Raw genomic sequence first — 72,089 nt, forward strand, 5'->3', positions numbered from 1 at the left:
CCTTCCTGCCTCCCAGCTCAGTATTTAAACGCCCATCTCCTTCTCTTTCTGGCATTACTCTCTCCCACCTCCTTCTCCCCAGATCCTGGCCTTTCTGTAAATAAAGCCCCCATCGTGGGTACAAACTGGGATGTGAGTTGTTGGGCTCAATTTCCTGTGGATGCAGATGGGAAGTTGTTGCTGAGCCTCCATTGCCTGGGAAGGGTGGTCGGACTCCAGAAAGGGAGGGTGGGTGTGGGAATATCTGGGCATATCCCAAATGTTGACACTGGGATGGCATGGTCTATTTGAGGAACATCTGCGGGGAGAATGTAGGGGTGAAGGTAGGGTGGTGATCTGCTGTGTGACTTTGTACAGCTGTGGCAAGGGCTCAACCATGTCATGTATTTTCAAGTACAGCACACTTACGGTCTTGCCAGGGCCTGGCACCTGAGAGGTCCAGGTGAGTTTCAGTACCCAGTATGTGCTGGTCCTGGAGAAGGAGCTTGGAGTGACTGGAAGACTTGGCTGTTGCCTTCCATGGTTGTGACAAAAACTGACATGGGCTTGAATGATGAAAGTCTTGCGGAGACCGGCTCAGATTTAATCTGTATTTTCTTGGGTCTCCTGGCCTCTGTAGTCTAATCAGGAGCTTTTGAAATCCAGGGAGTGACCAATTTCTTTGCTCCAGTATTGATTTGGAGGGCTCTGCCAACACCATACCCACCTGGAGGCATAGGATTGCAGCCCAAGGTCCAAGCATCTGCTGAAGCCTGGCCTCCCGTATCTCACCATAAACTTGCCCATCCTCCTTACCTGCCTCTCAGCATACATACTTTATTCACCACTGGTGACATCTCAGCCCTTGCTGGGGCCCAGAGACCATCAGTAAGGGTGGTGCAGGAGGAAGGGTTTTCCCTTCCCTCAGCTGGATCACATACTTGTTCCCAATGCCGACACCTTGGGTTTAATCAGTCTGCTCCTTGTAGTTTCCTGTGCTGGCTCAGGAGTCCATTCCTTGTCCTTCTCAGTGACTGACACTGGGTCTGCTGGATCATTTCAGTTACCACAGAGAAGCTGATGATTCACAAATCTCATGTAGTTCTACCTCAATTCTTGCAACTCAGGCATTTGGAAGGTCTGAAAGGGTGCTAATTTGTAAGGGCCAGTAGCCAGTACCTTTTGTAAGACTTCCTAATGGGTGGATTCACTCAGGTCTCCTATATGCCTGATTGCACTCCTGTGCTTCGGCCCTGTCCACTCCACCCAAGCCATGCCAGTCCCTGTGCTGTTCCTCAAATACGCTGTGCTATACACATACTATTCCCCAAATATCACCACTACCAGCCACCATTCAGATCTTTACTCAAAAGTGACCTCATTTCTACCGTGATAGTCCATCTACCGTGTATCTTCTTTTTCCTTAGCACTTCTCACATTCTATCCAACAAAAAAATACTAGAATATGAGCTCCACAAAGGCAGGGACTTCGGTCTCTTTTGTTGTCCTGGTCTCTGTCACACAGTGTCTGGCACACAGCAGGTGCTCAGTATTTACTAAATGAATAATAATTTCAGTATACTCAAAGAAGTAAGACCACACTAACCATCAGACTGGGAAAGTCTGGGTGTGTGGCTGACGTGTGTTCTAGATGGTTCTTCCCACCACCAAGAATAGGGATGTGCCTCTTCACAACTGAATCTTGGGAGGCAAAAACTCCAGTGCAACATAAGTGAAGGAGGGGCTTTGGGCACAGCTCAGTGCCCCATTGTCTAGCATGCATGAGGCCATGGGTTCAACCCTCAGTTACACACACACACACACACACACACACACACACACACACACCTGGCAAAAGTAGGAACTCAAGTGCTCCATTTGCAATTACAAAAAGGGGGATTTAAGCAGCTTACATGAAAGGATATTGTAGCAAGACAGCCAAGACATTCCACATGGCTCCTCTAGGTCACAGCCTGCAGCCCCTTCCCAACTACCACTCCAGCCTAGCACCAAGTTGGGGTGACCATACCAATCACCTTCTGCTTCCACCCTTGTTCTGAACATAGGAGCCAGAGTGATCCTGTAGTCAGATCATGTTAGTCCTTGATCCCAATGTATCAATGGCTTCCCCCTATACCCAAGTAAAAGCCTGAATTCATAAAAGGTCCTGTAAAATCTGTCCTCCCACCACCTCACCTTACTCCTTCCCTCTAGCACACACCATTCCAGGCCCCTCTGGCCTTCTGGTATCTCTTAAAAACCAGGCTGGCTCCCATTTCAAGGCCTTTACACTTAGAGTTTGCTCTTCCCAAAATGACCCCAGATACCTAGCTAGACCACCCCATCATGGGGCCCAATTACACCATTCTGGATAACAAGAGCCCAAGATTTCCTTACTATGTTGTCTGAATAGGGCTGTATCATTCCATGATGCATTAGTTTTTCCTTCCCACCAAACTGTACTTAGTCTGGCACACAAATGTTTTCAAGTTATTTGCTCACATAATTGTGGTCTCCTCTCCAGTGCTATGGATCAATCCCAGAGCTTTGTGCATGCCAGGCAAACACTCTACCACTGGGTTACATCCCCAACCTGATTGTAGTCTTAAATTCAAAGTTTCTGATGGCTGGGCATGATGAAGCAAGTCTATAATCCCTGCCTTTGGGAGAAAGAGGCAGGAGGATCGTGAGTTTTGAGGCTAGCCTGAGTTACACACAAAGTTCAAAGCCAGACTGAGTCACAAAATGAGACCCTTTCAAAAATAAGAACAAAAAAAGTTTTTGGTTATCAATTTGGGTGTAAGTTTTGCATTACAAGTTCTTGGTAATTTTCTTTATATAGTCTCTAAAGACAGAAGTTCAGAACCTTAAGTAGTACTTAGTACGTTTTCCATTAATGAAGATCTAGTACTTAACACAGTCAAAGTTACACAAAGCACTTATGTACAAAATTCAAGAATTGATGGAAAAGACCAAGTGTAGGGGAGGGGTGACTCAAGAGGTAGAGTGCCTGCCTAGCAAGCATGAGGCCTTGAGTTTAAACCCTAGTACTGCCAAAAATCAAAACAAAAACCTCACTTCATCCACTGAAACCCCATTTAAGCTGAGTGCCATTGGCTCATGCCGATAATCCTAGCTATGCAGGAGACGGAGATCAGGAAGATCATAGTTCGAAGCCAGCCTGAGCAAATAGTTCTCGAGACCCTATCTCGAAAAATAACCAACCAAAAAAGGACTTGCAGAGTAGTTCAATTAGTAGAGCACCTACCTAGCAAGAGTGAGGTCCTGAGTTCAAATCCTAGTTACCCCCCCCCAAAAAAAGATCAAGTGTAGGAAAACCTAGGGAGGGGAATACTATATAAAAGATAAGGGGTGACAGTGAGCATATAAAGTACAAGAACAAAACCGTGACATCATTGGTACTAAAACCATTGAATTCATCCCAGGCATTCTGCTCCTATCCCAAACAGAGTTAGAATTTACTAGCAGTCCTTAGACCTCAGCAAAGGGTCAACTCAGATAAAGGCGGTAAATACACACAACACAGACTCTGCCTTGGATTCAGAGATCAACCCTGCTGGGGTAATGTCACCTTATTCAAGGTTTTGACCTACTTGATCCTGCCCCCTGCATGTCTACCAACATTAGGGTGCACAGTGCCACTCTTCCCTTGCTTGGTTGGCCTATCTAGTCTTTTCCTTATTGGTCAATATCTCAGGAACTCACAAGTCTCCTTTGACCTTCCCTATGCCTCTGACAGCCATATACGGTAAGTGACAATTCACATAGTAGAAAGCTAATTGCTGCCATATGTAAGCAAGACCACAGAGGCAACTAGAGCAGACCAGGCAGGCACAAACCATTGTGAGGCTACAAAAATGGACAAGGAATGGCTGCAAATGAAGCTTCTGAGGAAACACCAGCAAAAACTGATAATGCTCTGGAGTGGAGCAGGAAGAAGTCAAGAAGAAGACTCTGTATGACATACGGAGACGGTGTTAATACCACACAGGTGGGTGGGCCATTTCCTCACATGATTCTTCATATACCAGCATCCTGTTCCTCTAGGTAATAAACACACATCTGAGTAACACATGACACACAAATTACATCAAATTAAAGAAAGGTACCATAAATCTGCATTGGAATTTTTAATGTTTCACTTGTGCAAAACTGAAATTTGTATTTAAAGGCACAGAAGGAAGAAAAGGCAGGTATCTGAGCATGAAGTCACAGGAAAAGGATGCTGGATAAAAACAAGACTGCTCCACTTTAGCTGAAGGAAAATAAAGCAGTGCTAAACTAGATTTTTATTTTTATTATATTTCCATATGAACACATCACTCAAGTATCAGCTGAGTGAAAGGCTTTATGGCCGGATACCAAAGGTACAGAGTGGATCCCACTTTGAAGTAAATGTCCAGAAGGTACACGTTATCGGTGAGTGGGTATGTTAGGCACAAATAAATTCTCATTTAGAGAGTAGTCAGACATACAGCTTTACAACTGGAAATCTTTCATGACTTTTGTTTTTAAAATAAACATCTGCCTATCAAGAACTATAATTTCAAAAATGGAACCAGGCCTAATTAAATAGTACTTATAACTTACTAATAAAAATTACAAAAATAAAAACTGAAACTTCTGTTCTTAAAAGATAGAAAACTATATTTTTTCCTGTAATATCATAAGAGAATGATCAGTATTTCACCTTTATGTATTTTCAAATGTCATTTCTTCTTTCCACATTCTGACACTTTTAATACCACAAAACTTGTACAATATGGCAATTTCTGCTAAGAAAAAGAATTTACTAGTTATTGGGGGGAAAAAAGAATGAGAAAAAGCTAGTTTGTCCCTAATGGGACAATACCCACCAAATGGGAAGAAATTAAAAAAAAAAAAAAATTGTCATTTTCTTAAAAGCAAAACCAAAATGCAATGATTTAAAACATCCCATACATAATTTCTAATTTCAAAGCACACATTCCTGATCAGTGTACAGCAAGGAATAGACATTTGAAATTTGGTAGGACAATAGAGCATGTATCTAAAACTTCCATTTAAATAACATTAACTTTACCAATTATTCTTTTTCTTATTTAAAACACTGATTGGCCAGGTTAACTAATAACAGGATGAAGGTAAAAACAAACCCTAACTTAGGAATGAGCACAATGGTTCTTGACCACTGTTTTTGCCTTGCAAAAAGGACTCAGAGGCAGTGTTCCCTCCTTTAAACATATGATCCAAACACCTTATATGCATATTCCATACAAGTGTATAAATAAGATGAGTTGTGCATTTTCTTAAATAATTTTACAAACTGATGGTAAATCAGATGTCAAAGATAAAACTATGCCTTTAAAAACATTAAGCCTCAAAATTTTACAGTGTTTTAAGAAATGGATTATTAAAATCATTTTTGAAATGAGATATTAACTATATTTAAGTCTGGACTTTTCTGTACTTGATCTTCTTTAAAGAGAAAAGGTTTAAAAACGTCAAGAGCTGGAGCATGCTGCCAGGACAGAAATAATTAGAAACATCTTCAGTCATAGACCCTGAGCACCTCAATCTTGTTTTGTATTTTTCAAAGCTTGGAGTCTCTCTAGTAGTGGAGGATGAGAATAATGCCACATTGAAAACAACCAGTCAGAAACTGGGAATCCCAAGTTATCTTTGTTTAGTTTGATTAAAGCAGAATATAAGTCTTTAGCCTTCCCGAGTTTCTTGGCAAATGCATCAGCTTGAAACTCAAATCTGCGGCTGAGGACTGTGAGGCAAAAAGAAAGAACCTGAAAAAGAAAAGGAAAGTGTTTTAGCCACTGGGCCCCTTTGTTGTCACCGAAGGCTTCATGAGCTAAATCTGTAGCTGACTTAGGATACTAGAACTGGTAGGACAAACCAAACAGCACTGTGATTTAGGGAACTTAGGGTGAGGAATTATTATAAATTCAGCTTTCCTCCCCAAAGCAAACAGACTGGAAACAGGTGCATATCCACATGAATGTTATTCCAACTAAAAACTGACAGTTTTTGAGAATCTGCCATGCTTACTGAAATAGGCACTTTACATCTTCTTCAGCAGGAAGGGGAAGCTCAGAGAGGTCAGACAACGTGCAAAAGACCACACAGCTGGAAGATGTAGTGCTCAGTGTCTTAGCGATTCCAAAGCCAATGCACCCAACGTTTCCAGAGTCAGACTTAAGTCATGGCAATCTGTAGTCAGATCTTTTTTCTTTTCTTTTCTTTTTTTTATGTTCTTGATCGCTTACCCATCTTTTAAAAATACGCCACAACCTCCGACAACAATCTCAAAATTAATTTTTTTTGGAGGGGGTGCAGATTGGGAGGTCTCAAACCACAATCCTCTCAATCTTAGCCTCATAAGTAGCTAGGATTATAGGCATGAGCCACCAGTGCCTGGCATGAAAACTGAATTTGTTTAGAGACAAATTCTAAACTTTTTGCCTTAGCCTCCTGACTGAAAATTGAATTTTTTTTTTAAGTGTTCTGAGCTATGACAGTATGGCCAGAATGAGTACATCATTTTGAAGAGGAAAACTTCACTTGAAAATGTAAATTCTGAGGGGAAAAGAAAAGTTTATGCATACTGAAATACTATGGGTTGAATGCCAATGTCTCTCTCTCTCCTTCCTTTTTTTTTTTTTGCAGTGCTGAAGATCAAACCCCAAATCTTGCACATGCTAGGCAAATGTCCAAATACTGAGCTACAGCCTCAGTTGTATTCTGACAAAAATTTTTTAAACGTTAAAAAAAAAATCTGTTTTTGGCTGGTTGCTGAGTGGCTCACGCCTGTAACCATAACTACTTTGGAGGCTGAGATTGGGAGGATCACAGTTCAAGGCCATCTCCAAAGACTCCATCTCCAAAATAACCAGAGCAAAATGGACTGGAGGTGTGGTCAAGTACTTGCTATGCAAGTGTGAAGCCTTGAGTTCAAATTCCAGTCCCACCAAAAAAGAAAAATCTGTTCTTTATTTGCCAGTAGCAAATAAAGGTTTCCAAATAAAGTCTAAGCATCCCTAATACCATCTATTTTGTCTGAAATTTCATTTCAAATTTTCAATATACTTTTTGGAATAGACAAACAACTGAGGCAGGTGTGGTGGTGGCACACCAGTTGTCCCTACTATTCAGGAGGCTGAGGTAGGAGGATGGTTTGAGCCCAGGAGTTTGAGACTAACCTAGGCAACATAGTGAGACCCCATCTCTCTCTCTCTTTTTTTTTTTTTTTGAGGGGCGGGGAGGACTGAACTCAGAGTCCTGTGCTTCTACCACCTGAGCCACTCCACTAGCTCCCCTGAGATCCCAGAGTAAAACTCATTAACTAGTTCTAATAATTCTCTCTCTCTCCCTTTGGTGATATTGAGGTTTGAACTTAAGGACTTATGCTTACTACTATGCAAGTGCTCTACTACTTAAGACATATCCCTCCAGCTCTGGTTCCAATAAATCTCAATCTTTACCTCTCCCAACTCTACTGCCACCTCTATTTTAAGTACCTAGGCAAACTGTTCTTTGATTTTTGTTGTAACACATAAATAGAAACATAGCAGTTGCTAACTACTACCTATCTTCTTTGCTGTAGGTTTCTAAACTTGCTAACCAGGCAAGCACTCTATCACTTGATCCACTCCAGCAGCCCTTTAGTGTTAGTTATTTTTGAGATAGGGTTGCTTTATGCCCAGGCTGGCCTGTCCTGAACTGTGATACTCCCATCTGTGCTTCCCCGCATAACTGGGATGATAAAATGTGTACCACCATGTCCAGCCATTGGTTGAGACTGGGGGGGTCTTAAAAACCATTTGGCCCATTGGCCTCAAACTATCATCCTCCTGATCTCTACCTCCCGAGTAGCCAGGATTATAGTCTTGAGCTACTACGCCTGGCACCCAAATACTTCCTTTTTTTTTTTTTGGCAGTACTTTGAACTCAGGGCCTCATGCTTGCTAGGTAAGCACTCTACCACTTAGCCACTCCAGCAGCCCTTTTTTGTGATGGGTTTTTTCAAGACAGGGTCTCTTGAACTATTTCCCCATGCTGGCTTCAAACCTCAATCCTCCTGATCTCTACTTCATGAGTAGCAAGGATTATGGACACAAGCCACCAGCACATGGCTTATATTGGGTATTTCTAATTTATAGAAATTATATAATTATATAATTTATATTTGCTCAGGCTGGACTTCAATCTCGGTCCTTGTAATCTCTGCCTCCTGAGTAGCTAGGATAACAGATGTGACCCCAGGGGTTTGAACTTAGGGCCTCAGGCTGGCTAGGCAGGCACTCTACCACTGAGCCACTCTGCCAGATCCCAAACTCTTCTTAATAGGACAATTTTCCCATTTCCCCTAAGAAAGTGTTTTTGTCCTATTAGGTCTGTTTAAACTCTGACATAAGATCTTCAGTTTAAATACCTAGTCCCTTTGAAATAAATATCCTGGGCTCTCAAAGGTTTTTAAAGAGTTATTAATATTTCTGTAGATTAATCACATTTTAAATCATTCTAGTATCTCCTATTTATTGAAATGTTTTTTAAAATGAACTACTAAATATAAGGAAACAAGTAAAACAAAAAACTCTCTGAATAGTCTACATAGAGGCTACAAAGAAGTCAGTCACCAGCACCACTCCCTCCTGCCTTTGCTTAGGGAGTTCCCTCCTACTGAGTCAGAATCTAGCTACTTTACTTAACAGGCTGAACCACCTGATTTCCCACACTATGTCAGGATAAAGAAGAAAATTAAACACAGACTGCAATGAGAAGTTATACCGAGTCCCAACAATAAGACAAGAAACAAGAAAATTAGTTAAGTAAAAAAATAAATAGCACAACTTCTAAAAAGCAGAACATTCTAAGGTCGTTTACTATATACAGCTAAATGTCCTTAAGGCATCTATGAATTGTGATAGAAGACAGAGTGATATCATTTAAAAAGTGCTCTGTAACTTCTGTTTTAAGCAGTAATAAACTGTATATGGTGTTTTATAAACATTTTCATTAAGAGTTCAAATAGCCAGGTACCAGTGGCTCACGTCTGTAATGCTAGCTACTCAGGAGGCATCAATCAGGAGGATCGAGGTTCAAAGCCAGCCCAGGCAAACAGTTCACCAGACCCAACTCAAAAATATCCATCATTAAAAAAAGGGCTGGTGTGGAGTGGTTCAAGTGGTAAGACCGCCTTCCTAGCAAGTGTGAGGGCCATGAGTTCAAACTCCAGTGTTGCCAAAAAAATAAATAAAAATAAAACATTTAGAATTTAAAGATAACAAACCTCAGTTATATGCAAAAACTTATTTAGCTTATGTGGACAATGATATACAACTCTCCATTTTTCCTTCCTGGTGTCCCTGACACACACACTGGTTTTTTGTTTTTGTTTTTGTTTTTTAACTTCTTTAGAGACAGGGTCTCACTATGTAGCCCAAGCTGACCTTGAATTTGTAATTCCTCTGCCTCAGCCTCCAGAATTACTGGGATTACAGGACATATGACTTTTTTAAGTGGAGAAATAAAGTTCTTTATCTTGCCTTAAAACCTCTACTCTACAACCTATCTCAAGAAAGAATTCTTCTGAATGGAAGTACCTCAAGATGTCTAATATTGTGGAGGATGGTGGTATACACCTGTAATCCCAGCATTTCTGAAGCTGAAACAGGAAGATCAAGAGTTTGAGGACAGCCTGGGCTATATATTCAGAGTCTATCTCAAACAAATACAAAAACAAAACAACAAGCCGGGTGCTGGTGGCTTATGCCTGTAATCCTAGCTACTGAGGAGACAGAGATCATCAGGAGGATCACGGTTTGAAGCCAGCCCCTGCAAACAGTTCATGAGACTTTATCTCGAAAAACTCTTCACAAAAATAGGGCTGGTGAAGTGGCTCAAGGTGAAGCCCCTGAGTTCAAGCTCTAGTACTGCAAAACAAACAAAACAAAACAATACAAAAAACCCCAAAACCCAACAACAACAAAAAGATCCTCAACATTATCTCTTTGCTTAATTTGGGAAAGTCTTATCAAATATCATGAAATGTTGCCACTATCATATTTGTTACATAGTCTCAATAACCTAGGTCTTACCATAGGTATAGAAACCCTCTACTGAGCTATTACAGAGCAGATTCTGAAATTTTGCTTATAAAATACCCAGTTTTGACTTAGTGGGTGGAAGCCCAAGACTCTTTTGAGGCAGAATTAAAAGGAACATGTCATACAGCCTCCACTAATCTAGCTGTATATATACTCAATTACTATGTGTCCTGCTCCTCACACGTAGAAGACTTGCGCCCAAGCATGGGTGAATGCTGCCTAGGACAGGATATTCCAAGTGTCAGCCTTCATTTACTAACTCTCTCAGGTATTTCACTGCTAAAGTCTATCTACTTTTGTCCTCTAACAGTATGTAAACATTTATTTATTTGGGTTTGGATTTTTCTGCTACTTTCTTATACCGGCTATAGACTACAAGACTGTTTTATCTACTTGTTAAAACTGTAAGGTACAGAGCTGGTGAAGTGGCTCAAGTGTTAGAGAGCCTGTCTAGCAAGCGTGCACCTGAGTTCAAACCCCAGTACTGTTATAAATAAAACACAACAACAAAAAACCCACCACCACCACAATAAAAACCTCAAAAAACTGTGCAGTATAGTTCCGTTGATTTTTGTTGTTTGTTTGCAGTACTGGGGTTTGAACTCACAGGTAGACAGGCACTCTACCACTTTGGGCTTTTCTACCACTTTTAGCCCTTTCTGTTTTAGTTATTTTTCAGGTTGGGTCTCAGATTTTTGCCCAGGCTAGCCTAGACCATTATTCTCCTACATGCACCCTAAATGTAGCTAGGATTACAGGTACATACCACCATACCTGGTTTATTGGATGGGATAGGGTCTAGCTAACTTTTATTCCTGGCTGGCCTTGAACTCCACTCCTCCCAATCTCTGCCTTCTGAGTAGCTGAGATTATATGGTGCATGGCTGTTGATTTCTTTTTATACTACCCTAAAAGTTCCAGATTTGGCAAGGGCATTTGTGAGATAATATTAAAGATTATACATTACCTCATTGTAAGGTGAAAAAATAAACTGAAAGATGATCAATAGTCCAATTAGAGTGGGCTGGCTGTCATAAAAACCAAATGCAGCAAAAAGTTCCTTTCGACCAATTAATACAGCAAACAAGAAAAAACACAGGAAAGAATTCATCTAGAAAGGAGAAAAATTTTAGTTATTACAAGCTGGTATCATTGTGGGGATAAACAGTACCATAAAAGTATAATCGGAAATTATGGTGTGACTTTTAAGGATGGTGTTAGTGTGACCACAGATAAAATTATTTAGGCAGTTTTATAGCTTCTCTTTTATTTTCAAAAAGAAAGTAATATTTCTTCAAATGTTTAAACTGTATAGTTTTCTGCAGGGATAGGATTGAGTTGAGGCTTTTGTAACTGATGGTCTGAAGTGGCCAATTACAGTGGAACATTTTCTATTTGTACAAAGTTGAAAGGCTTTATTTTGTAAGAAGACAAGATACAAGGCCTCCCATCTGACCCTGATGTGAAGGCGCTAAAAACAACAGCCTTTCCTTGAATTCTCTTTAGGACTGCTGGAGCTGTACTGATAAGGAAGATCAAAGGAAAAAAAAAATCTATCTTTATCAATAAAAGAGAAAGGAAAAAAAAAAAGAATCTGTATCAAAATATGATCCTTGGAATAAAGTTGAAGAACAAATATCATTCAATATTTTCTCTTAACAGACTAGGAACTTGGAGGCCACATATACCATATTTAAGTGTCCTGCTCCAAACCATTTACTACATGACTCAAGAAGCTGCTGCATCCACCACAACAGGTGTTGGCGAGGATTCGGGGAAAAAGGAACCCTCTTACACTGTTGGTGGGAATGTAAACTATTACAACCACTCTGGAAAAAAATTTGGAGGCTACTTAAAAAGCTGAACATTGATCTACCATTTGATCCAGCAATACCACTCTTGGGGATATACCCAAAAGACTGTGACACAGGTTACTCCAGAGGCGCCTGCACACCCATGTTTATTGCGGCACTATTTACAATAGCCAAGTTATGGGAACAGTCAAGATGCCCCACCACTGATGAATGGATTAAGAAAATGTGGTATCTATGCACAATGGAATTTTATGCAGCCATGAGGAAGAATGAAATGTTATCATTTGCTGGTAAATGGATGGAACTGGAGAACATCATTCTGAGTGAGGTTAGCCTGGCCCAAAAGACCAAAAATCATATGTTCTCCCTCGTATGTGGACATTAGGTCAAGGGCAAACACAACAATGGGATTGGACTTTGAGCACATGATAAAAACGAGAGCACACAAGGGAGGGGTGAGGATAGGTAAGACACCTAAAAAACTAGCTAGCATTTGTTGCCCTTAATGCAGAGAAACTAAAGCAGATACCTTAAAAGCAAATGAGGCCAATAGGAAAAGGGGACCAGGAACTAGAGAAAAGGTTAGATCAAAAAGAATTCATCTAGAAGGTAACACACACGCACAGGAAATCAATGTGAGTCAATGCCCTGTATAGCTATCCTTATCTCAACCAGTAAAAACCCTTGTTCCTTCCTATTATAGCTTATACTCTCTCTACAACAAAATTAGAAATACGGGCAAAATAGTTTCTGCTGGGTATTGAGGGGGTGGGGGGAAGAGGGAGGGGGTGGAGTAGGTGGTAAGGGAGGGGGTGGGGGCAGGGGGGAGAAATGATCCAAGCCTTGTATGCACATACGAATAATAAAAAAAAAAAAAAAAAAAGAAGCTGTTGCGTAGAACATGGGGCTCAGAGTGTGAGAAGTGCTGCCCCAGGATGAAGGGCAAGCAGCTATGCCAGCCAGCCCTGATGACTCAGTGCATCCACTATGACAAACTCCAACAGACAACTCCCAGTGAAGATGCCCAAACTTAAGAATGTATGCTTCCATTTGTTCAAGCAACCACAGTCCTTTTGAAAATTAACGTTTGGTTTGCTACTGGTTCCTACTAGAGATTAAATTCCTGGTCATGGGATACTTGATCTGCTCCTCATGAGCTATGTAAAGCAGCCTATTGGGAAACTGGTATGCACAGGTATCTATCAGCAGGTGACAGTGCTGTATAGGCATGCAAATGAAGTGAGCAGTTTACAAGCAGGTTAGGAAGGCAGAAAGATATTACTGCAGGTGTTCTTACTCTAGTAAGACCCTTACTCATGGGGAATTCCCTATAGTCACTGTTTTTTGTTTTGTTTTTTTTTTTTTGCAGTACTGGGGTTTGAACTCAGGACCCCTTGAGACACTCCACCAGCCCTTTTGTGACGAGTTTTTTTTTTCAAGAGAGGGTCTTGTAAACTGTTTGCCTACGCTGGCTTCGAATTGTGATCCTCCTGATCTCTGCCTCCTGAATAGCTATGATTATCGGTATGAGCCACCAGAACATGGCCCTTACAGTTATTTAATGGAGGAGGAGAACAAAATAAATTAGACCCTATTATACAAATAAGAATACAATATACTGGCACCAGATCAAAGTTGTCTGCTGGGGCATTACAGAGCAACTCCGGGTGGTTGTGGAAGGCAGTGGTACAGGGATATACTCTCAGTGAGGGAGCTTTAAGTAGTACATATCACTGGCCAGTCGATGGAGATGACAGGCATCTGGCCTGAGGATATATTTACTAATTTGTTGGTAGCGGGCAAATAATGGCTTGGCTGGGCTGGATGATTAGGGCTTTGGCACAAACTAGAGGATTGCTAACAAGGAGATCTGGAAAAATGGTATGTGGAAAACTTCGACTATTAGCCCAGAATATGATTATACTCTGGCCTAACATGAATATTTACCAAAGAGCTCCACAGGTGGAGGGTGCTCTTGATGATCAGGTATAGATACCTGCTCTGTGGAGGTCAGCCAGTCTGTTCCCAGAGCCACTCCAGGACTTGGTCAAGGAGCTCATGACCAGTGGCCAAGGTAACAGAGATAGAGTCAATGCGTTAGTCAACAACACAGACCTTCCACCTGGCAAGAGTCAGGAGCCCAATCTGTCAGAAGATGCAATCTACCCCAGTTCTGAGGGACCAATCCACTATCTTACGGTAGGCTGAATCCACTGAACCCTTTCCTCCATGGAAGGGACAGTGATTTTCCTCATGGACTGAACACTTAATTTGAACTTGGATTTGAATTTATTTAATGTATACACCAAGCCAAGAAACTCATCTGCATACCTAAAGATGTCTGGCACTGGGAAAGTACCCCCACACCGAAACGAGGTTCACAAGTCTTCTCATGCAATCCATCCCCCAGAATTGGTCAGCCTTTCAGAAAGTTACAGAGACCCATTTATGACTCAGTTAAGTGTGGTGGTATATGCCTATAATCCCAGCACTCAGGAGGTGGAGGGAAGAGAATGTCAAGTTTGAGGCCAGTGTGGGCTACACAGTGATACACTGTGTGAAACAAGAACAAAACAAAAACAAAACAAACCTAAAAAGACTCAGTTAAGGCTACATATACATAGAACCAGTCAACAAGGTTTAGTGCAATTTCACCCAGGGAATGAAAACATGCTGGTTAAAGGTAGTAATAACCAGAGGAAGATGTTATTACTTTCTTTTTTATGTTGTCTACATTTTCAGTGAATTTATCTTTATTTTTAAATGAGAAAAAAAAAGTTTTTTTAAAAAAACAATTTAATGTCCAATTTCTCTAGTCTTACTGCTTTTGATCATCACAACTCTTACATCTGAGCAACTGTGGAGGTGATGCCAATGATGGTGACAGCAGTAAACATTTATATACTACTTACCATGTTCCAGGTATACTCCAAAGTCTTTACACACTTTATCCATTTAATTCTTAATTAGTCCTATGAAGTATTATCAATGGAGGGGGAGAGAAGTTAGAAACTTGCGTGAATTCACATAGGTAGTTAAGTTAGGAAGTCACAATGGGAAGCCAGAAGTCAGAAGTCTGGTTTTTTTTGTTGTTGTTGTTTAAGTTTTTCTGAGAGATGATTTCATTATGAGAAACTTGGACTCTTGATCTTCCTGCTTTAACCTCTTGAAAGCTCGGATTACAAGGGTGTGCCACCATGTCTAGCTTGACATCTGTCTTAATCTCTTTACTATATGACCTCTCATGCCTGCCATACTTTTAACTTCACTATTATGCTACAAAAATATAATTGTCACTCTAAACTTACCTGGCTAATAATGATATTTTTGACTGTGTGTCCCAACTTCCAGTGCCCCAGTTCATGGCCTAGGACCGCAAGCACCTCCTCATTCTTACATCCTTGTTTCTTATTCTGAATCAAAAAATAAAAGGAAAATAAATGATCAACAATCTTTAAACAATTTGTACCTTTTAACCCAGTAATATTCTGTCATAGATTCTAATTTAAAGAAACAACCAGCATTCCATGAGACATACTGGGTTAAACAGTGAAAACAGAATTATGAACAAGACAGACATTCCTTGACTTTGCTAAACTTCAGTCCTAAAACTGAAAAAATATAAATCCTTATCCATAAGACAATAGTTAAATCATAATAAAGTCATATGACAGTCATCTTATGTACTCATCAGAAATTTTATTTTCAAAGTTTATGTGTGGATATGGGAGACTGCTCATGATAGATATAATCAAATAAGAATTATGCTGTACACTCATTAGAAATGTTTTTATTTTTTTATTTTTTCCATCTTTATTTTTATTTTTTTTTATTTATTTATTTTATTATTCATATGTGCATACAAGGCTTGGGTCATTTCTCCCCCTTGCCCCTACCCCCATAGAAATGTTTTTAAAGATTATATTCTGACTTGGTAAAATGGCTTACTGAGCTGGGCGCCAGTGGTTCAGGCCTGTAATCCTAACTACTGAGGAGGACTGAAGTTCAAAGTTAACCTGGGCAAATAGTTTGAGAGACCCTATTTCAAAAAAAATGCCCTTCACAAAAAAGGGCTGATAGAGTGGTTCAAGGTATAGGCCCTGAGTTCAAGCCCCAGTACCTCAAAAAATTAAAAAATAAATAAATAAATAAATAAATAAATAAATAAAAGGCTTACTGGGTAAAAATACCAGGAAACAAACTAACAGAAAATATAGCAAAATGTTAACAGTAATTATGTCTATATGGTAAACTAGAGTGTTGTTGAACTATTTTATATCTTTCCTATTTTCCAAATACATAAAAATAATCATACCTTGCTCATGACTTAAATACACCAGGAACTTCAATTTTAAAAATTGAGTTTTAGGGGCTGGGAATGTGGCTCAGTGGTAGCACATGTGCCTACCTCGGATTCCATCCCCAGAACAGCAAAGTTTAAACAAACAAACAAACAAACAAAAAAAAAGAGTTTGAAGGTAAGATAAAGGAAAGAACATTCACATCTAATTTAGTCAAGTGATTTTTATTTATTTATTTATTTATTCATTCATTCATTCAATTTATTTAGCTGTACTGGGGCTTAAATTCAGGGCCTCATGCTTTCTAGCAGGCACTCTACCCCTTGAGCCCTTCTGCCAGCCCTGTTTTTTATGTTGGGTATTTTCCTTTTTCTTGTGTGTTTTGGGTATTTTTGAGATACTATTTGCCTGGGCTGGCTTTGAACCCGATCTCTGCCTCTTAAGTAGCTAGCTAGCTAGGATTATAGGCATGAGCCACCAGTTCCTGGCAGTCAAGTGATTTTTTAAACTTTTTTTTTCTTTTGGTGTGACTGGGGTTTGAACTTCATGCTTGCAAAGCAGGCACTATACTGTTAAGTAATTTTTAAAAAAAAATTACATAAACTCAAGGATGGGGAAACATTTGTGAAGCAGGAAAGCAGACAGACAAATGATAAAGACCAATGAAAGCTGAATCACAAGCCAGCAGGGGAAAAAAAATGGAGAACCAGCCCAATTTATGCTGCAGAGTCTTCGAAAGGCTTGGAAAGTACAACAGCAGGCACTTCTGAAACTGGGGGGAAAGAAGTGGTTAGAATAAGAACTAGGTAAGAACTCACTGAGAAAGGGTTAAAGCTTCAGATTCCCTTTCCAACTCCATGCCTATAGGCAAGTGCTACTCCCTTGTTGTGGGCAAAAAAAGAGCACCTTTAGCTGGTGGTCCTACATAGCTCAGGGTCAGAGTACATTAAAAGCATACCATGTTATCTGGTTACCAGCTGTTATCATAGGCTGACTAATGAGGACTCCCTCTCTCACCACATTTTTTTTTTGTCGGTGCTGAGATTTGAACTCAGGGCCTACACCTTGAGCCACTAAGCCAGCCCTTTTTTGTGATGAGTTTTTTCAAGACAGGGTCTCAAGAACTATTTGCTCAGGCTGGCTTTGAACCAAGATCCTCCTGATCTCTATCTCCTGAGTAGCTAGGATTATAGGCATGAGCCACTGGCGCCTGGCTCTCACCCCATTTTTTTCCACACTCTTGGCTCCTAAAACATGATCATACAAGCAAAAGAGTGAAGAATATTCCCAGACTGGCAGAGTGCTTAAATGGTAGAGTGCCTGCCTAGCAAACATGATGCCCTGAGTTCAAACCCCAGTACCACCAAAAAAAATAATAATAATTTAAATTTCCTGGGGACTCTGACCATACCACTAGGAAAGACCTAATATGAACATCAGGTATTTCCCTGCCAAGCACTACCCAGGATACTGCAGAGTGAAGCTCAAAATTGTATTACCTACAGGTTCTGAGCTTCTAATCAGTCTCATTCTTTTATTAAGGTTCAGAAAACCAAGGATTACCAGGTATATGAGTAAGCTGTTAAGATGGAAAATCAGATTCAGAAAAAAAAGCAAAATGGATTAAATAGAAATTGTGTAAGAGAATTTAGAGAGATAAGATACTGTACCTAGGGAAAAACAAGAGAATGCTGTAGAAATGGGAAATTCAGGGAAAATCTTTTTACAAATCTAAGCTCAATAGAAAAATTAGAAGATGACAAAGAGATCTCTTGGAAAACAGAACAAAGAAATTAAGAAATAGAAAACAGGAAAGGATAGGAACATTCCATATTAGAAACCAAACAGTCAAGCAATATGACCTCTGCAAAGAGAACAGAAAAAATGGAGAGGAGGAAATCACCAAAAATTCCAGAATGTTTCCTAGAACTGAAGAACCTAAATTTCCAGATTACAAGGATACAGTGGTTGAAAACAGACCCTCAAGAAGGCATATAAAATTTCATAATGCTGAGAAGAATGTGAGACTATTACAGAAAAGCAAAATATTTTCTAATGTCACTTTTTAGTTGACATACTAGGATCAGTTATCTAGCTTCAGATATTTCACCAGCAATGTTGGAATCAAGCAAGCAACGAAATGTGGAGGGGTGTGTGTGTGTGTGTGTCTCACACCTGTAATCCTAGCTACTCAGGAGGCAGAGAGCAGAAGGATCATGGTACGAAGCCAGCTCCGGGCAAATAGTTCTTGACACCTTATCTCGAAAATACCCAACACAAAATGGCTGTGGAATGGCTCAAGTGGCAGAGCTCCTGCCTAACAAGTGTGAGGGTCTAAGTTCAAACCCCAGTACAATAAAAATAATAAATAAAGCAAGCAATGGATGATGCCTTCATGATCCTAAAGGGAAAGCATTTCCAATCTAGGAATCTATAACCCAAAGAGGCAAACCAGTGTGGTAGAAAAATGGAGACATTTTGAAGGGATAAATTGAACTTACTATGCAATCTTTCTCAGGAAGGTACTAGAGAATGTTCTTTACCAATATGAAAGTGTAAATTAAGAAACAAAAAGTAAGTAAATTAAGAAACAAAAAGAGAACACAGGAAACCCAATACAGGAGAAAAATGAAAGCTATTTCTAGGCAATGGTAATGGGTAATGCCAGAATGACAACTATACAACAGATACAGAGGGAAACTCATCCCAACCTGAAAAATGTGACTCAAAAGATAGTCTGCAAGGGTTGTCATTACCAAGTTCCCTCTGCTACATCTTTTTAACCTGATGAAATACGTGGAAGATGTGTGACACCAAGAGAAGAAAAAGCCAAAATAGATGCCAGCCTAGGAAAGAGGCAAAAGGAGTATCAAGGATGACCACAAAGGAAAGTGTAATATGAGAGCTGTACAGGACTTCAGAGAAACTATGACACAGACCAAAAAAACACAAATAACGGAGATCTCTCCCAGGGTTTGAGAGGAATGAGGGGAATTAAAATTGATAGGGCTGATGATACAATTAACCTTGGAGAAAATTACTGAGATTCTGGAAGATCTGAGAAGAATCAGCCAAAACATTAATATAGATAGATAGATTTATTAATATATAACAAAATATATTAATATATTAATGTTTTGGCATATATGAGCAACAGGGAAAAAAAGCAGGCATGTCCAGGAATAAATAACATTGATAGGTACACTGAATACTGATTAAACCAAGACTTGTAACAAGAATTCTCCCAAGTTGTTTTGGAAGAATTAGGGAAATGGGAAGCACAGCAGATGTTAGGACAAAAGAGCTAACTCCTCATCTACCATAACTGAGACTCAATAGTGTCAACAGATATGTACATTATTCAGAAATATGAAAATGTATAAACATCAGAAGCAGCTAACAGAGCTGAAATTTGTGGGGGAGAGAGGACTAAAGATGGAGGAACATAGGAAAGGAAGGAATAGGAAACTGCTAAATTTTATTCTAAGCTTTTTTGTACTCTGAAATTTTAAGCAGTATGTTTTTATTTAAAAATAAACTATGGGGCTGGGATGTAGCTCGGTGGTACAGCGCTTGCCTAGCATTCGTGAGGCCCTGGGTTCGATCCCAGCACCAAAAAAAAAAGACAAAAAAAAATAAATAAATAAAAATAAACTGTGCTGGGCACCAGTGGTTCATGCCTGTAATCCTAGCTACTCAGGAGGCAGAGATCAGGAGGACTGCTGTTCAAAGCCAGCCAGGGCAAACAGTCTGCAAGACTCTACCTTGAAAAACCCATCACAGAAAAGGGGTGGTGGAGTGGCTCAAGGTGTAGACCCTGAGTTCAAACCCCAGTACTGCACACACACACACACACACACACACACATACAAACTAATGTTAAAGTTTATTAAAACTTTCTTATAAGTTTAGTGTAACATCTCAAATATTATATATAAAGATAATCACACTATGTGCATATGTATGTGTATACCACACATCTTTTTTGTGTTTTGTTTAGTGATTTTTTTGGTGTAAGCGGAGTTTGAATTTAGGGTTTCAGACTTGCAAAGCAGGTGCTCTAGCTTGAGCCACTCCTCCAGTGCATTTTGCTCTGGTTATTCTGGAGATGGGGTCTTGCAAATTATTTGCCTAGGCTAGCCTTGAACCTCAATCCTCCCAATCTCGGTCTCCCCAGGAGCTAGGATTACAAACGTAAGCCACTGGCACCCAACAACATTTTTTTTTTTATTCTAACACATATGAAGATTGATCCACAAAAGAGTAAAAAGAAAAAAAAAAAGCTGGTGACATTTACTAAACTGTAACTATGTGCCAAGCCCTGTGTACTGAATACACATCTCATTTATACATCACCAACCTATGAAATACTTTTATTATTTCCACTTTACAGGTGGCACTTCTAGAGAAGTTAACTAATTTTACTATGGTTACATAGCCAGAAGTGGAAAATTTGGGATTTGAAGTCAAGTGATCTAATGCCGAAGAACTGTACTTTCTTTTTTTTTTTTTAAATTAATTAATTTTTTCGTTTTGTTTTATTATTTATATGTGCATACAATGCTTGGGTCATTAGACCTGTACTTTCAACTTTTACACAAACCATGGAGGTAAAGATGAATTATTCAACATTCATCAATTAAATAAAATGAATAATTTCAGTGGCTCATAGGTAATCATTTGAAAATTATCACTGTATTGCAAAACAATTAAATGTAAATGATACAAGGGTATATAAATCATGAAGTATAATGTTTACAAAGCCTAATAAAAATTTCTGCCTATACACTCTCCAGATTCAATGTAATAGTGCCCCAGGACACAATGAAACAATTTAATCTTATGTACACATTCCACATATGCATGCATATTCACTCATCAACACACATACATACACACACACACACACACACACACAAGCTCTTGGACATCTGCCTAGATCATTTGGAAAATTTTCAAACACCTAAAAATGCCAAATAAATTACAACAAACAGCTTAAACATGTATTTAAGATCATCAGAAAGTAAGGAATTATAGCCAGGCCAGTGGCTCACGCCTAAAACCCAGCTATTGGGGAGGCAGAGATCAGGAGGAATGCAGTCTGAGGCCAGCCCAGGCAAAAAGTTAAAGAACACCATCTCAACAAAAAAGCTGGGAATAGTGGTACATGCCTGTAATCTTAGCTACACAGGAGGCATAAGTGGGAGAAGTATGGTCCAGACTGGCCCCTATCTAAAAATTAACTAAAGCAAAAAGGACTGGGGGCATGACTCAAGTGGCAGAGCTCCTGCCTATCAAATATAAGACCCTGAGTTAAAAATCCCAGTACTAGCTGGGAGCCACTGGCTCATGCATGTAATCCCAGATACTCAGGAGGCAGAGATCAGGAGGACTGCCATTCGAAGCCAGCCTGGGCAAATAGTTCCATGTAACCCTATCTTGAAAAACCCATCACAAAAAAGGGCTGGTGGAGTGGCTCAAGATGTAGGCCCCAAGTATAAGCCCCAGTACCACAGGAAAAAAAAAAAAGGGAAGGAAGGAAATGTCAAAGGTAGAATTTAAATTGAGATCCCTTTTGTGGATTTATACCACTGAAGGGCTATACTTTGAGTCGGAATGGACAATGAAAAAAATATGTTGGCAAAATAATCCAACTAGATCATATCTCATTCAAAGTGGGAAAAGTCTATGAAAATTCAAAATCATTAATTGCATGGTTCAGAAAATCCCAAGTTGAAATATTAAAGTACTGACAGTTTTATAGCACTGGGGACAACAGACAGAGCAAATCTTCATTGAGGATTGTAACCTAAACCCACCCAGATCCCTCAGAATTCCTGAAGATTTGATCAGTGTCAAATTATGAGCTCACATTAAAAAAATACCAAGTACTCCAGAAAACAAGTCAACAATAAACAGGAGTTAACAGAAACAATAAAGATCAGGTTTAGAAGCCAGGTTTTAGTGGCTCATGCCTATAATCCCAGATGCTCAGAAGGCAGAGATTGGGAGGAATGTGGTTCTATGCCAGCCAGACCAAAGTCAGTGAGACCCTATCTCAAAATAAAATAAAGACAAAAGGGCTGGGAGAGTGACTCAAGTAGTGCTTGCCTAGCATGTTGGAGGCCCCAGTGTGTGTGTGTAGTGGAGTGGAACCAGTATTAGCTCTACAGGAACCTGGATAATGGGATTATCAGATTCAGAATATAACATAAGCATGCTTTAGACAAATAAGGGAATTAAGAACATGAGGAAGGAACAAAAGACTACTTCACCTGACTTACTTGAAAAAGAACCACCCAGAACTTTAAAATTAAGTCATAATGGAGTGGCTAAAGAACAGATAAAGCTGGGTATGGTGACCCTTGCCTGTAATCTCAATATTTTGGAGTTTGAGGCAGGAGGATAATGAGCCAGCCTGGGCTATACAGAAAGGGAGAGAGGGAAGAAAGGGAGGAAGGGCAAGAGGGAGGACAGATTAAATACAGCCAATGAAAGCACTAGTGAATTAGAATGGAGAGCTGAAGAAATTATAGAATGTAGCCCTGAAAGATAAAGAAATGGAAAATACAAAACAGTGGTTAACACCTGTGGGACACAAAATGTGAGAATATAGCATTCAGCTAATTGGAATTCCAGAAATGCAACTAGAGAGAGTGGGAAAAAAGCAGTAAGTCAAAAGATACAAAGGCAGTGAATTTCTAGTTTTCAAAACTTTCTGAAAAAGATAAATCCTTCAATTAAGAAATCACAATATATTCCAAGCAACACTGAAATAAAGACCTGCACACCAGCAGAATACCAAAATCAAAGAGAAATCTTGAGAATAACCAGAGAGAACTAAAATGAAATGACAATAAGCTTAGAGCAGACTTTTTCAACATGAACCACAAAAAGCCAGAACATAATGGAATGGAATCTTTAAAGTGTCAACCCTGGTTTGGGATTTGGCTTGAGTAGTAGACCGCCTGCCTAGCAAATGTGAGGCTCTGAATTCAAACCCCAGTACCACAAAAACAAACAAACAAAAAATAAAGTGTCAATCCTGAATTAACACTCAAGAATGCAAGTGAAATAACAAAATGAGAAGTTGCCAAAGGACTTTCTAAAGCATATGTCTGGAAGAAGCAAAGTGATTCCTAAAAGAAAGGTGAGCAATGAGCAGGAATGCTAAAGAAACAGATGAGCATATGGATAAATATAAATAATGTCTACATAAAACAGTAATAATGGGCTGGGGATGTAGTTCAGTGTAGAGTGCTTGCCTAGCATGATGAGGTCCTAGGTTTGTTCCCCAGCACAGCACAAAACAATGTAACAACAGGAAAAAAAAAAAAAAACAAGCAGAGGCATGACTCAGGTGGGGTAGAGTGCCTGCCCTGGAAGCAGGAAGCCTCAATTCAAATCCCAGTGCAGTGGTCCACACAGTGGAGAGCACTACAGTTAATGACTGTTGAGCCCATCTTTGACCTTTTCTTTTACTCCCCTAATAGCAATCACCAAGTATTTTAAATCCATCCTTTGTTACGATTCTTGTGCTTATTCTGACCTTGTATTCTAGTGTAGGTCCTCATTTAAATCGTGCTTATCTTGATGTAGTAGGCACCAGAAATCTTCCTGCCTCTAATCTTTGCTTTATCCTATGTGCTGCCACCCAATTTTAATCTTACAAAAACAAGTGTTGGCTTCCACCCAAATCTACTTAAGTTTTCCAGGTAACTGTAAACAACCACTTGCTGTCTTCAAAACTCTGTAAACTGGTCCTGGCCTACCCTTCTACTCCTTACTACACAAATCCATTTAATCATCTGAATAGAGATTGAGAATTTTGTCTCCACAGCTTTATTTATTTCTTATCTTCAACCTGAAAAGCCCCAACCCCAAGCCAAATTCTGCCTGGTTCAGATATCCTCTCTTCTCAGAAATCTGTTTTACTGTTAGAATCTGCATTAATAATCTGAATTTCCAGATGGGTGTTGTGATGCACACTTGCAAATCTAATACCCACAGGCTGAGGCAGGAGGATCCTGAGTTCAAGGCCAGCTTGGGCTACACAGTGAGACCCTGCTTCCAACAAACAAAAAAACAGTCCCGAATTTCTAAAAGTCACACTATTTCAGTCATTCAGGATATTTAACCACACTGTGTCTTGGATTATGGGCTATTTGTCTCCTCTACCATAGGCTACTTAGGATGGGATTATGTCTAACGTATTTTGCTAACTTGTATATATATGCTAAAACATTTGTAGTTAATTAACGAAATAAAGCAGGATCTTCAAGAAGCCAGAAAAAGAAGTCTAACTCCATTCAGCATATTTCAAACAGCTACCCAATGTTTTTTGTTTTGTTTTGTTTCTGCAGTGCTGGGGACTGAACCCAGGGCCTTGCACATGTTGGCAAGCACTCTACTTCTGAACTGTAGCCCCAGCTACCTAATCAAAAAAACCTGTTCTCATAGCTATTAAAGGCTGTATTTCCATTACTCTGCTTGTAGTTTGTGGACCACTATCTAATGTTTACATTTAACTATAACGTAATCTACTCTGTATGTGAATGTCTCTTAAGCAGGGTGATTTGAACTTGCATGACTCTCCACTTTTGTCACTGAGTTATTCCCTTTCTACTTTAGTTTTCTTATTTATAAAATGACCTTAAGATCTATCCCCAGATTAAAGTTTATGGCACTTGGCCAGAGCAAAATGGGTTTTTATTCTAATATCCTAACTTACAGGATAACCCCACTTAAATATAAATAGCCAGGCATGATATTACATGCCTGTAATCACAAAATTTGGGAGGCTGAGGCAGAAGGATCCTAAGTCTGAGGCCAGCCTTGGTACAAAGCAAGACCCTGTCTCAAAAATTCAAAAAACAGCTTGGCACCATGGCTCACCTCTATAATCCTAGCTACTCAGGAGGTAGAGATCAGAAGGATCACAGTTCAAAGCCAGCCCTGGCAAGTAATTTATGAGACTCTAATTTCAAAAAATACCCAAAACAAAACAGGGCTCAAGGTAGAGTGGCTCAAGCAGTAGTACACGTGCCTAGCAAAAGTGAGGCCCTCAGTTCAAATCCCAATACTGCTCAAAAAAAATTTCAAAAAACAAAACAAAGGCATTAACCTTCTACAATGCTACTTAATTCCTGCGCAGAATTTTGTTTCATCTACATATTTATACAGGCGAGGCAACTTACCAATCATCTTTTTAAGGTCAAAATATGCTCAAATAATAATAATTTTCTGGTACTTAAAATGTAGAGTAGAAACAATTTCATATGTTATTTAATCTCACAACTTTAAAAGATAAACCATCTTTAGACCAGTATTTCCCAACCCAAGGAAATCTTGTCCCACCCCTATACTACCTCCCACCCCTGGGGATATCTGGAGACTCTTTTGGTTGTTATAATTTTGGGGGATGGGAGAGGCCAGTGATGCTGTTAAACATCCTATGGTGCACAAAAAAACTTCCACAACAAAAAAATTATCCAGCCCAAAATGCCAGTAGAACTGAGGCTGAGAAACCCTGCTGGCCTCATCTTTCAGATAAGAAATCAAAGCCTGCTGTGCACCAGAGGCTCACGCCTATAATCTTAACTCGGAGGTGGAGATCAGGAGGATCAAGGTTTGGAAGCTAGTCCCGGCAAATAATTCTCCAGACTCTATCTTGAAAAAACTCATCACACACACACAAAAAGGGCTGGTGGAGTGGTTCAAGGTATAGCCCCTGAGTTGAAATCCCAGTACCACAAAAAAAAAAAAAAAAGAAATCAAAGCTTTAGAGAGCTTTACTTACTTGCCCAGAGTTATGCAGATGGTAAATGAATAGGAATCTAAAATCATCTCTGTATGACATCAAAACAAGGGTATATTCTATCACACACACAAATACTGGTGAGTGTTTCAGGTGAGATTTGCATCATATATTATCAGTGACTCCTCTCCCCCATTTAGTCTTGGTATTTTAAATTTTGCTGACCTCATCTAGGAAAAGGATTCAGAAGCAGCTTTCTCAGACTCTCAGGTCAAATTTAAGAGATGCCTTCTTTTGTGCTTCTCTGTATCTACTATCTATAGCTTCCCAGTAGCAGTACCATAGTGTACAGTGTGCTTGTGTAACTATGTTCCTTTTAGACTATAAGCTTATGAAGGTTTGCCTCTCCATTTTTGTATTCCTCATGCCAAGCAAAGTATCTCAGCACAGAGTACACATTCCATAAATACGTGTTAAACAAATAAAAGATTAAATTACATAATGTACCCAAGGAAACATAACTACTAAATGACAGAACCAGGACTCAAATCCAAGTTTCTCCATTGCGAAAGCCTGTAACTGCTGTCTCAGTGAAGCTAAAAATTAGATCTTTTCTTTATCTTGCCTGTGGGAATTCCTGGATCATAAAGATATCATGAATAGCTACATATCTACATACACACATATGTAAAGATAGTTTATCATGTGAATTTTCTTATTTTTCAGGAATCTTCAATTCAACATGTACCTTCTTTAAAAACTTGCAAGGTAGTTAACATGTAATAATAATCTCTCCCAAATACCAGACTTTAAAGGAGCATGGTGTTTTTATTTGGTAGTCTTCCTGAATTGAATATTCATTGCATAGAAATTGATGTTATTTTGAGTTGTCAAAGACACTGTGAAAACTAAGTATATAAAAACTAAGAGTCTCTCAGGAAAAAGAAGAACTCACTTTAGTTTTAGCTTTTACTTCTTCACTGTCCCCTTCTCCATCATTGTGGGGTTCCATGCCAGACTCCTGCTGGGTATCTTTGTTTAGTACCGAGTACTCTTCTAGTAGAGTGTCAAACAAAACTATTCGCTTGTTCTTGAAGAAGCCATAAAAATAAGCATTGCTGTGGGAAGAGCGCTTAGATCCTAAGGAAAAGACAGTTCAAAGCACGTAATATAATTAAGAAGTCTGGGGTCCTTTGGAGAGACTCCTAGAAAACTACACTATTGGAAAGGACATTAACATTTTCAAACAGTTTAATATCTAAAGAAGAACTGAATCAATGGCCATGACCACCAGCAATGGAGAGTATCTGTTTTCCTCAATTCTTGCCAACAAATACTTATGCTCATTGCAGCCTTATAGCAACAAGTAAATGAGCTTAAATATCCAACTATGGTGGAATGATTAAATTATGACAAAGTTATGAAATGGAATTTTAATCAGCCAGAAAAAATTTATACTTTTCAAAGAATTTTAACAAGAAAAAAGCTCACCACTGTACTATAAAGGATACAAAACTTCATATATATAAGATTTAAGAAAAAAAGGTATGTGTAAACAGAAAAGCATAAACATAACCAGATGAAGAAATATATCAAAATATTTGTGTTTATTACTAGGTTCCAGTAACGAGTAAACTTTTGTTTCTTCCCTTTTGCTTTTCTTTCTTTTCTAAAGTTTTAAAAATAAGTGTACTTACTTCTGTAATCAGAAAAACATTAAAGCTATTTTTATAAAGACTAGCAGAAAACATGTCTAAATTTTTAATAGTGGCTAACAGTAGCTAAACTATGGTTGATTTTTATTTTCTTCCTTATATATTTCTTCAATTTCTACAAGTCCTTCAGCATACAGTGAGCTGAGTACAGTAATTAAGAGTACAGACTTTGGATTCAAATCTTGGCTGTGCCATGTATTAATTGTGTAAAGTTAGAAAACTTTTTTTAAGCTTTCTAGTTTCTTGTTTATGAAGCAAGACTAACATTTACCTCATGAGATACTCTAAGTAGAACAATTAATATACTGCCTGACTCATATAAACTACTGCATACTTTTTTTTTTTAAATGAAGAAATGATAAAACATTTGTTTCTCTTGAAAACCTTAGGTCTCTTCAAGAAAATGTGAGTTTTGCATTTACTCATATTTCTGATGTAAAGTACTAGGCAATATGTTTATCTTTTTTTTTTGTGGGACTGGGGTTTGAACTCAGGGCTTCATGTTTTTGGCAGTATATTTAGAAGATAGTAAAGCTTTGATAAATAGAAGCTATTATTTATTTACTGCATTATTATGTCACTTTTTGGTTTGGCTGCTTGTTAAAAAGAGATTCTGGAAGTACGTACTAAGTCAAAATTTCTAGGAGTGGAGGCCAGGAATGTCTTGAGTCTCTATACCAGACTGTCAGCTTGTAGTATATGTTGTGCCTGGCATGTAGTATATGTTGAATATGTAGTATTCTCTCGCAGTCTGGAGTTTAACTCAGGGCCTTGCACTTGGTAGGCAGTGCTCTACCACTTGAACCACGCCCCCAGTCCTTTTTGCTTTAGTTATTTTCAGATAGGGTCTTGCATTTTTGCCCAGGGTCAGTCTCAGACCATGATCTTTCTAGCTATGCCTCCAGTGCAGCTGATGACACCACCATTCCCCACTTATTGATCAAGATGGGGGTCTCGATACTTTTTTTTTGCCCAGCCTGGCCTTGAACTGTGATCCTCCTGATTTTCACCTCCCAAGTAGCTGGGATGTACAGGCATGAACTGCTGCACTCAGCTTTTCTTGGTTTTTGAGACATTACTTTCTCCTAGTCATCTTCCTACCTCAGTAGTCTCTCTTAGCCTCCTTTACTGGCTATGTCTCCAATTTCAACTCTAACTCTGGCCTAAGTGTCCTCATCCATGGCCTTAACCACCACCCAGGTACCAGGGACTTTCAAAGCTGTACTCCTAGACCTGACCTCTTCCTAGAACTCTAGGCTCACATATCCAACTGCCTGTTAGATATTTCCACATGGAAGTCTATAAATCTATTTGTTGTTTATATTCTTTTTTTTTTTTGGAGGGTAGGGGGCAGGACTGGGGGGTTGAACTCAGAGTCTCCTGCTTGTTAGGCAGGCACTCTACCACTTGAACCACGCTGCGAGCCCTGTAATTTTTTTTTTTCTTAAAACTACTAAATTTAAATTTTATTCCCTTCACAGAAAACACTAGAGAAACTTCAAGACAAAAATACATACTGATTTTCTACAAATACTGTCAAAGGTTTTTTGGTTTCATTTTGTTTTTGTGGGACTGGGTTTTAACTTGGAGCTTTGTGCTTGCAAAGCAGGCACTTACTAAGCAGTTGATCTACTGCTTAAGCCACAGCTCCAGTCCTATAAAGTTTTTTTAAATGTATTATTAGGCAACATTTTTAAAGTCAATAAATTTTTATTTAAGGAATTTCACAATTCTATTTCTGCCCATCAAAGTAAACTTAGCTTCTCCAAAGCAGAATTTCAAGATTAGGCATTTTTAAAAGAACTAATGCTTAACCCAGTTGTCCTATCATTCCACAATTCTTTTGTTTGGTTTTCTTGTATCTCCAACTTGAATTATGGACATGTGGATGTAAACTTCAAAATTCTTCATCCAAGATCTCTGGTATCTAATTTCTTCATGCAATTTACTTTCGGGTCACTTTAGGGCAGATGGATCTGCCTGCTACTCAACTGCTGCCATCTTCTAAGCACAAATGAGTTTAGATCATATTCATTTATGAGCTATATATCACTTAGGAATACCCCCAGATCTAAGGGATATGCCAGTACCTAAGGTAAAAACAAATTATTAAGTCTTTCATACTTTTTGTTAGCTATTTTGTAGTTCCTTCCCACAGACCTAATAAATGGTCTTCTGAGTAAAGCAAAACCAGAGTTATGGTATGAGGTGTTTCCAACGAGGTGCGGCTAACAGTGGGATACACCTCAACTTGTTATTTATATTCTCATGTGTGCTTTTTTCCTGCCCACTATTGGAATCTCCTTTCAGAGTTCAGGGAATCTCACACCATGTAAATCTTGTGAGAGACTGCTTCTCATTTGGGAAATCTCAAAAGCCAGGTACTTCCTTCTCCAGCGCTCCTAGCAGCTAGCCCCAAGCCCAGGCTTAGTCAGTCAGATGCATCTACTGGCAACTCTGAATAATCAGCCAATTACACAAAGAAGCAAAGCAGTCAAGAATTAATTCTATAAATGCCTGTGACACAAATGCTAGGAATACGAACACCTGAATCCTGTGTCCTTCAGTGGCAATAGCAGTGTCTTCCCTGAAGTGGGTCCTCCCTATAATTCTGAGTTCCTAACCTTCCTATGTAAATGGTTCATGTTCTAAGGCTGGTAAACTTAATTTTCTGGAGATTTTGTGAGCTATCAAATGTTTCAATAAGGAATTTTTCTGCTTAAATCAGACACTGTTACTATTGCTCACAGAACTGTAATGAATACATTGTTGAAAAGATTTCTCAGTATGTAACATAGTCATTAATACTTTTTATGGTAGTACTAGGGATTGAACTCAGGGTCTTGTGCTTGCTAGGCAGGCACTCTGCCAGGTCCCCAGCCCCATTAGAACTCTTTAATTCTCCACAAAGGTGTTCCTGGCTTTTTCCCTTTCGATAAACTATCTAATTGCCTAGGTCAAAAATCTAAGCCGATAACTTGGTATCTCTTACTTCCCCACATGCAATCTATTAGCAGATCACATCAACTCTAGCTCTCAAACCCATGACAAATGCATCCAATTCTCCCCATCAACTACTACTGCCCTAGTCTAAGGAGCCATTATTCCCCATCTAACTACTCAGATTCCACGCTTGCTTCTCCCTAGAATGCATTCTCCATACAGCAGCCCATGACAGTTTAAAAATATAAGCCAGACCAAATCATTTCTCTGCCTAAAGCCCTCAATGGCTTTTTCTTCTGAACTTAAAATCTAAACTACTTACCCTGGCTTTCAAAGGCCTACATGGTCTGACACCTGTCTACGTCTCAGATTTCATTGCATAAAACGCTCTTGTTTTGCTGCAGCCACACTGGACTTCGTGGTCCTTGAAGAAACCAAGCTTGAGGTTTTCCCATTGATCTCAACATGGATGGCACATATCTTTAGGGCTTAGCTTAACAGTCATTTCCTCAGAAAGGTCCTTTCTGATGGCCCAATTTAAAACTCTCTTGTTTTGTTGCAGCCAGCCACACTGGACTTCGTGGTCCTTGAAGAAACCAAGCTTGAGGTCTTCCCATTGATCTCAACGTGGATGGCACATATCTTTAGGGCTTAGCTTAATAGTCATTTCCTCAGAAAGGTCCTTTCTGCTGGCCCAATTTAAAGTACCTAGAGTCATCCTCTATCACATCACACAAGTTTAATTCTCTGCACAGTACATGTTATTTGATGTTGTTTTGAGAGCAGGATTCTCAGCTTCTTACAATAGCCCTGCCAATTTATAAATTTCTAATGTGTGGTTGTACTGCTAGTAACAACATTCATCAACAACATTCATTCAAAAAAAATTTTTTTGTGTGGTACTGGGGTTTGAACTCAGGGCCTTGTGCTTGCTAAGCAGGTGCTCTACCACTTAAGCCACACCTCCAGCCCTCATGCAATATTTTTCAAGATTGCTACTATTGCTAACAACATAAAAATATACTTTACAGATGAGCAAACTGCTATTTAGCAATTGCCCAAAGTCACAAAAGTAATTCACGATAGAGCTATGATTTAAGCCCAAGCCTATTGACTCCAAAACCTGACCTCAGAAATGCTATCTCCAACCTGCTCAAATCGTGATTTTCCATAGTCCTAGTTCATGTCATAACACCCCATATAGCCTTCCCTAACTACCTTATCTAAAATGGAAATAGCATTGATAATTATGTATCACAAATGTTACTGATTACTTCCACAGTCATATCATTATGAACAGCAACTTAGGAATTCCCTTCAGTAAAAGCTCCTAAGAGATCGTTCTACTAAACTTATTAGTGTGCTACTAATTGAATACTACAAAAAACACGGTAAAGTCAGTATGATGTGGCTTATTCTTATCATTTCCCCAAAGAATCTTAAGCTTTTCCAATTGTGCTGTATAGCCTCACAAGCCATTAAATGTCTGAGATTTCTATACTCTTCTAGTTACTGTTAGTTCATTCTTTTCAGTTGTGATCATTTTTGTTCTACCCTCTGCAATTGCTTCTACATTTCTTCTACTCCTTCATATAACAAAGCTGCTTCTCACTGGTGATATTTTATTTTAAAGCAGGCATTATCAAACTATGGGCTTGCAGACCAAATTCAACCTGCTGCTTATTTGTATGAAGTTTTATTGGAACACAGCCATGTTCATGCGTTTATGCATTGTCTACAGTGCTTTTGCACTGTAAGGGCAGAGTTGCATAATTGCAAATGTGCCCAAAAAGTCTGAATGCTTAATATACAGCTTTTTACAGAAAACTGTAGCCTAGAGAAAGTACAGATGAAACCTAGAGGGATAAAGTGATTTATCAAAGATCCCACAGCTGGTAAGTTAAGGAGGCAAAATCAGTTATATTTATTTTATATGAATTTTAATTTATAAATTCTGAACATCATGGAACCTTACAAAAGAGTTTTTCTCTATAGTTTTGTAGACTCACTTAAGACTTCAGAAGTTTTACACAAGTAAATAGAAAATTTAACTTTAAAAGGCAATCATCAGAAAAGCAAGAGCTTAAACTAATCTGAAATACCTGATGGTATACCATTTTTGATAATGTACAGGTTAAACAGAGTTCTCCAAAACACTGGATAGCTTGTTGGAGGAGACAAAGCCAATAACATTGGTTTTGTTTTAGAACCTTTAAACTAGTGCTATCTGGAATCTGACTATTCAAGAGTCCGATTCAATTACCTAAAGGAGCTAAGTAGGTAACAGTCTACTACCTAATACAGTATAACAGAGTGAAAAAAGGCCTTGGCCAAAGATTAAAAACAATCCTGTAAAGCTAATAAAACAGAGCTGTAAGGAAGGAAAGGGTTTGGTGCCAGGCCACCACTTTATCCCCAGACTATGTCATCAATTCCTATAAATCTTAAAAAGCCAAAATGCAAAATCCTATCCTAATCTTTAAGTAACAAGTTAAATAAACAATAAAAATTGACTTGTTTATTAAAAATTTAATAAAGAACTCAAAACAAATCACTCTACATGAAACCTTCTTAACCCCAGGTAGCCTTACCTTCAACAACATACACCTTAGTCAAAGGAAAGTCAATATTCTTTGCCATTACTTCAATTTCTTGTTTAAGCTTTCCTTCAGGCAGAGGTGTGAATTTGTCAAATAAAGGAGCAATATAATCAGCATAGATTGTGACAAGGACCTGAGAAGTAAATGACAGAACAAATGATTATGTTCTCAAAGAAAAAGTACTCATTAAAACATGAAAGAAAAGAAAAATTACTAATTATTAAATAGATTTAATTATATTGAAACAATTATGTCCACACCAAACTTGAGGACAGGAAATTTATCTGTTCTGGTATTCTCAGACCCAATTATCCGAGACAGTAAGAGCACAATATCTGTTTGATTAATTAAATCAAAGTAGAATCCGATTATCACAGCAAATCTGTCAATTTTATTTTAGAAGGTAATGCTACTAACAGTGAGTGAAATCAAAGGATGGTAATAAACAGTCCTTCCAAAACTATCTTAGGAATTTCTGCTACTTCATAAGCCAATCATAACATGAACTTCTGTTTCTCAGTAATTTTTATTTATTTATTTATTTTTTTGGTGGGACTGGGGTTTGAACTCAGTGCTTCACATTTGCAAATCAGGGACTCTACCACTTGGACCACAGCTCCAGTCCATTTTGCTCTGGTTATTTTGGACATAGGTCTATCCTCCTGATCTCAGTCTTCCAAGAAGCTAGAATTACAGGTGTGAGCCATTGGTTCCCAACTCAGAGTAATCTTGATACACGTGAAGTCTTTGCTAAACAATCATCACAAGAGCTTGACTGTGTCTTTTTATTACAACTGTCTAATATGTGGTTTGCTCTTCTGCTAAAATTAATCCTATAGTTCATAACATACAGTTTGGTTGAAACAGCACTTCCTTAGGCATTTCTGGAGTATTTCCTCAGCTCCATTTCCTCTAATCTCAGTTAGTCATATAATAAATATCCAACTAGCATCCATTTTCTGATCTTAATAATCCCCCTGGTGGAAAGTAAAGCTATGAACATCACATAATTCAGATTAAAATAAACAATATCAGTGGAGTTGAAGAGTTGATATTTTTGGGGGACTGTGAAGAGACTACTTGTTGTGCTACAGTATGTGTGCTGTGAAGTAGTTTAGAAGATGAGAGGGAAAAAAGGAAAAGAAGATATGAGGGGAGAAAAACTGAGGGGAAGGGAGGTGAGAGGAAAAGGAAATGGGAAGGAAGAGAAAGAAGGAGTTAGCAGTGGGGGGAGGGAAAGAAAAGTGAAGAGGAAAGAAGGAAAGGAAGGAGAATGGATAAAAGGAGGAAGCAGTAGAGAACAGAGAAGGGGTAAAAAGCAGGGAGAGGGAGCTATGTACTACTTGGAAGGTCAAGATCAGGAGCATCTAAGTTTGAGCCCAGCCCAGGCAAAAACTCAGTGAGATTCCACCTCAACAAACAAGCTGGGCATGGTGGTATGAATTTGTAATCCCAACTAGGCAGAGACCATAGGTAGGAAGATCAGGTCATAAGCCTGCAGGGCAAAAAATGAGAAAATGCATGACCCTATCCAAAAAATAAGGCAAAAAAAGACTGAGGGCATGGCTCAAGGGTAGAGAACCTGCATAGAAAGGGCGAGGCCCTGATTCAAATCCCAGTACTATCAAAAAAAAAAAAAAAGAAAGAAAGAAAGAAAAGAATAGGAAAAAAAAATGAGAAGGGAAGGCAGAAAGAAGAAGAAGGGGAAAAAAGTCAGGTAAGTATATGCTTTTTTCATGTCCCTCTTAAGTCTGGCACTGGGGGGGTCAGTCAAGAGTCATAAATTATCACACTTAAGTCATTCATTGTAGTGCAAACTCACAAATGCACAGCTCCAAACTGCCTGGAAACTAGATCATTAAAAGTGACCAGCAACTAGCTTCTAGCATCTGTAAGAGTCAGCATAAAGAGAAGAAAATTTATGCTTAGTCAATTCTCTTATTTCTATATCCAAAAGCAGACACCAACAGGTAAGTTTTTATGAGCACATATTTATATTTCATCCTCCTCTTAAGAACTGTTTACATGGTAATAAAAACTAAATCAAGTAATCCCATCAATAAACTTTGGTAAAAGAATATGAAATAGATTTTACTCACCAGAGAGACAACTAATGTGAACAGCCAGGCATAAATAAAAAAATAGTCACCCCCAATTTTAATAATGTAAAGCAGAAGTGAAGACACAGGCAATAAAATACACTGGGTCACAGTAAATTTTTTGATTGCATCTTTCATAAAAAACTCCAAAGTCTGAAAAAAAAGAAAATATCACCATTATAAACTGAGGAACTGGTTTTACTTTTAAAGTAAATGGTATCCTAGGGCACAAAGCAAGCCTCAGCAAATATAAGAAAATAGAAATAATACCGTGCATACTATCTGACCACAATGCAGTAAAAGTAGAACTCAACAACAAAAGTAAAGACAAAAAACATGCAAACAGCTGGAAACTAAATAACTCATTACTTAATGAAGAATGGATCATCGATGCAATAAAAGAGGAAATTAAAAAGTTCCTAGAAGTCAATGAAAATGAAAACACAACCTACCGGAACCTATGGGACACAGCTAAGGCAGTCTTGAGAGGAAAGTTTATAGCCATGAGTGCATATATTAAAAAGATTGAAAGATCCCAAATCAATGACCTAATGATACATCTCAAACTCCTAGAAAAACAAGAACAAGCAAATCCCAAAACAAATAGAAGGAGAGAAATAATAAAAATAAGAGCTGAAATCAACGAAATAGAAACCAAAAAAACCATACAAAGAATTAATAAAACAAAAAGTTGGTTCTTTGAAAAAATAAACAAGATCGATAGACCCCTGGCAAACCTGACTAAAATGAGGAGAGAAAAAACCCAAATTAGTAGAATCAGGAATGCAAAAGGGGAGATAACAACAAACACCATGGAAATCCAGGAAATCATCAGAGACTACTTTGAGAACCTATATTCAAATAAATTTGAAAATCTAAAAGAAATGGACAGATTTCTAGATACATATGATCATCCAAAACTGAACCAAGAGGAAATTAATCACCTGAATAGACCTATAACACAAAATGAAATTGAAGCAGCAATCAAGAGTCTCCCCAAAAAGAAAAGTCCAGGACCTGATGGATTCTCTGCTGAATTCTATCAGACCTTTAAAGAAGAACTGATACCAACCCTCCTTAAACTGTTCCATGAAATAGAAAGGGAAGGAAAACTGCCAAACACATTTTATGAAGCCACTATTACACTTATCCCAAAACCAGGCAAAGACACCTCCAAAAAGGAGAACTATAGGCCAATCTCCTTAATGAACATTGATGCAAAAATCCTCAACAAAATAATGGCAAACCGAATTCAGCAACACATCAAAAAGATTATCCACCACGACCAGGTAGGCTTCATCCCAGGGATGCAGGGGTGGTTCAACATACGAAAATCAATAAACGTAATAAACCACATTAACAGAAGCAAAGACAAAAACCACTTGATCATCTCAATAGACGCAGAAAAAGCCTTTGATAAGATCCAACATCATTTCATGATAAAAACTCTAAGAAAACTAGGAATAGAAGGAAAGTTCCTCAACATTATAAAAGCTATATATGACAAACCTACAGCCAGCATTATACTTAACGGAGAAAAATTAAAACCGTTCCCTCTAAAATCAGGAACCAGACAAGGATGCCCACTATCTCCACTCCTATTCAACATAGTACTGGAATTCCTAGCCAGAGCAATTAGGCAAGAAGAAGGAATAAAAGGAATACAAATAGGTAAAGAAACTGTCAAAATATCCCTATTTGCAGACAACATGATCCTATACCTTAAAGACCCAAAAAACTCTACTCAGAAGCTTCTAGACATCATCAATAGCTATAGCAAAGTAGCAGGATATAAAATCAACATAGAAAAATCATTAGCATTTCTATACACTAACAATGAGCAAACGGAAAAAGAATGTATGAAAACAATTCCATTTACAATAGCCTCAAAAAAAATCAAATACCTAGGTGTAAACCTAACAAAAGATGTGAAAGACCTCTACAAGGAAAACTATACACTTCTGAAGAAAGAGATTGAGGAAGACTATAGAAAGTGGAGAGATCTCCCATGCTCATGGATTGGTAGAATCAACATAGTAAAAATGTCGATACTCCCCAAAGTAATCTACATGTTTAATGCAATTCCCATCAAAATTCCAATGACATTCATTAAAGAGATTGAAAAATCTACTGTGAAATTTATATGGAAACACAAGAGGCCACGAATAGCCAAGGCAATACTCAGTCAAAAGAACAATGCAGGAGGTATCACAATACCTGACTTCAAACTATATTACAAAGCAATAACAATAAAAACAGCATGGTACTGGCACAAAAACAGACATGAAGACCAGTGGAACAGAATAGAGGATCCAGATATGAAGCCACACAACTATGAGCAACTTATCTTTGACAAAGGAGCTAAAAATATACGATGGAGAAATAGCAGCCTCTTCAACAAAAACTGCTGGGAAAACTGGTTAGCAGTCTGCAAAAAACTGAAACTAGATCCATGTATATCACCCTATACCAAGATTAACTCAAAATGGATCAAGGATCTTAATATCAGACCCCAAACTCTTAAGTTGATACAAGAAAGAGTAGGAAATACTCTGGAGTTAGTAGGTATAGGTAAAAACTTTCTCAATGAAACCCCAGCAGCACAGCAACTAAGAGATAGCATAGATAAATGGGACCTCATAAAACTAAAAAGCTTCTGTTTATCAAAAGAAATGGTCTCTAAACTGAAGAGAACACCCACAGAGTGGGAGAAAATATTTGCCAATTACACATCAGACAAAGGACTGATAACCAGAATATACAGGGAACTTAAAAAACTAAATTCTCCCAAAACTAATGAACCAATAAAGAAATGGGCATGTGAACTAAACAGAACTTTCTCAAAAGAAGAAATTCAAATGGCCAGAAAACACATGAAAAAATGCTCACCATCTCTAGCAATAAAGGAAATGCAAATTAAAACCACACTAAGATTCCACCTCACCCCTGTTAGAATAGCCATCATCAGCAACACCACCAACAACAGGTGTTGGCGAGGATGCGGGGGAAAAAGGAACCCTTTTACACTGTTGGTGGGAATGTAGACTAGTACAACCACTCTGGAAAAAAATTTGGAGGCTACTTAAAAAGATGGACATCGATCTACCATTTGATCCAGCAATACCACTCTTGGGGATATACCCAAAAGACTGTTACTCCAGAGGCACCTGCACATCCATGTTTATTGCGGCACTATTCACAATAGCCAAGTTATGGAAACAGCCAAGATGTCCCAGCACTGACGAATGGATTAAGAAAATGTGGTATCTATACACAATGGAATTTTATGCAGCCATGAAGAAGAACGAAATGTTATCATTCGCTGGTAAATGGATGGAATTGGAGAACATCATTCTGAGTGAGGTTAGCCTGGCTCAAAAGACCAAAAATCGTATGTTCTCCCTCATATGTGGACATTAGATCAAGGGCAAACACAACAAGGGGATTGGACTATGAGCACATGATAAAAGCGAGAGCACACAAGGGAGGGGTGAGGATAGGTAAGACACCTAAAAAACTAGCTAGCATTTGTTGCCCTTAACGCAGAGAAACTAAAGCAGATACCTTAAAGCAACTGAGGCCAATAGGAAAAGGGGACCAGGAACTAGAGAAAAGGTTAGATCAAAAAGAATTAACCTAGAAGGTAACACCCACACACAGGAAATCAATGTGAGTCAATGCCCTGTATAGCTATCCTTATCTCAACCAGCAAAACCCCTTGTTCCTTCCTATTATTGCTTATACTCTCTCTACAACAAAATTAGAGATAAGGGCAAAATAGTTTCTGCTGGGTATTGAGGGGGGGAGCGGGAGGGGGTGGAGTGGGTGGTAAGGGAGGGGGTGGGGGCAGGGGGGAGAAATGAACCAAGCCTTGTATGCACATATGAATAATAAAAGAAAAATGAAAAAAAAAAATAATAAAAAAATAAAGTAAATGGTAAGTAAATACAAAGAATATAATTATTAAAACAATTTTAAGAATTAACAATGAGACTGTGTTATGATACTAAGCAGCCTAAAACAGTGCCTTGAATTTTATAGTTTAAATTCATTTAAATACCACCCGTTAGAATAGCTATCATTAGCAACACCACTAACAACAGGTGTTGGCGAGAATGCGGGTGGGGGGGTCGGGAAGAACCCTCTTACACTGCTGGTGGGAATGTAAACTAGTACAACCACTCTGAAAAAAAATTTGGAGGCTACTTAAACATCTAAACATTGATCTACCATATGATCCAGAAATACCACTCTTGGGGATATACCTAAAAGACTGTGACACAGGTTACTCCAGAGGCACCTGCACACCTATGTTGATTACAGCACTATTCACAATAGCCAAGTTATAGAAACAGCCAAGATGCCCCACTACTGACGAAGGGATTAAGAAAATGTGGTATCTATACACAATGGAATTTTATGCAGCCATGAAGAAGAATGAAATGTTATCATTTGCTGGTAAATGGATAGAATTGGAGAACATCATTCTGAGTGAGGTTAGCCTGGCCCAAAAGACCAAAAATCGTGTTCTCCCTCATATGCGGACATTAGATCAAGGGCAAACACAAGAAGGGGACTGGACTTTGATCACATAATAAAGTGAGAGCACATAAGGGAAGTATGAAGATAGGTAAGACACCCAAAAAACTAGATAGCATTTGTTGCCCTCAACACAGAGAAACTAAAGCAGATACTTTAAAGCAACTGAGGCCAATAGGAGAAGGGGACCAGGAACTAGAGACAAGGTTAGATCAAAAAAAATTAACCTAGAAGGTAACACACACGCACAGAAAACTAATGTGAGTCAACTCCCTGTATAGCTATCCTTATCTCAACTAGCAAAAACCCTTGGTCCTTATTATTGCTTATACTTTCTCCTCAACAAAATTGGAGATAAGGGCAAAATAGTTTCTACCAGGTAGCAAGGGGTAAGGGGGTGTAAGGGGGGAGGTAAGGGAGGGGGCAGGGGGAAGGGGGAAGAAATGACCCAAACATTGTATTCACATATGAATAAAATAAAAATTTAAAAAAAAATGTATACATGTAAAAAAAATTCATTTAAATATTATTAGTTGAAAAAGCATTAAACATTAGTGCTCAAAGAGTTTATAGCAAGACTTTAAACTATGACCTTTACCATATTGTAGTTCCTTTTTTTCTCAGTTAATTCATGTTTTAAAATAGTTAATTATATATAAATTATTACCAGCACAGGATGAAAACACAGAAAATCTCACTTCAAAAAATTAGGAGGGCTAGAGTATAGCTCAACTGATATACTGCTTGCTTAGCATGTATGAGATGCTGAGTTCAATTTCCCAGCACCGGAAAAAAAAAATTATCTACTATACCTGATGATTGAAGCCATGTTTTTCTTCTATCACAAATGTATTATAAAGACTCCATGGCAAACCAGTCAATGCACTGAAAAGTGTAGCCAACAGCAGAAACACCAAGGACTGAGTGATCTAAGCACAAGAAGAAAAAAATGGCAGTTTTTATGGTGCAATATAATTCATTTTTCAAATGAACTACATGGGAACAAATCGATCAGCATTTGCAAATATTTATTCTATATCAAGCAATATGCTTGATCCTGTAGATAATGCAAGGTCTGTAGTATTATCCCTACCCTCAGAAAAAGTTCATTTGCTAGAGAAGGAGTAGAAGAAGAAAAACATAATTCCTCTTTTATTACCTAAAGTCATACACACAAAATGCTTAAAAGAAAGCAGAAAATACAGCAACATTTGCTAGCGAATTCAAAAGCGGGCTTCAGAGTTGATGAGACTCTGGAGAGAAAGAGAGAAATTTCTGGGATAGGAAAGAAAGAAAGGAGGAGGAATTTCAAGAAATTTGCAGTAGTATAGAGACAGAAAATAGTACCCAATGTGTGGTACTGACTAGCCAGTTTAGGACCAGGAAGAGAAACTGGAAATGTAAGCTGAATGCGGTGGCATACTAGGGAGGCAAAGGCAGGAGGGTAGAATTCAGGGTCAGTCTGGGCTACACAGTGAGGCCCTGGCTCCAAAAGAAATGAAAGAGCCCGGTGCTGGTGGCTCACACCTATAATCCTAACTACTCAGGAGGCAGAGATCAGGAGGATCATGGTTAGAAGCCAACCCGGGCAAATAGTTCTGCAAGACCCTATCTCGAAAAAAACCCATCACAAAAAAAGGCTGGTGGAGTAGCTCAAAGTGTAGGCCCTGAGTTCAAGCCCCAGTATACAACAACAACAACAACAACAAAAGAAACTCATAATGGAGACTCAAAAAAGCTATCTGGGCAGATGGAAATAGGGTGTGCCAAAATCCAATAGGGACCCTATTTAAATGGGTCCTTAGAAGATCAAAAGCCAAGAATTGTCTGGTTTCTCTTTAAAAACTTTTTTCTAGGACAATGAAAGACAAGGTCTAATACTTCAAGGGAAATGTGGAGGAGGGGAAAAGGGCAATGATGCAAACAAGAATCTTTTCACTCTTCCCCTTACCATCTTGCCACTATCTCTTTCACTCCCCAGAGTAAAACTGAATTCTTTTAAGGTGAAAGTGAGTATACCAGGCACTATCAAGGTATATTTGATGTGGAAGCGAAGATGTGGTCAATATAAGTTTCTAAACATAGGAAGAAGAAAGAGAAGGGGAAGGAAGACATGGAGGGTGATTTATTCCAGTATTTGTTCCCAAATAGGAAAAATAATCTCTAGAACCTTGCTCAAAACTAGTGAATCAAAATATCTTTCAAAAATGCAACCAGACCATACAGATTTGCAACCAGACCATACAGATTTATTTGCATATCTGTTTTTCTTGCCTTTAACACATTAGGAACATCTTTAGTTAACAATACACATTGTTAATATATATTGTGTTACACTGCTAATGGCTTAAGAGTATTCCATTATATATCTGTGGACCCTTAAGACTATTTCCATTATAGCATTAATCTTAAAGCTATAATGAACCTCTACAGACATATATTCCATCTCTTCTTCATCAATTCAGAGAAATGAAATGACTGGTGTCAAAGGATATGAACTTTTTTTCCCCCAGTACTGGGCCTACACCTTGAACCACTCCACCAGCCCTTTTTTGTGACAAGTTTTTTTTCAAGATGGTCTCACGAACTATTTGTCTGGGCTGGCTTTGAACCATGATCCTCCTGACCTCTACCCACTGAGTAGCCAGGATTACAGGTGTGAGCCACCAACCCAATGAATATGAACTTTTTAAAGCTCTATTTTTTTTTTTTTGTATTTTAGCAATCTTCCACCTCACCCTCTTGAGTACCTGGGACATAAAGGTTTTTGATACACACTGCCAAGGTGTCCTCAAGAATAACTGTACTAATTTTCAATCTGCCAGCAGCATGAAATTATTTCCCTATCCCTCACCAATTCTGTCCTATCATTCTTCCCTCCCCCAATCTGACCTGAGAGGCAAAAACAAAAAACATAAAAATTCTAGTAATTCATTATTGTTTTAAAATATGTATTTCTCGGTAGGGATGTAGCTCAGTGGTAGATCTTTTATCTACCATGCACAAACCCATAGGTTCGCTCCCCAGTAGTACTAAAGTAAATAAATAAATTTCTGCCAGTACAGATTTATGTCATTATAACAATCGCATAATGAATTTCTGCCTTTGTAGATTTGTTATTGCCCATTTTTCTAAGATACTCACCTTCATCTAAAGTACGACTTCTATAAAGAATTCTTTCTAAGCCAAGCGCCAGTGGCTCACACATGTAATACTAGCTACTCAGGAGTCAGAGATTAAAAGGATCAAGGTTCAAAGCCAGCCCCTGGCAAATAGTCCTCTAAACCCTATCTTGAAAAAACCTACCACAAAAAACTGGAGTGACTTAAAACAGTAAGAGCATCTGCCTAGCAAGCATAAGGCCCTGAGTTTAAACCCCAGTGCTGCCAAAAAACAAATTCTTTTTATATTAAGCTATGGTTTTATTTTTTGTTTTTTGGTAATGGCACTGGGATTTGAACTCAAGGCCTCGTGTTTCCTAGGCAAATACTTTATCAGTTGAGCCATACTCCAGGACCACCCCCCTCTTTTTTTTTTCAAGTGGCACTACAGTTTGAACTCAGAGCCTCATGCTTGCTAGGCAGGTGCTCTTACTTCTTGAATTCCTCCACCAGCCTTTTTTTGTGATGGTTTTTTTGATAGAGTCTTCTGGAACTATATACCTGGGGCTGGCTTGAATCCTCCTGACCTCTGCCTCCTGAGCAGCTAGAATTATGGGTGTGGGCCACCGGCACCTGGCCCCATTTTTTTAAATTATTATTGTTGTACTGGGGGCAAACTGACATTTACCAAAGTTCTCACAATATATCATAATTGAATTCACCCCCTCCATCATTCTCCTTTATCTCCCTCCAGCTCTTTTTGCTTTAAGTTATTTTTTAAATAGGATCTCTTATTTTTTTAAACATTATGTCCAATTAATTTTTAATGTTTTTTTTGGCAGAACCGAAGTCTGAAGTCAGGGCCTCACTCTTGTTAGGCAGGCACGTTAACATGTGAGCCACACACCCAGCCCAATCTCATGCTTTTTTGGGGTTGAAAGCAGGGCTGGCCTTGACTACAATTCTATTATGTGCTCCCCCGTCTCCTCCCACCCCAGTAGCTGGAAACACCAAATATGCCCAAATCTGTTTGTTGAAATGGGGGGTGGTTTCCTCACTATTTTTTTTTTTTTTTTGCCCCAAATTGCCTTGAATCTTGTTTTTCCTAATCTCCACCTTTCAGGTAGCTGGGATTGGCACCTCACCTGGCCAAATTATTAATTTTTAAACAGTCACATGTGGCAATTGCCCTCTGGTTTATAATGTGCGTTTTAAGTTTGCTAATACCAGTTTTTCCATACAGAAATTTAAAATATAAACCTATTAAATTTTATCTTCATGGTTTCTACCTTTGGTGTCAAGTATTTAAAAAGTGAGATATTAAAAATGCATAGTTTGTTTTCATCCTAGTACATTCAAGGCTCATTTATATTTAAATATTCAATTCATCTAAAACTTTATTTTTCTGGTAGGAATTTATATTTACTTAATTGTCCTAAGAAAAGTAATCATTTATACCTTTCTCACTGAACTGCCACCCAAGATCTTACAAATATTTAGGCCTATTTTGTGTACTAACTGAATGTAGAAGTACTGCTCGTTATTTATTCAAAATTTTTCTGGCTGTTCCTTTTATCTTTAATCTTTCAGATTAACTATAAAATGTTTTCTGGGAATGTAATTAAGCTCCATTCTTGTTTTAAAAGTCCATAAATCTCTTCTTTAATAATGCATTACACCAGGCACCAGTGGCTCATGCCTATAATCCTAGTTACTCAGGAGGCAGAGATCAGGAGGATCACAGTTCAAAGCCAGGTGGAAAGACCCTAACTCAAAAAAACCCATCACAAAAAAGTGCTGGTGGAGTGGCTCAAGGTGTAGGCCCAGTACTAAAAAAAATATATATATATATATATTACATATTTGTTGTTACTGTTGGTACTAGGTTTGAACTCAGGCCTTCTGCTTAACTAGATAGGTGCTCTACCACTTGAGCCACTCAGCAAGCCCTTTTTTGTTTTGGGCATTTTTGAGACAGGGTCTCAAGAACTATTTGCCTGGCCTGGCTTCAAATTGCAATCATCCTGCTCTCTGTCTCTCGACTAGCTAGGATTACAGGCATGAGCCACTGGCGCCTAGCTGCCTTACATAATTTTGGTAAGGTACTGATACCAAGTTTAACATTATGCCATAGAGCCTACCATCTTTACTTTTGAAAATCTAGGGGCTGGGCATAGTGCATGCCTATTAATTCCAGTACTTAGGAGGTAGAAATAGGGGGAGTATTTCCTGCAGTCCCAGGAAGGCTGGGCAAAAGTGTGAGACCATAGATGAAAAACAAACTAAAAGCAAGAGAACTGAGGGTGTGGCTCAAGTGGTAGAGCAACTGAAATCCTGAGTTCAATCCCCACTACTGCTCCCTTCCCCAAAAAGAAAGAAAATCCAGTTGCTCTGCTTACTAGTCTTCTGAAACATCCCACATTTTCCCAAGTTTATTAATATATGCCAGAGTTCAAGCTCCTTCTGCATATTATTATGAAAATTATTTGTTTGAGTCTTGAATTAATTTAAAACAACGTGATTACTTCTTTTATTTTTGTTTTCTATTTTCTAAAGACAGGGTCTCAATATGTAGCCCAGGCTGGCCTTGAGCTCACATCCTCCTTTTTCTTGGCAGTACTGGGGTTTGAACTCAGGACTTCATGTTTGCTAGGCACGTGCTCTACCACTTGAGCAACACCATCACTAACCAGTGTGAGTTAGAATTTCAAAATGTCATTAAGGAAAAATATTCCAGCTACAAAAAAGGAAAGTGAAAGAAAGGTTTCCAAACCAACCCAGAAAGGAGAAAATATTCTAGAAAATATCCTAGAAATAAGGCCTGCTGAGAAGTGAGAGAAAGAGTTGTAAACCATTGCTTCTCAAAGGCAACAAGACCTGGGCTCTATCCCTGTAAGTGAACACTTCTAGGCTCCAGGACACTGAACATTATAAAGCCTGCAACATGTTAGGAGTCAAAGGCTCAACTTTGTAATCCTAGCTACTTGGGAGGCTGTGATCAGGAGGATCGAGGTTTGAGGCCAGCTTAGGTAAGAGACTATGAGACCCCCATCTCCAAAATAACTGGAGCAAAATGGACTAGAGGTGTGGCTCAAGTGGTAGAGTGCCTACTTTGTAAGCATGAAGTCCTGAGTTGAAACTCTGGTTCCACCAAAATAAATAAATAAATAAAGTCCTACACCATGAAGTTGGGAATGACTCAGACTAACACATCTTGAATAATGGTATTATTCATTCCTTATCTGAGATGAGCTTATTCATTCCATCTCATATGCTGGATGTGGAAGAGAATTCCCAAGCACTCTGAGTCATTAGGGCCATCACTTACTTGCTAAGAAGGGCTAGGCCGTATCTCACAGCCCAAAACTAAGGACACTGATTATGAGACCTCTTGGTAGTTTGGAAAAGCAAGAAGTTCTGCCAAACAAAGTAAATGGCAACATCTAGGATAAGCTAAAGTTCACCTTCTATTTTTTTTGAGACAGGTCTGCTATGTAGCCCAGACTGGCCTGGAACTCATAAGCCTCCTACCTCAGTCTCCGAAGTGCTAGGATGACGTGAGTGTACCACTGTGCCCAGCTCAATCATTCACTTTTATAAAATATCATATGGGGTTTATGGAAGAGAAAATGGCATTATACTTTGAATAACTGATATGCAGTAAACAATCAACCAATCACTGATAAAGACTTTGAAAAAAACTGAAATGACTAGTTATTAATTACTATTAGCATTTGATATTTACATAGTGCTCTTAAGACTAAACAGCTAGTAGTGAAGTTTGTACTTTATGTAATTTCTCACATGATATACTATAGTAATTGAAATGTGAGCCATATGGTTGAAAGACTGGTATTATTTTAGTAAAATGTGATAACTGAAATTTGTATATATGAAATTTGTATATAAAACTATACAAAACAAGGACTGCTAATGCCATGCAGCGTTAAAGAAAACAAAGGCCTACATAAACTGACAGGTAAATATCTCTAAAACATTGATAATACAAAAATCATGCCTCATGGGTTGGCGGAGTAGCTCAAGCAATAACAGTGCCTGCCCAGCAAGCGCGAGGCCCTAAGAGGCCTTGAGTCCAGACCCCAGTTCTGCTGTCAGAAAAAAAAAATCATGCCTCAGAACATCAGAATGGGATAAAATATCCCATTGAAATAAAGAAAATTTTTTATAGGATATGTATAGAGATTGTTTTCACTTATTTTACAAAATATAACTACTCCATAACTAGCACTGTTCTAAATACTGGTGATGTAGCAGAAAAGAAAATGCAATCTCTGTCTCCTTAGAGTTTAAAATTCTTGTCAGGAAGATAGATGAAAAATAAGCAAGTAAGTAAAATGAGATAGTTATAGTGCTTTTATTTAAAAAAAGAAAAAACAAAAAAAAGGTGATGTACTTCACTGAACAGTGACAGAGGTAGCACACGTTTATAATCCCAGCACTCAGGAGGTTGAGTCTCAAAACAAACAAATAAAAAAAAGGCAAGGCACAGTGGCTCAACCTGTAATCCCAGATATTCCAGAGGCAGAGATCAAGAGTTTGAAGTCAGCTTGGGCAAAAAAATTAGTGAGCTGCATTTCAACAAATAAGCTGTGCATGGTGGCACAAGCCTATCATCCCTGCATATGGGAGGTGTTAAGTAGGAAGCTGATCAAACCCCATGCTGCCAAAAAAAAAGAATGTAAGTAGGAAGTTGGTCGAGGCCAGTCTGAGCAAAAACACAAAGACACTATCTAAAAAATAACTAAAAACAAAAATATCTGGGGGTATGGTTCAAGTGGTAGACTGTCTGCTTAGCAAGAGCAAGGCCCTGGGTTCAAAATAACAACAAAAAAACTCAGCCTATGGAGACACAGAGACTGCACTGGAAGAAGAGGTCTTAAGAGTCTAGCTGCTTTAGAAAAGGGCACGTAGAAAAGGGCATGCAGAAAAGGGACACAGGGTGAGCAGTTAAAGCCCAGTGGACCTATACACATTGGAGGTCCATTATTCCAAGTAAACAATCAGGAAGGAGGTAAAGACTTGGCAATGTCCAAGGAAAAAGTCAGGAAGTAGTGCTATAGAATACATTACAGATGGGAAGTCTCAAGTTTGACACCATTTAGTAACTGGAATTCCTGAAAGAGTAGATGGTCAATTCAAGCCATTCAATGGAGACTCTAGAAGACAAGGTTTTCTGTCCTTGCTGATATCTGCTAAATGTTTCTGACACAAAGTACCTGTTTAGTGTGGGTTCAACAAAATTCATGCTTCCCCTTTTACTGTACAGTTGTTCCTAAGAAGCAGATGCCTAATTAGAAACTGTATGTCCTAGCTCCCTTCCATCTGTAAGATCAAATGACTGGTTCATCAATGAAATGTGAATCCAAGGAGTCTTTGCGTCCTGTTTCTTGCATGAGGAACAGGAATTGTTTCTCTTTCTTTTTCTCCCTCCCCAACTCCCATCTATATTTTATCCTGTTATACTAAAATAAATCCCTGCTAAAACTTACAAAAAAAAAGCAATGCAAATACAAAAAATTTTGGAGATAGAGCCCTCGATGACAAACCCCTAAAACGAAAAGAGACCAGCTCCCTGGCTTACCAGGCAGAATAGTACTTTGCTAATTAAAAACACTCACACCAAGCTGGACTGGTGGCTCATGCCTGTAATCTTAGCTACTCAGGAAGCAGAGATCAGGAGGATTGAGTTTAGAAGCCAGCCCCAGGCAAATAGTTTGAGACCCTATCCTGAAAAAAAACCATCACAAAAAAGGGCTGGTAGAGTGGCTCACACAGTAAGAGTGCCTGCCTAGCAAGCATAAGACCCTGAGACCCTGAGTTCAAACCCCAGGGAGAGACACAGACACAGACACAGACACAGACACACACACACACACAGACACACACACACACACACACACAGACACACACAGACACACACACACACACACACACACACACACACACACACACACACACACACACACACACACACACACACACACACCCCAACTCATACCAGGGCTGAAGATGTAGTTCAGCAGTAGTGTGTGTGTCTAGCATGTACGAGGCCCTGGATTCAATCTCTAGTACCACAAAACCAAACAACCAAACACAAAAATCCTAACACTAGGCTATTATGTGATTGAGAAATAAACTTACAATAAGCACTGAAATTTGGGGGTTTGTTATAATAAATATCATTATCTTAACACATGGGCAGACTAGGATTGGGCAGACAGAGAAGCAAGATGAATGATGGTGGGAGCTAAAAAGTTAATTTTAATATAAAGCTTGCCAAGCAAAAAAAAAAAAAAAGACTCTGATCAATGTATGGTAATGAATACATACCTCATATTCTGGTCCAAAGCCAACATAACCACAGAATCGCCCAGAAAGTCTCCAGAGGTAAGGGATTCCTCCAAATAGAAGAATAAACTATAAAACAAAGCATACATTGGTCACATTTGAACACTACTAGAAACTATCATCTGAAAGAATATGCAATAAAAAAAAAAAGGAAAAAAATAATTTATAGGGTGAAAAAAAAGACCTATCTTATTAGGGATAAAATACGCATTTAGAAGAATATAAACCATTGAGATACTATTAAAACGTTTTTGCCTAAATACTTTATATGGGTGAATTATATGGTATGTGACTTGTATCTCAATAAAGCTGTTTTAAAAAACAAACCCAGAGGCCTCAGTCACTTGAGGAAGCTAAATAAATTAATCTAATAAAAGAAAGCAGAATAGTGGTCACTAGAGACTGGGAGGGGATGAAGGGAAGACTGGACATAGGTTAAATAACAAACACCAAAATACAATTAGGTAGGAGGAATTAGCTCAGGTATTCTATAGAAGGACAGGGTAACTACAGTGTATAACCATTCATTCATTCATTTATTTATAGTGCTGAGGTTTAAACTCAGGGCCTCACACTTGCTAGGTAGGCACTCTACCACCAGCCCTTTTTTGAGCCATTCCACCAGCCCTTTTTTGTGATGGGTTTTTTCAAGATAGGGTTTCAAACTATTTGTTTGGGGCTGGCTTCTAACCTCAATCCTCCTGATCTGTGCTTCCTGAGTAGCTAAGATTACAGGCATGAACCACCAGTGCAGGTTTCTTATGCCTGGGACTGGCTTTGAACCTTGATTCTCCTGATCTCTGCCTCCCAAGTAGCTAGGATTACAGCTGTGAGCCACTGGCTCCAGGTATAACAATTTATGATATATTTTTAAATAACTATTAAGAGTCCAAAGGTTTCTCACATAGAAATGATAAATATTTGAGACAGAAATTATAATTACTCTGATTTGATCATTATAGATTATATACATGTACTGAATTATCATACAATACCCCATAAATATGTATAAACATTATGTGCCAATTAAAAATAAATAAGGGAGAAGGAGAAAGTCATAGAATGGTATTCTTTTGCATAATAGGATGACTAGAATTAATAATAATGTATATTTCAAAATAGATACAAGAAAGGTTTTTCAGTGTTCTCATCACAAAAAATGGTATTTATGGTTATAGACAAACTAATTATCCTGATATGATCCTTATACAATGTATATATGTATCAAAATAGTACACTGAAATTAAAAAAAAAATCACATTGTACCCTAATTTGACAACATTATGTGTTAACCATAAGTGGTCTAACAATTTTTTGTTTGTTTTTGGCAATACTGGGGGTTGAACTCAGGGTCTAACATTTGTTAGGCAGGTACTCTACAACTTGAGCCACACACCCAGTTCAAATAAAATATGTAAATAAAAAATTTTACTAAGTGACCACAATAAAATTTTATGAATCAGAAACTAAGCTCAGAAAGGTTAAGCAACTTGTCCAAAATCCCACAGCTAATGAATAATAGAGATGAAATCTGAGCCATACTGTATGACTTCATACCCTATCTTTTCCATGAAAGGAAACTGTCCTTTTCAGATAGGACAAAGTATTAGGGCTTTTTTGGTGGTTTGAAACAAGGTCTTGTTATGTTGTCCAGGCTGATCTTGAATGCATGGACTCAAATGATCCTCTTAGCTCAGCCTCCTGTATATCTGGGCAATATGTGTGACCTACCAAGGTTGGCTAAACTATTAGTGTTGATATAGAAGTGGAGTCATGTCTACTTACCAAATTATAGGAAAGAATGGGGTACCTGTTTCATTCTCTATGTTAGGAAAAGATAAATTCTGAGGTGGGAGTCAGGGTTTCCTTCAGTACCACTCTTTTGTCTTGGGCAGATAAAGTGAACACATACATTCACCAAATCTCCACAACATTAGGAACCAGGAAGTAGCTCAACATGTGAAAAGAATGCATGTGTAAGAAACTCTACTTCCAGGGCTAGATATGAGGTAAAGTGCTTTGCTCAGCAAGCAAGAGGCCCTGGATTTGATCCCCAGCACACCTCCACCCCCACACCAAAAAAAAAAAAAAGTTTAATACTAATTCTGTAGAACTCATTTTGCTCTGTAATACAGGCTGGACTCAAAATGGCGATCCTCCAGTCTCTACTTCCCAAATGCTAGGATTACAAGTTTGTGCCATCTTTTAGATTTTTCCCAGTATGTTGGATTGGTTTAATATTACAGGTCTCAAATATGGTTTCTGGACAGAAGCAGCAGCATCTAGGAATGTGTCAAAAATGAAAAATTCTCAGACCCAACCTATACCTACAGAATCAGACACTGCAAATGGAGCCCAGCAGTCTCCAGGTGAATCTGATAAGATACTAACATTTAAAAAATCATTGTTTAAATAAATTGCCTTTCTAAAGGCTCTGCCTAACTCTATGTTCAGGCATTTTCACTTTACTACAATTAACTCAATCTCAGGTGTAAATAAACTTGTTCCCAGTAGACAATCTATGGCACCACTCTCTGGCATATGCTCCAGTTGTTGAGCCAACTGACCTGGGATGGCATTTCTTTCATCCCATTCCCAATACTAATAAATAAGGTAGAAATAAGGATTTATAATGTTTTTGGTAAAAGGCTAAAACACCAATTATTAAAAGTCCAGCTTTTAAATAAATATCAAGGGTAGTTTTAATATGAACTTTAAATGATTTATGAATGCATTTAGAAACTGCTATTCCAAATCTTGCTTGGTTTACTTTGGAGGCTGCAATACACAACAGTGAAACTTTCTCTATTAATAATCTCACTGAGCACACTCCTGGGGATGTCCTAGGAAAAGAATTCAAGAGTCCAACAGAAGCAATTCCAGTGCTTTTACATACATTATTTCACTACCGTCTTGAAAACTAGGCATGACAAGGAGTATAATCACCTTTATTCTATAGATGAGGCAACTGCAAATCAGAGAAGTTTGTAGCCTGCCCAAAGACACTCAGTGACTAAGTGCTTGCTATGTGCTGAGCCCCATACGAAAGCACTTCATTTATGTTATCTTACCCACTTACTCCTTGCTCAAAATCGTACAAGATATCTATCCACTTATTCCAAGGGAGAAAAATGAGGCTCAAAAAGGTGAAGCTTCATGCAGAAACATGTAGAAATTGGAGAAGCCAACAATCTGAACTTTTCTACTCTGCCTTTCTCCACTTCCCAGCCATTTCTTGACAGGCAAATCACTCCTGCACTCAAGCAATCCTCTTCCTTAAGCCTCTTGAGTAAATGGGACTACAGACATCTGCCACAACACCCAACCATTCCATTTCTTGAAAAGGCTCTTTATAGACATTTGTACGAGATCAGGCAAAGTCTCTCTCAGAGAGGCTCTGGGTGCTTTGTCACATTTATGTGAAAAGTGGCACCAAAGATGGGTGCCAGAGGCTCATGCCTGTAATTCTAGCTACTTAGGAGGAATCTAGATCAGGAGGATCCCAGTTTGAAGCCAGCCCAGGCAAACAGTTCATGAGACCCTATCTGGAAAATACCCAACAACAACAAAAAAAAAAAAAACAGGGCTGGTGGAGTGGCTCAAATGGTAAAGAGCCTGCCTACCAAGTATGAGGCCCTGAGGTCAAACTCTAGTACCATCAAAAAAAAAAAAAAAAAAAAAAGGCTAAAATCTTATTCTTTGTGACAAAAACACACAAACCTATTCATTTTTCCTTTTTTTGGTGGTACTGGGTTTGAATTCAGAGCCTTACACTTTTTAGGCAAGAGCTCTACCACTAAAACCACACCCCCAGCCCACAAACCTATTAATTTTAATCAAGTTAAAATTGGAATTAATGAACTTGTTTTCAAACAGAACAGGTTTTCAAAGTAACACATTATTTGATCCTGTTAAATGGTTAATGCAGCTACTAATTCCCCAGGGATAAATTTAGCACATTCATGTTGCACTCTAAGCTTAGAGCTTCAGAATGGTTTCTTCAATGTAATTTTAAGGACTCAAAAAAGCAGAATTTGATACCCAGTTCTCCTACTCATTAGAATTACTTGGCTATTAATGGGTAAACCATTTAATTTCTCTGAACCTTCACTTCTTCACCCATAAAAAGGGAATAATGCCTATCCCTTCTATTTCGCTGTCATAAACATCAAACAAAACAGAAAATATGGGCTGGAAGAGTGGCTCAAACAGTAGAGCACCTGCTTTACAAATATAAAACCCTGAATTTGAAAAAAATAAAAATAAATAAGGGTTGGAAGTGTGGCTCAAATGGTAGAGCACCTGCATAGCAAGCGCAAAGTCCTCAGTTCAACCCCAGTACCAAAGAAAAATAAATAAATAAGTATTAAAACCATCCAGGTGCTGGTGGCTCACACCCGTAATCCTAATCCTAGCTACTGAGGAGGCAGAGACCAGGAGGATCAAGGTTTGAAGCCAGCCCAGGCAAACAGTTTGTGAAACCCTATCTTGAAAACTCTTACAGAAGTTTTGCCATTTATTTTCCACCACCTTAAGGAACTAAGAATACGTTCTAGTAACTTGCCTTAATATTTTAGCTAGACAATTTTGTATTATTTAACAAAACTATATACAGTTAGCTTCTTTACTTATAAAACAATTGGTGCCAATCTCAATTATTTTCACAGATTTCAGAATCTTTCTGAATCTTATTGGAACTGGAAGATCCAAGAGTTCTGGAGGTATAATAAGGATGATCAGGATGATAAAAATAGTAGTAGCCTACCTACCTTATGGAGCACTTACAATGGATTAGGCACTGTTCTAAATATCATGTGCATATACACACACACACAAACTAATTTAATCTTCTCAACAACACTATGAAACCAGGTACTGGTGGATCATGCCTATAATCCTAGCTACTTAAGAGGCTAAGATTTGGAGGATAGGTGATTCAAGGCCACCACAGGCAAACAGTTCAGGAGACCCCATCTCCAAAATAACCAAAGCAAAATGAACTGGAGGAGTGGCTCAAGCAGTAGGGCACTTGCTTTCGAAGTGCAAAATTCTGAGTTCAAACCCAAGCCCCACAAAAAAAAAAAACAAACCCCACTATGAATGAGGAAGTATTAAAGTACTATTACTATGCCACTTTTATGGATGAGAAAACTAAAGCACAAAAATATCAAGTGACTTGTTTACGTTCACACAACTGTTGTGGTAGAGCTGAGACTCACACTCAAGCTGATAAGAACTCAGAATCTACTATGGACTTTTATACCATACACTATTAATTGTTCCAAAAGGTGGAAAAAACAATGTTACTTTTTATGTAAAAAGCACAAATATACATATACACAGTACAGAAACAGATATACAATATGTCTGTGATATTAAAATTTTTCATGAAGAGGGCAACTAAGGAAAAAAATGTGTAAAAAGGCTGCAGGAAGAGAGGAGATCATGGAAAAACTCTATACTACATGCTCTGTACTACCCAGCCTCACGTCTTGCAACACGTCTTCAGGTGACAATTACCACATTCTGCAATTTTAAGCTGACTAAAAAGTTTTATTTCCCCTTTTTTTATTCACACATAGTACTATCAATAACAAAGGTTATAGCTAAGTGACAGGTCATTTGCCTAGCATGCTCAAAGCCCTGGATGTGATCCCTAGAACTTTAAAAAAAAAGAAAGGTTAAGTAAGTATTCCAGAACTTATAAGCATTTATACCATCTTGTGCCACAAAAATGAAAACAAACATCACAAAGTGTTAAACAATTTGGGAGATCATCTCTCCAAGAAGTAAATTACTCACAGTGCCTTCAACCTCTGAATAGAGTCCAGACCAGAAACTGAAAGTACTTTTATCCAGTTGATACAGTCGAGATTTCTCAAATGTTTCAGAATCCATGATCTGTCCTAACTCCGGTGGTACATGAGTTGTTGTTTTATAAATCTTTCTCTGAAATATTTTGAAGAAAACACTTTAACAAAATCGTCAATTGCTTATTACAATAGTAATTTGTGATCAAACCCTGAAGGGCTTATAGAATTAATTTGTCGAGTAAGCCAAAAGAACTTGTTTCATACATACACAAATACTGCGTTTGGTCAAGTACACTGACCACTGAAATAACTGATGGAGGAAAGTAAAAGCAGAAAGAAAAACGAGAAAACTGAGACTAGCTGACTGAATAAGTAGAATAACAATCAAGGCTGCCTTTGCACTTCAGTTTACCTCTGCAAACTAAAGCTGTAATATCACAAAGGTTACCACTGGTTCTGAGTATAGTGTACATCCTATAACAGAAATTAAAATTCATGAAAAAGAGAATCAACAAACATGCTAACCACAAGTATTAACAGATACTGTGGCTGGTAATTAAATTTGGCCCTAGAAGCCAAATTAAGGGAAATTTGAGGAGTAACAGAGTGACAGGAGTGACTTTATCATAATGCCAAATAAAAGGTAATTTCAGCCCCTGGGACATAACACAGGGAACAGATAACAAAGTCTGTAATAGACTGCATCTTCTACAATAGTTCTAAAACAAATGCTTTCTCTATTATATTGTGTGTCAATAAAAGCTGAGAGCACTGCTGGGCGCTGGTGGCTCACACGTGTAATCCTAGCTACTCAGGAGGCACAGGTCAGGTGGATTGAGGTTCGAAGCCAGCCAGGACAAATAGCTTAGGATACCCTATCTGGAAAAAACTCAAAACAAAAAAGGCTGGTGGAGTGGCTCAAAGTATAAATTAAAGCATAATTCAGCAAAGACTACTGTAACTAAGCTTGTTATTAAAGAAAGACAGATGTTCAGTATCTCACCCTCCAATTCTGACAGCCTATATTGTGTGTTTACTATATGCAGAGGATCTTCTCTAAGTCAGAAAGATTCTACACTAATGAAGCTATTTAACAGTTATGTCAAAGCACCTATCTATACGGACAGCTTAACACTTTTTAAAATATTTATTTATTTTTGTGGTACTGGGGGGTTTGAACTCAGGGCCTTGTGCTTGCTATGCAAGTGTTTTACCACTTGAGCCACGCCTCCATCCCCCAACAATTTATCACTTACCTTTGAATATACTGGGCTAAAGAAAGAGACAGAAACACAATCCTGACATTGTCACATACAGAAAAATGAAAATTTCCCATTAAAAAATTAATTCAGGGCTGGTGGAGTGGCTCCTGTGGTGCTTGCCTTGCAAGGGTAAGGCCCTGAGTTCAAACCCCAGAACCGCAAAATAATAACAATAATAATAATAATAATAATAATAATAATTCAGTACTGGGGATACAGCTCAGTGATACAATACTGGCCTGACAGGCTCCAGCCTCTGGGTTCCACCTTTAGCACCGCAAAAAAATATAAAATGTAAGTAGATTCATGCAGAATGTAAACCAAGAGGAGAAAACTGCAGAGGAAAAAAAGACTTCAATGATGAAGAAAAATAATCCCAGCAGTTAAAAAGAGAAAGGTTTTCATGACCATCATCACGGAAAGAAGAAAAGCAAACCAGCAGTGGGAGATTGAAATAAAATTATCAATTAAAGTTGGTGTCATTTAAAAGTTCAAATCTCTCATCTATCAAGCTGTTAATTATGGCTATCTTCAGGGAATTATTAACTTTCACTTTCCACTTTACTACTGAAAATTTTTAACAAAAACAATGAAGATATTTTTATGAAAAACAATAAAATGTCTTTTGGACAAAAACAATATATTCACTTTAGGAGAATTTTTAAAATTAAGTGTGCAAGTCCTTGTAAGGAGCGCAAAATATTTTCATAAAATGTTTTCCCAATCCTGCGGCTAAGCATAACATGAATGTCACGGGGAAGTTGTGACTCTTAACATGTTACATCTTCCTTTTGAAAGCTTCAGCCAAAGATCCAGGAAGCTGGGCCGGGCCCTGGGGTCGGCCCCCGCTGGCGACGGGGCAGCCCCTCCCTTTCTTCAGGCCGTAACAGGCTTGCGTGCCATGATAACGCTGCGGAAAACTTCCCTGAGGTACCAAGACCTCCCCCAAAGCCTCAGCCGCCATCTGCACAAGTTAGGAGTTTCGGGCGGAACTACCGGTCGAACCGGAGGCCGAGGCTGGCCTCGGCAGTCCGGGGTCGGGGTCAGGTGGGCCGTGGCAAGGCTCACCTGCCGCTGTGCTAGGAAGGTCTCCCAGAGATACACCGTCCAGGAAAAGAGCAACACCGCCCCGAAGATACGCTTCTCGGCCGGCATCTCCCACAGAGCGTCCAGCGACGCCCACATCCCCATGGCCATCCAGTTCCACCGGCTTCTTCAGCGTGCAACGGTGCCACACCGACACCTGTCCCCTCATAGACTCTTCGCGGTGTCACAGCATTATGGGTCCCTTCCGAGTGCCTCTTCACAGACACCCGCCTTCATCCCACCCTCTCCGCGCAGCCAGCAGTGTCACAAAAACACTCTTCCCCTTGCCTACTGCCGTGGGGCGTCCTAGTTTCTGCTACAAAAGGAACAACTCCACCTTCCCCACTTCCGGCCCAAGGAGGGTGGAAGCCCAGACGCCGAGTTCCGGCTCCCGTCGAGCGGTGTTGCACCAACATTCTTCCCCCTCCCTGCGCGGGGTTCTTGGTCTGACTTCCGGTTTTCCTCCTTTGCCCAGCTATGAGGTCACCGCCTTGGCTTTCTAGCCTTCCAAGTAGCAATTCCCTTGGGTCCGTGGGCTGCCGGGAGAGAGCTGCTGCCTCTGCTATACTTTCCCCGCTTGGGACCAGCAGACTGGTGGTCCGGTTTAGCGGAAACTGACTGTGGGATCTCCCCCTCTCCCGCCCTGAGGTAGCTGGAAAAGATGGCAAAGTGACTTCTCAATCTCTAATATTCATTCCTATAAACTCGCGTTGTTCAGACGGCGGTGGGTGCAGCCTCGCGATGCCTTAAGAGAGAAACACGGTGTTACAAATGCCTGTACTAGATGTCTGGCTGCAGGCATATTAAGGTGATAAGTATTTTCATTTACAGATCACGCCCACGCCAGCCGTAGTCACAGGCGGCGTTTTGCCTGAGTGTGCCCTAAAGCAAGCCAAAGGACAGCTTGGTTAAAAATACCGGAAATGAGCTGGGCGTGGTGGGACGCTGCTGTAATCTCAGCACTCCGGAGGCCGCGGCAGGCGGACTGCGAGTTTGAAGCCAGCCAGGGCTACATGACGAAAATAATAAACCAATTAATTCTTTAAAAAGTGAAAAATGAATAAACAGCCGGGTGCTGCAGGTTCACACCTATAATCCTAGGAGGCTGAGATCAGGAGGTTCGAGGCCAGCGTAGGCAAATAGCTTTTGAGACCCTATCTCCAAAATAACCAGACCAAATTGAACTGGAGGTGTGCCTCAAGTGGTAGAGCACCTGCTTTGCAAGTGTGTAGCCCTGAGTTCAAACCCCAGTACCGCCAAGAGAAAAAAACTGAAACGGATGGCCCATCCTTCTCTAGGATACAAACTCAAAGCTATTTACCATTTCTGTCTTGAAATTCAAAAAGTGAAATGTCACTGGGACGACTGTTAACATTTATTTCACTTAAAAAGTGAAGTCGGGAGGTGGGATAAAGGAGAATGATGGAGGGGTGAATTCAAGTATGATATAGTTGATATATTGTAAGAATTTCTGTAAATGCCATGATGTATCCCCAGCACAACAATAAAAAGGGAAAAAAAAGGTGAATTCAGAATTTTTCTTTTTTCCTATCTTTTGAACTCAGGGCCTTGACTTGTCAGACAGGGGCTCTACCGCTTGAGCCACACCTCCAGCCCCAGAATTTTTCTAATCAAAAGTAAATCTGAATTGAGGAAGACTATAGAAAGTGGAGAGATCTCCCATGCTCATGGATTGGTAGAATCAACATAGTAAAAATGTCCATACTCCCAAAAGTAATCTACGTGTTTAATGCAATTCCCATCAAAATTCCAAAGACATTCATTAAAGAGGTTGAAAAATCTGTGAAATTTGTATGGAAACACAAGAGGCCACAAATAGCCAAGGCAATACTCAGTCAAAAGAACAATGCTGGAGGTATCACAATACCTGACTTCAAACTATATTACAAGCAGTAACGATAAAAACAGCATGGTACTGGCACAAAAAAAGACATGAAGACCAGTGGAACAGAATAGAGGACCCAGATATGAAGCCACACAACTATAACCAACTTATCTTTGACAAAGGAGCTAAAAATATACGATGGAGAAAAGACAGCCTCTTCAACAAAAACTGCTGGGAAAACTGGTTAGCAGTCTGCAAAAAACTGAAATTAGATCCATGTATATCACCCTATACCAATATTAACTCAAAATGGATCAAGGATCTTAATATCAGACCCCAAACTCTAAAGTTGATACAGAAAAGAGTAGGAACTACTCTGGAGTTAGTAGGTATAGGTAAGAACTTTCTCAACGAAACCCCAGCAGCACAGCAACTAAGAGATAGCATAGATAAATGGGACCTCATAAAACTAAAAAGCTTCTGTTTATCAAAAGAAATGGTCTCTAAACTGAAGAGAACACCCACAGAGTGGGAGAAAATATTTGCCAACTACACATCAGACAAAGGACTGATAACCAGAATATATAGAGAACTTAAAAAACTAAATTTTCCCCAAACTAATGAACCAATAAAGAAATGGGCAAGTGAACTAAACAGAACTTTCTCAAAAGAAGAAATTCAAATGGCCAAAAAACACATGAAAAAATGCTCACCATCTCTAGCAATAAAGGAAATGCAAATTAAAACCACGTTAAGATTCCACCTCACCCGTTAGAATAGCCATCATTAGCAACACCACCACCAACAGGTGTTGGCGAGGATGCGGGGGAGAAAAAGGAACCCTCTTACACTGCTGGTGGGAATGTAAACTAGTACAACTACTCTGGAAAAAAATTTGGAGGCTACTTAAAAAGCTAAACATTGATCTACCATTTGATCCAGCAATACCACTCTTGGGGATATACCCAAAAGACTGTGACAAAGGTTACTCCAGAGGCACCTGCACACCCATGTTTATTGCAGCACTATTCACAATAGCCAAGTTATGGAAACAGCCAAGATGCCCCACCACTGACAAATGGATTAAGAAAATGTGGTATCTATACACAATGGAATTTTATGCAGCCATGAAGAAGAATGAAATGTTATCATTTGCAGGTAAATGGATGGAATTGGAGAACATCATTCTGAGTGAGGTTAGCCTGGCCCAAAAGACCAAAAATTGTATGTTCTCCCTCATATGTGGACATTAGATCAAGGGCAAACACAACAATGGGATTGGACTTTGAGCACATGATAAAAGCGAGAGCACACAAGGGAGGGGTGAGGATAGGTAAGACACCTAAAAAATTAGCTAGTATTTGTTGCCCTTAATGCAGAGAAACTAAAGCAGATACCTTAAAAGCAACTGAGGCCAATAGGAAAAGGGGACCAGGAACTGAGAAAAGCTGAGATCAAAAAGAATTAACCTAGAAGGTAACACACATGCACAGGAAATTAATGTGAGTCAACCCCCTGTATAGCTATCCTTATCTCAACCAGCGAAAACCCATGTTCCTTCCTATTATGGCTTATACTCTCTCTTCAACAAAATTAGAGATAAGGGCAAAAAAGTTTCTGGGTATTGAGGGGGTGGGGGGAGAGGGAGGGGGTGGAGTGGGTAGTAAGGGAGGGGTTGGGGGCAGGGGGGAGAAATGACCCAAGCCTTGTATGCACATATGAATAATAAAACAATAAAAACAAAGTAAATCTGATTTAGTTAATTGGTTCTACAGACCCACATTGCTGATTTGCATAATTATTATTCACAATAGAGCTACACCTGTAGCTGCAACTTAATATATAAATTACAGCGTTATTGTAATGCTAAAGATGTGTATGTGCTGTGGCTCACGCCTGTCATCCTAGCTACTCAGAAGGCAGAGATCAAGAGGATCGTAGTTCAAAGCCAGCCTGGGCAAATAGTTCTTGAGACCCTGTCTCGAAAAAAAAACATTACAAAAAAGGGCTTGTGGAGTGGCTCAAGGAGTAGGCCCTGAGTTAAGTATATAAATAAATAACCAGAGCAAAATAGACTGGAGGTGTGGCCAAGAGGTAGAGTGCCTCCTTTGCAAGCACTGGGTTCAAACCTGTCCCCACCAAAAACAAAAACGAAAAAATCGAATAGAAGTGAAATTTAACCCCATTGATTTAGCAGTAAGAAATACTCATCCAAGTGCATGAATTAATTGGTGAGAAAGCCCCATCCATCTTACTAAGAGATGCAGGCTCTATAGAATTTTACCTTTTATGTTTATATAATGTCAAAATTTGTAATTGTGTCATTTTTATCTGCTGCATAATAAAAATAATTGTAATGATATTTAAGAATTCTAACACAGAACCATAAAGTTACTGAAAAAAATTTTTTTGAGACAGGGTCTTGCTACTATGTAGTTCAGCCTGGCCTCAAATCATGATCCTTTTGCCTTAGCTTCCAGATTACAGACATGTGTCCCCATGCCAGGAAGCTAAAGGAAATTTAAACTTTTTTTTTACTATAAACCCCAGTCCCACCAAAACTTTTTTACTTTAATACATTCATATTTTTATTGCAAAGACCTGATTAATAAAAGGTTTTTCAAACATCAAAATATTATATTTGTGTTGGGAGCCATGAGCTGCAATCTGACAAGGTTACTGTGGCTTAGCAGCATTCCAACAAGGTCGGAATCTGCAGGTGCACCATGTCTCTATCACGGTGCGAAGGAATGCTGAATGGTTTCCCTTGAATGAAAAGAAGTTTATACTTAGGCAAGGACACTGGCAGTAAGAATGCAGGGTGGCCAAAACAGAAAGGTTGTAACTAGGTCAGAATGTTTTTGATGTTTAAGTCTCTTCCTCTTTTGTATAAAGCTTGCTGAGAAAAATAAAAAATTTGCCAGTTAGTCATCAGCCTTCTGGCCCTCTTGGATATGTGTCATCTGTTCATTCCTTCCCTGAGCCCTTTTAGGTCAAGGACCTCTGTGATCCCAGCAAGTGACACCCCAAACAGGGCACGCAGACAGAGGCTTAAGGTAAGGAAGGCTCTGGTGGCGTGCACACATAAGTTTTAGTGTCAGTTTGAGGTTATGGAGCAACATTGAGAGAAATGGGACAACAAGAAAGTAAAGAGTGGGCTCTCTTTACAGAAATTTTGTGTTCAGTGATGTGTGGTCAAGGATGTAAAGTGTCTAAAAGTCAGCTTGAACATTTTTTGTCTCATGTCCAAGAGTGCACTCAAAATTAATATAATTGTTTTGTGTTTCATTGTGTAAGTTTTGTGTATGTCTATGATGTGATTAATTTATTAGAGATAAAAAAATCTAGTATCTAACAGTCTTATCTTATTGCTGTCCTGTTAAAAGACCTGTAATGGTTCATTTCTGACAGGATGCCCAAACTGGGTGGGATGACCTTAAATGTTCTTCATTATTGACATCAGTCCACTCCTCGAGGCCCTTTTAACACTTTCCTTTGATGAACCGCAGAAGCATAATCCACAAGATGACAGAATGAAATTTAGCAGCACATGAAGACATTAGCTTTCAAAGACTGGCCACAGCAGTCCCTCAGCAGCACAGTGAAAAACGCTCCCACCTCACCAGGCAAACAATGCACTGTCACTCACGTATTGTGAATTACAGCTGATTTGAAGATGAGGTTCGTGTCCTTGCCCTGAGGCCAAATCCTTAATTGTAGTTCTGGAAATAGCCAGTTCCTCAGCCAACCTGAAACTTTCAAACTCTCCTTGTTCCCTAAGGGAGCCATCTTTTTTTTTTTTTTTTTTTTTAATGTACCTCCATGATGATCCCCAGGAAGAATACCTTCCATTCCATTGTCTATGTAATCCTTTGTGGGAAACTCAAGATCACTTCCTTGGCAAAGCCTTTCTTGGCCTCATCCTGTATTCACCCACCTGTGTTTGCACTTGTACATTGTAAAGTTAAGTCTCATCTTACACAGAGGTTGCATTTTAACACCAGTGAATTGGGCAGAAATAACCAATTGTCAAATACCCTTGGAAATTCTTTAGGAAGATGCCATCTTGAAAACTGCTATATTCTTTTGTTGACAAGTATAACCACTTTTTCTCCAACTGGCAAAAAATCCTTGTTTATTTGCACACCAAAAAAAATGTTTCATGTTATAAAGTTTCAAATGATTGTGACCACGTTGATTGTGGCAAAAATAAGTGGAATCTGACACTAAGAGAAATATCACTACCATTTCCCCCTTAGTTTTCCCTCTCCCCAACAAAAGCATTTATTGAGTAGAATGCTCTCCCCCCTTTTTAACTCCCTGCCAAGCTGGGATTCACACAAGAACTCACCATAGACTGGGCAATGCTGGCTCACAGCTGTGATCCTAGCTACTCAGGAGGCTGTTAGGGTCCGAGAATCCTATTCCTCCGAGAGACAGAGAGTCACGTGTGAATGCAATCAACAAAGCAGAGTTTATTGAGCTGGCAAGCCAGGGTCAAGCTCCCACACAGACACACAGGTCCGATTGGGCAGACAAGACCCCGAGCCTCTTTAGGGAAGATCTTATATAGGCCCCTACTGGCCGTTACAGCAAAAGCCCGCACAGTACATAGCCAATGAGTTTATAACACCACATACATTTCCAGCCTATCCATTTAAGAGTACATTACTTCTTAGCCTATAGATTCAAGGGTCAGTATTAGCGCACAAGGTTACATTTAGCAAGCAGGCAGGGCACGTACTTCTAGTCGTCTTTCACAATCTGCTCACATTCCTCACATTCCTCACATTCCACCTGCCCCCATCCTGTTTATCTTATCCTGCATGGGGCATCCTGTGCTGGCTTTACTGGTTTCTGCTATGGGGATCTGCTGGGGCAAAGGGCACATCCTTTCATTCCCCCCTTTTTTTTGGGCTATATTGAGGAATCATTCTCAAGGGGATGAAGAGCCTGGTATTGTTGGCGGAGGACCAGAAGTTGGACAGTGTTAATTTGGTTTTTGATGAAAGTCACAAGTCGGTTTAGAATACAAGGTCCTATGGTGACCAGTAACAGGAGGATTACTATCGGCCCTGCTAGTGCAGACAGGAGGGTAGCTAACCAAGGGGACTGGTTGAACCAAGATTCGAACCAGCCTTCCCTGGCCTCTCTTTCCCTTTTTCGTTGCTCTAGGCCTTCCCGAAGTTTGGACATAGAGTCGCGAACAACCCTGGTGTGGTCGGCGTAAAAGCAACATTCCTCCCCTAGAGCCGCACAGAGGCCACCATTCTTAAGGAACAGTAAGTCCAGTCCCCTCCGGTTCTGGAGGACTACCTCGGATAGGGAAGTTAGGGATTTTTCAAGGTGGCTAATGGATTTTTCAATACGGTCTAGGTCCTCATCGATGGCCGCCCTGAGGGAGGTGAGGCCGGAGTGCTGAGTGGCCAGAGAGGCTATGCCAGTACCCGCCCCTGCCAGGCCTATTCCAAATAGGGTAGCAATGGTTAGGGTGGTAATGGGCTCCCTTTTTGCCCGGGGGCGGTCGGACCAATAAAGAATGGGATATTCAGCTGGATGGTAGAGGATTCTAGGCACCACTATCACCATCAGGCAGAATTCCCAGGAGGCATTAAAGACCAATCCAGCCAAGTGGGGGGTCAGCCCATTCAGCGAGCATGCCCACCAGGCACCTCTGGCCGGGGTTATCCAATGGGAGGCATTCCAGTTTGGGTGCTCAATTATAGTAGCGCACAATTTTTTATTTCCTTTTGGGACCTGCCCTACACAAGTCCCTTGGCCACTGACCTGAGCCATGGTCAGGCCAGCGGGTCGGGCCTCCCAACCCGTTGGAGTAGTGGTGTTGACTACAAAAGAGGAATTGATTCCAATAGCCTCATAGAAAGGGGGCGAAGGGCTGTAGCAAAGCCAGCAAGCCTCAGTTAGATTAGGGGCTGTCCTATTCAAGGTCTCAAATGTAGCAAACGTCAAGGTCTCAATTTGTCGCCTTTTTTCCTAAATCAGTGAAATTTATCATAATGGGATTACAATTGGGGGGAGTTGGGCATCCCTTATTTGTAGGTCTAGGTTGGTGGTATGTAATACCAGATTGAGAGACTCTACTTAACTGAATAAGGTCCCCCTGTTTGGGGGGTGGCCACCATATGTCCCCTGAGCTCTCACAACCCCATGACTTACAATAATAGTCTGCGATTCCTCCACATTTTTTTCTGTGGTTGGGTTGGGGAGCGGGGCAGACATAGAAGTAACTTTGGCGCAAATCCCATTGTCCCCTGCCAGTGAATAAGTCCCTTAAGTCAAAGTATAATTCTGGGAACCAGGTGCTGGGAGGGGTCACCTTGGAGGTCTGGTTAAGAATGTCTCCTGTGGATACATCTACAATCATCCAGGTCAGGTTAAAAGGTTGATGTGGATTTGTATGCCCCAAGCAAGTGGTGGACAGGGTTAGAAAAAGGAATAAGGTTACCGAGGTCCAGTTTGCTGAAGTTTGAGTTTGAAGGAATTGTCCTTGTGGTGGGACACCCTTCTTGTTGGCAGGAAGTCTTCCTTCACAGCTACCGGGTCCGCCGGTCTGATGTGGGTGTAGTGGACCCAGGTGATGATCCCATTCTAGGAGGGCTGCGGAGCATCTGGGTGTTTTCGTTTTCTGGAGCATCCCGTATCAGCCGGAGCTTGAGTGGATTTGTGGGATGCTGTCGTGCGGTCCAATTTCCCTGCTCCTCCTGAGGACGTGCCCGTCTCACATGGGAGTGGTGTACCCATGGTGCAATTCCATCGACCTTGAGGGCGGTGGGGGTAGTAAGCAGTACAACATAAGGTCCTTTCCATCTAGGCTCTAGGGTTTTGGACTGATGCCTTTTAACCCATACCATGTCACCCGGGACTATGCCATGTTCCGGTGATCAGTAGTATGGTACGCTTGAATTAAGGGCCATATTTGTTGTTGCACCTTAGCTACAGCCTGTAGCATAGTCAGGTAATTTGGTGCCAGATCACCTAGTCCCGGGCTTAAGGTCCTTTGAATGATGGGGGGTGGAGCCCCATACAGGATCTCAAAGGGGGTTAGCCCATGGACATAAGGGGAGTTCCGGACTCGGAAGATGGCCAAGGGAAGGAGTGTCACCCAATCACCACCAGTCTCCAGGGCCAATTTGGCTAAAGTCTCCTTTAGTGTCCTATGCATCCTTTCTACTTGCCCTGAGCTCTGGGGGTTATATTTACAATGTAGTTTCCAATTGGCCCCCATAGCCTGGGCTAGTCCCTGCAGGACTTTACTAATGAAAGCCGGACCGTTATCTGACCCAATTGCCTCAGGCACCCTGTACCTGGGTATGATTTCCTCTAGTAGGGCTTTTGCCACTACCTGACTCGTCTCCCTCTTTGTAGGAAATACCTCCACCCAGCCGGAAAAGGTATCTATGAACACTAGCAAATATTTGTACCCAAACTTCCCTGGTTTTACTTCGGTAAAATCCACTTCCCAGTTTCTTTCCGGGGCCCTCCCCTGTTCCCGAATACCTGTGTGGTGCCCCTCCCTTCGTCCTGGTTTCATAGCTGTACAGGTAGCACAATCCTCCACAATTTGACGGATGGCCTCGGTCTGGTTCGGAAATCGGAGTTGTGCAGATGTCAGCAAGTCTAGCAACTTTCTCCGCCCCAAGTGGGTGGACTTATGTAAGTTAGCTAACAGGAATCGGCCGAGTTTCTCAGGCAGGATTAGCTTGCCTTCCAAGTCACTTCTCCATTCATCCTCCCTTTTTCTAGTGAGGGAGTGGGCTCTCATCGAAGTGAAATCCTCCGAGGAGTACTCTGGTCGGGGAGGTAGCGAAGGGAGCTCGGGGACAGGCACATCTATAGCCGCGACCATGGAGGGACTCACCATTGCTGCTCTCCTAGCTTCTTGATCCGCCCTGTTGTTACCGAAGCTTCTGGAGTCTTGGCAGACTGATGGCCTGGGACATACATCACTGCCACTGCCTTCGGTTTTTCCACTGCTACTAATAGACGCTGGTCTTCAGCCAGGTTTTTTAAGCCTTTCCCTTCTGCTATGCGATTTCCAGGTAAAGAGTACTAGAGGTGCAAGGACATAGAGACCGTTGGGAAGACTGGTGGAAATGAAAAGTGTCAAATATAGGGACCTTGAAGGCATGCTAAGGAATATGAATTTTGCCCTGGAATCATTGCGAATGCTTTGAAGGATTTTCCCACTTATCAGAGTGAGAAACAGCCTTGTTTGGAAGCTGTTGCTGTAGTCATGGCCTGAACTAAGAAGTGGAAATGACTAGGAGGGATTGTGTTTGAGCAACATTGAGAAGATGGAATTGTAGGAATTGGAGGCTGATTATTTAGAGAATGAAGAAATAGGAGTAGGGCTCAGGATACAATTCAGTGGTAGAGTGCTTGGCTAGTATGCACCAGGTCCTGGGTTCAATTCTCAGCACCACAAGGAAACAAAACCAAAATGTAGTATTCTGGATTATCTCCTGGTTTTTCTGGCCAAGGGAAATGGGTGGTACCATTCAGATAGGGAATATGAAAGGTAATTTGGGTAAGGAGACAGGTTAGGGAGGTGGCATGGGAAGAAAATGGATTTCAGAAATGCTTAGTTTGAGATGTTTGTAGCACATTCAGGCAATGATGTTTTATAATGTTCCAACTACAGTAAACAGCAAGAGCAAAGATGTGGAGGCAAGAGGGCCTATCTGTATTGTTCAGTGAATTACTGGAGCCTGGAGTTTGGCAAAAACTGGGGGTCGGGGGAGGTTTTATCTGCCAGGTTGTTAAGGTCTTTTGATGCTTCATTTGATTGTGCTTGGATTTTATTCTGTGGTTGGCAGTTTACTAATTCAGTTGCTGCAGCCCGGCATGAAGATCTTTCTGTAGGCATTTCCCACCTTCTCCAGAACGACTTCCTCAGTCAGGTGAGCATAATTGATGTCTCAGAGGAGTTTAAATGAAATGGTAGCAATAAAGTAACTTGTAAAGTATAATCTGCCATGCAAACCAAAAGTGGTGGTATTGTAAGATTCAGTGAGTATATTTTTACTTTGAGGAGGTTGGGCAACAGGGTGGCAGGGTTCAGAGTTACGGGATCTGCGAAGGTGATCCGAGGGGAATCCAGCAGGAGCCCCTGGTAGTGGGTGAGCCTGGCATTCATCATCTATTTCCCAAGGGGTTGTTTAAGGACTCCCTCCACCAGGTGAGGGGCCATGACCCGGAGGGCCTGTCCAAAGGTTAATTTGTCTGCTTCTCTCACTAACATGGCAACAGCCGCTATGATGCAGAGGCAGGGGGGCCATCCTGATGCTACTGCGTCTAATTTCTTGGAAAGATATGCCACGGGTCTCTTCCAGGGACCTAACTGTTGGGCCAGGACTCCTTTGGCTACCCCCTTTTTTTCATCCACAAACAGAGTGAACGATTTTGTGGGGTCTGGTAGGGTCAAGGCAGGGGCATGGAGAAGGGCGGCCTTTAGCTGGTCAAAGGCCCGCTGTTGTTCCTCTCCCCACCTCCAATCCGGAGCCTCTTTGGTGGCCTCATATAGGGGTCTGGCTATCTCCGCAAATCCCGGAATCCAGAGTCTACAGAACCCTGCGGAGCCCAGGAACTCTCTCACTCCCCTAGTGGATGTGGGGGGTGGAATAGTCAAAATAGTCTGTTTCATGGCATCAGTCAGCCATCTTGCCCCATCTGTGATCCGATAACCCAGATATGTCACTGACCTTTCACAGATGTGGGTCTTCTTGGCACTCGCCCGATATCCCAGCTCATCTAACTCCGCTAGCAGGTGTTCAGTAGCCTCGCTGCACTCCTCCTAGGTTTCTGCCGCTAACAGTAAGTCATCAACGTACTGTAGTAGAGTGACTCGTGGGTGACTCTGGCAAAAGGGCTCCAGGTCCTGGCTCAGGGCCTCGTTAAACAGGGTGGGAGAATTTTTAAATCCTTGTGGCAGTCTGGTCCAAGTGAGCTGTCCGGTCCGGCCCCCATCCTCTTGCCATTCGAATGCAAATAGCGGCTGGCTGATTTCTGACAATGGAATGCTGAAGAAAGCATCTTTCAAATCAAGGGTTGTATACCATACTTGTGAGGGCGGTAGGTGACTGAACAAGGTATAGGGATTCGGTACAGTGGGATGAATGTCCTCCGCCCGCTCATTTACCTTTCGCAGGTCTTGCACAGGCCTATAGTCCCCGCTTCCCGGCTTTTGGACAGGGAGCAGAGGAGTATTCCAGGCGGACCGACAAGGCCGCAGTACTCCTTCATTCGCCTGCGGATATGAGGGGCTATGCCTCTTCGAGCCTCTTTGGGCATAGGATACTGTTTTACCCGAATGGGAAGAGCGGAAGCCTTCAATTGTATAACTACGGGAGGGAGGTGTTTGGCGAGGCCAATTCCCGCAGTCTCTGCCCAGGCCGTGGGAAACCTTTTTAGCCATTGGGCTATGTCCCCTCCTGGCTCCTGTCAGCTCTCAAACAGTCGATATTTGTCAGCCAATGATAGGGACAGGACGTGTATCAAGCTCCCCTCCCAATCAGTCACAATTATTTCATCTGGTTCAAAATAGATACAGGCCCCTACTTTGGTGAGCAGGTCTCGTCCAAGCAATGGAGCGGGGCTCTCAGGGACGACCAGGAAGGAGTGTGTGACCTGGTGTTTTCCTAAGTCTACCTTTCTTTTGGTAGTCCATGAGCATAACTGTGTACCCGTGGCCCCCTGAACGACACTTGTTCATTCCTTGTTTAAAGGTCCACATGCCTTGTTTAAGACCGAATACTGGGCGCCGGTATCCACCATGAACCCCATCGGCTTCCCCTCCACACATACAGTTACCCAAGACTCGGGGAGGGGGTCCGAGCCCCGTCTCCCTCAGTCCTCTTCTCCGGCTAGAAGGACTCTGGCCTGCTCCACTGCTCGTTCCCTTTCCCTGTTACCTCCCGGTCTCCTGCCAAACCCTCTTCTTGGCCAGCACCCTGTTAGAGCTAGCGGGTCCTGAGCCTGAAGGTGCTGGCAGAGGGCGGGGCGGCCGGCTGGCCTAGGCGAGGGGCGCCGTTGCTGCTGCGGCCAGCCGCCCAGGCCCTGGCCTTCTCCGGAAGCCCCCCAACTTCGTCCTGAACCAATCTGCCTTGGACTTGTTCTCTTTGCAGCCGTCGGCCCCCGCCCGTGAGCTGGCGTCCCACAGACCGGGAGGACTCGGCCCCACCCTCCAAGAGCTGCCCGCAGTTGGAGGAGTCGGTCGAATCCTGATGTCCCGTCCTAGTGCGACCCGACTGGGTCGGAGGTAACCAGCTGCCGGCAGAGGCCACCATGGAGCAGTGTGCGTGCGTGGAGAGAGAGCTGGACAAGGTGCTGCAGAAGTTCCTGACCTATGGGCAGCACTGCGAGCAGAGCCTTGAGGAGCTGCTGCACTACGTGGGCCAGCTGCGGGCTGAGCTGGCCAGTTCAGCTCTCCAGGGGACCCCTCTCTCAGCCACTCTTTCCCTGGTGATGTCCCAGTGCTGCCGGAAGATCAAAGACACTGTCCAGAAACTGGCTTCAGACCACAAGGACATTCATAGCAGTGTGTCTCGAGTAGGGAAAGCTATTGACAGGAACTTTGACTCTGAGATTTGCAGTGTAGTCTCGGATGCAGTGTGGGACTCTCGGGAGAAGCAGCAGCAGATTTTGCAGATGGCTATTGTAGAGCACCTCTACCAGCAGGGCATGCTCAGCGTTGCCAAAGAGCTGTGTCAGGAATCAACACTGAATGTGGACTTGGATTTCAAGCAGCCCTTCTTGGAGTTGAATCGGATCTTGGAAGCGCTGCATGAACAAGACTTGGGGCCTGCACTGGAATGGGCTGTCTCCCACCAGCAGCGCCTGCTAGAGCTCAATAGCTCCCTTGAGTTCAAGCTGCACCGCCTGCACTTCATCCGCCTCCTGGCAGGTGGCCCTGAAAAGCAGCTGGAGGCCCTCAGCTATGCCCGGCACTTCCAGCCCTTTGCTCATCTGCATCAGCGGGAGATCCAGGTGATGATGGGCAGCCTGGGATACCTGCGGCTGGGCTTGGAGAAGTCACCCTACTGCCACCTCCTGGACAACAGCCACTGGGCAGAGATCTGTGAGACCTTTACTCGTGATGCTTGTTCTCTGCTGGGACTTTCAGTGGAGTCCCCTCTCAGTGTCAGCTTTGCTTCTGGTTGTGTGGCACTGCCTGTGCTGATGAACATCAAAGCTGTGATTGAGCAGAGGCAGTGCACTGGGGTCTGGAGTCACAAGGACAAGCTGCCGATTGAAATTGAACTAGGCATGAAGTGCTGGTACCACTCAGTGTTCGCTTGCCCCATCCTCCGCCAGCAGACTTCAGATTCCAACCCTCCCATCAAGTTCATCTGCGGCCACGTCATTTCTCGAGATGCACTCAACAAGCTGATTAATGGGGGGAAGCTGAAGTTTCCCTACTGCCCCATGGAGCAGAACCCAGCTGATGGGAAACGCATCATATTCTGATTCCTGCTTGGAAGGCACTTCGCTGGAAAGAGTTTTTCATCCACAGTATTTGTCTGTCTCTGGGGCAAGTGGGTGGCTGGCTTCTTTGGTGATCAATTTCAGAGCTCCTGGCTGAGGAACACTGCCACAGAGCAGAGCCTGACCAGATTATCAGCAGAGGCCCAGAAAGGAGGTGAACCAATGCACACTTGGCAACTGGTTCTTCTGCTATAAGGAAAGGGAGCTCCTGGCTTCTAGACTTCTACTCTGTCTTCTCTGCCT

At 40.4% G+C, this 72,089-nt stretch overlaps 2 protein-coding genes and 2 pseudogenes across 3 annotated transcripts in view; 2 read left to right on the forward strand and 2 right to left on the reverse strand.

Moving 5' to 3' along the window:
• Col9a2 (collagen type IX alpha 2 chain) overlaps positions 1 to 175 on the forward strand; it is a 15,270-nt gene extending 15,095 nt beyond the window's left edge. Inside the window, exon 32 of one of the 2 annotated variants that reach the window (XM_020171689.2) lies at positions 1 to 175. This exon is cut by the window's left edge and continues 605 nt beyond it. The gene's annotated coding sequence lies outside the window, so the exon portion shown is untranslated. The other variant, XM_074080469.1, reaches the window with a different exon arrangement.
• Positions 176 to 4,115: 3,940 nt separating this feature from the next.
• Zmpste24 (zinc metallopeptidase STE24) lies at positions 4,116 to 57,837 on the reverse strand. The gene is made up of 10 exons (XM_020171673.2): positions 57,479 to 57,837; positions 55,138 to 55,284; positions 49,318 to 49,404; positions 40,678 to 40,794; positions 35,327 to 35,479; positions 33,219 to 33,360; positions 26,925 to 27,109; positions 15,220 to 15,324; positions 11,065 to 11,208; positions 4,116 to 5,777 (listed from the first exon to the last, which is right to left on the reverse strand). Exons 1-10 carry the CDS (start codon positions 57,605 to 57,607, stop codon positions 5,553 to 5,555), a joined length of 1,434 nt encoding a protein of 477 aa, XP_020027262.2. The 5' UTR covers positions 57,608 to 57,837; the 3' UTR covers positions 4,116 to 5,552.
• LOC141425334 (small nucleolar RNA SNORA18) lies at positions 29,817 to 29,935 on the reverse strand (annotated as a pseudogene).
• A 12,809-nt stretch (positions 57,838 to 70,646) lies between the features above and the next one.
• LOC109691584 (E3 ubiquitin-protein transferase RMND5B pseudogene) lies at positions 70,647 to 71,828 on the forward strand (annotated as a pseudogene).
• The last annotated feature ends 261 nt before the right edge of the window (positions 71,829 to 72,089 follow it).

Source organism: Castor canadensis, chromosome 7 (assembly GCF_047511655.1).
Source record: "Castor canadensis chromosome 7, mCasCan1.hap1v2, whole genome shotgun sequence".
NCBI lineage: Eukaryota > Metazoa > Chordata > Mammalia > Rodentia > Castoridae > Castor > Castor canadensis.

What these genes read in the sequence shown, in the direction of transcription:
- Zmpste24 (XM_020171673.2), bottom strand. Translation starts at nt 57,607, where the DNA reads ATGGCCATGGGGATGTGGGCGTCGCTGGACGCTCTGTGGGAGATGCCG. An exon ending in GCTTTGGACCAGAATATGAG is followed by an intron (nt 40,795 to 49,317) that starts GTATGTATTCAT and finishes TCTTGTGCTTAG; the next exon opens with ATCACTCAGTCCTTGGTGTT. An exon ending in TAAGGTGTATGTTGTTGAAG is followed by an intron (nt 27,110 to 33,218) that starts GTAAGGCTACCT and finishes TCTTTTCCTTAG; the next exon opens with GATCTAAGCGCTCTTCCCAC.